General features: G+C 32.8%; 1 protein-coding gene and 2 non-coding genes across 3 annotated transcripts; all 3 read right to left on the bottom strand.

Moving 5' to 3' along the window:
• Positions 1-31,488: 31,488 nt before the first annotated feature.
• Positions 31,489-33,432, bottom strand: LOC113371985. Its single transcript, XM_026612363.1, has 5 exons — positions 33,307-33,432; positions 32,989-33,262; positions 32,457-32,600; positions 32,157-32,299; positions 31,489-31,539 (listed from the first exon to the last, which is right to left on the bottom strand). The coding sequence occupies exons 1-5, from the start codon at positions 33,430-33,432 to the stop codon at positions 31,489-31,491; spliced, it is 738 nt and encodes a 245-aa protein (XP_026468148.1).
• Positions 33,433-61,688: 28,256 nt separating this feature from the next.
• On the bottom strand, positions 61,689-61,843 carry LOC113371994. Its single transcript, XR_003366683.1, has one exon. It is a non-coding gene; the product is annotated as a 5.8S ribosomal RNA (ribosomal RNA).
• A 667-nt stretch (positions 61,844-62,510) lies between these two features.
• Positions 62,511-64,445, bottom strand: LOC113371995. The gene has a single exon (XR_003366684.1). It is a non-coding gene; the product is annotated as a small subunit ribosomal RNA (ribosomal RNA).
• Positions 64,446-70,419: the final 5,974 nt, after the last annotated feature.

Below are 70,419 nucleotides of genomic sequence, written 5' to 3'. Positions count from 1 at the left end.
AAAACGTGACTGGAAATTTGTATCCATACATACATACACACACACATCCATTTTTTCTGAGGTATGCCGAAATGTTCAAAAACCTTCAAAACGTCGAGAAATGTAAAAAATTTCATTTCGATTTTCCGCCCATTACAATAACTTACCCTACGGGAAGTTAATAATCATAAAAATCGTCGATTTTTTTTTTATTTTATTACAAGAAAAGGCCCGGCCGGCCGCCGATCTTACCAAAAACTAATCAGCACGATTCCCAACCAATATCTTTCGAACGGTTTTTGAATATTCAAATCGATTCAGAATTGAGGGCTAAAACGTAGACAAAAAATTTTTCACTTCTCTGCGATTTTATAAGAAACGGCTTGGCCGATCGTCGCACAAAATTGTTAAACGATAGTTCTCATCGAGATACTTCGAGTGGATTTTAAATTTTTGAAATCGGTCCAGCCGTTTTTGAGAAAAACGTCGATTTACGGCAAAAAATCTGTTCACATACACGCCACACAACACACATACAACCCAACATACACACGCACATACTATTCCAAATTTGGTCTCATTCGATTCAGAATGGCTTGAAACGTCGAGAAAACATAAAACTTACCTTGGGAAGTTAATAAATTTCAATGAGTTTATTTGATTTTCCTTTTTTGCAACCGCGTATCCAAATAACTGGCATCTTTGTTATCACCCTGACTTGTATATAGTATGCTCAGAAAAGTATTGAAAAAGACCGATCAATAACAGCATTTGTATCTGACAACATATAGAAAAAATTTGTAAAAATTTTATTATTACCATGTGGAATATGTTTAACTTTTTTAATTTTTTCATTGCTAATTGGAATGCTGGAAAAAACTTCCTTCTATGCGTAGATTGCCTATGTAATAAACGCAAATTCGTACTGCTGATACTTTCCATCCTTGTGTGAACTGTGACATTTGTCAAACCCGAAAAATATAAATATCATGGACCATATAACTACAAAACTCATTCTAGTATTGCAATGAAAAACTTGTATTGTAAATATAATAGATTGTACTGTATATATTCGAAATGATTACTTCCATATTTATTTAAACTGTACTTATGTGGATGTCACATAACATAATGTGAGCTTTATAAGCATTGTCAAACAACTTTGTTTCCAAAGATCTTGTACTTGCATGTACACATAATTGAGATTTTTATGAAAATAATTTCTAAAATACTATCTGTGTTATAATCCAATTTTCTTATTCATACGCTGTCTATTATAACTTGCAATAAGTGATTAGACAGAAATGTCTATGGTGTCCGGACACCATATTCGAAGGGGCCCCTTCGATGAATTCCAAATTAGGATTTTAATTTGAATAACCTAAATGCAATAATAATATATTTCAGAAAATGTTTTGGTAACACATTATTCACATTAAACCAATATGTACTTGCACAGCACAGCGTTTGAAACAAATTATTATTCATTCTTTCATAAGCAAGCCTTAATCAATAAGAATGGTATTATTTCAAGCTTTTGATAAAAGAATACAAAAAGGCAGTGAGCAAACACTTGAGATTTAAATACAAACCTCATATAAAATCAAATAAGCACATTAACATTTAAAAATATATAAATTAAAAAAATAACACATAATCTGTTTTAACTTTGTTTTGACATATGAGTAGTATTCATCTGTCATTTGAATAATATTGTGTGGGAAGCCATTTTGAATCAAGTGCTATTACCAAAAATTTCAAATTAAAAATGTAAAGTTTCTAAGCGGATTTGAAATATTTTCTCACCTTTTGGACTTTCTCTGGATTGGCACGAATTTTTTCAGGCTAAGACTGGCCAAATCGGTTAGCCGTTTTCGAGTTTTACTAAGACATTTGAGAGAGAACTCCATTTTTATATATAAGATATCTACAAAAAAAAATTCAGCCAATTCTAAATGTCAAGGTATGGTTGGTGTATCAAAAAGGGCTAAAAGAGGCTATGTGTTTGATAAAAACCATTATCAGGTCATGACATTTTTATAGTTTTGAAATCATAATTTTTTAATACTTTTTTATAACACATAGAAATATCTTTTTAATTATTTACATATTTCTATACTGGTGACCTACGACATCTACAATGATTGAAGATAGTTACAAGAATTGAAATAAGAAAATATTGACTTTTGTGCAACGCCCTAATCACTGGTCTTCAGTTGGCTACTTAAAAGGTATGCCCAGTCCTCGGTTCATCTCGGGTTAACTCATATACTCTAGTCGTGACACCGGACTTCTGTTGGCATACTCATTCTGTATGTCCAGACCTCGAGTTATCGCTGATACCAAAAAGTTCACTGGAATCGCAATTCAACCTCTCTTTTTGTCTTTGACTCACCAAATCGTCTTTTGATACTCAAGACTTTGGAACTGGATTTGGATTGTATGTTGTTTTTAGAACTGGATTTAGATACTTCATCCAAGTTGTTCTCATCGAATCCAGTCATTCAAACAGTAAGCTCTTATGAAGATTTAGACAAATCAATCCTGCACTATTGAATCAACTGCCCTCATCTACCAACTGCCCGAAATACTCCATCGACAAGTTTGTAATATGTTTTACTAACTTCGATTATTAGGCCAGAGGACTCTATTCCAGGTGTGGTGGACTGCGATTGGTTCATACCTTCCTGAATTTGAGATTCAAACCTCTGGTACAATCTGCCTTCCCACCAAATAAATATAAATGTGTTGATATGCATATTTAAACTAGTGTGAGGTCAAAACTGGGCTGGGGAGTTTGTGTGGGAATTAAAAGAGGCCATGGGTTTTTTGATAAAAAATAATTATTATGTCATGACATTTTTATAGTTTTGAAATCATAATTTTTAATAAATTTTTTATAACACATAGAAATATCTTTTTACTTATTTACATATTTCTATAACTATTTTTCTGTGGAAAAACATTATTAATTATACTACCCACAAAACTTAATGGCAAACCTAACTTTAATAATTTATCCAACAAAATATTAGGTATGACATTGTTATAAGCTCCCTTTATATCACTAAATAGTGCTACGACATATGCTTTTTAGAAAATGCCAGATATATGTCATTAATAAATATACTTAGATTATCTATTGTACTATTTTTTTTGAAACCATATTGAGTTCTTGGAAATATTTTATTATGTTCCAATCACCATTCTAGTCTCCTCTTCATCATACTATCTGTTTTCTTATTCTAGATTTTTTTTGTTACCATTTTGTGAACGGTTTACTTAATATATCATTTTCTAATTCCACATATCCATTTAAATCTTCACCAATATTGTAACTAACTCCTGCTGGTGCTTTTTGCCTACTAGAACATCTAACACATCATCACTACATTTTGATATATTTCCGATTCACCCATATTTATCATAGCTCTCACCATTTTGAAAAATTCCTAGCGATTGTTTTAGGTTTTATATTATTTATATAATATTATTTTTACAATTCCATTTTCTTACTGATTTATTCACATTTTTGTCATTTTTCACATTAATTCAACATGGATTGGAAAATGGTCAGAACCCAGTGACTCCTTTTGCACTTCTCAACTTATCTTATTTATTATTTCTGATGAGCATAAAGTTATATCAACCGCCGTTTTTGTATTTATAAATATCATAGTCGGACTCCCATTGTTAACTAAATGTAGAATGTTTTCTTCAATTGATTCCAATAGTCATTACTATATCTGTCACTATATGAGCAACCCCACGCATAATTGTGAGCATTAAAATCTCCCATTACTATACAAGGTTTTGGGATTTTACAAAATAACTATTGCACTTTTGAATATTTGTTTTGGGAACAACATATAATGATATCAATTTTTTTTCTTATAAACGTTTAACTTCTTCAACGATTCAAAATTTATTTCATATTACCTACTATCTTTTTATTTATAAATAATGCGACCCTCTTTATTATCATTCCTATATTTTCCTATACACTTAAATTTTTTAAATTATATTGATTGTTCTTATTGAACCAGGTTTCTGATAATGCTATTATATCTGTTCGCGCCAGGAATCTTCTTAGATGTCGCCAGTGATATTGGTAATAATCAGACAACACTTTTTCTCTGGCAATCCACAAAGATTTGGTTTGTAATAGCTAATCTGACGTGTGAACGAGGGTTCTCGCGTCTGGCTTGTCACGTAGGCCATTTTCATTTGCGTTCCGTATGAGTTTTGTAAACATTTTCCGAGTGTTCGATGTTATTGGTGTAAATATAAATGTTATTAAACTCATCCAGTGTTTCTTATTGTGCTTCTATAGTCAATCCTACCTCAGTATCCATTCCTTATAGCGATCTGAGATTCCAGACTTGAAGACATTTCCGACTGGGCCGCCGAACAGCAGAACACACCGAGTGAATTTTCTTGATATATTCAATAATATCAAATCCTCGGAATAGCTATTGAATCCAATTCAATTAGCTATTCCGAAGGGTCTAACCAACCCCCATCCGTAACATTGTCCTTCGACGCCGGGATCCTAATTTGATTAGGATTTATTGAGTATATTAGGAAATAAATCCAAGATGCAACCTGAACTTGACGTTGGTGAAGAGATCAATCGACTAATAGCTAAGAGGGAAATGTATTTTTCAAGCATCCAAGAAACTTACGACATTTCTCAGCAGATTAGCTCTTTCTTCAAGTAAGATCCAATTTCGTAAAAAATTATGCCTTATTGAGAATGCGCGTAAGCAATGCATGCACCTTTCCGATGAAATTAATATATGAGACAGTCAGAAAATCCTAGCGATATTCCGGAATATACCCCTCGCGAGAGCGTTAGAAATGCTTTATGCAAAAATAAAGCATGCCGAAACAATTTTAGATAATCAAAACGATTTATCTCAAACTTCCAGCACTTTGATTATTTCATGCATTGCTTCAAACGCAGATCTGTATAAAGAAAAAGATGAGATGACACAACTAGAAGACATCCCACAATCTTCACGTTCTTCCGATAATGATATGGCCACAAATATTGATTCTTTGGTAAATACAAAATCCATTTTTCAAGATTTGCAAACTGCAGTTTCTGGTGGAAGTTGTGAACTGAAGAAAAAGGAATCTAAGCATCCTAGTATACGTGACCTTAATTCAAATCCTGAAATTCTATATAAACATGTCCTTAGCGATTTTAAAATCGAAAATTTATCAAAGAATTTAAGATTAAAATGGAATCCTTTATCGGATAATTATCCTTTTGGTATAAATTATATGTGGAGAAAGTGGACCAAACGTCATCTCCTTTCAGCAATTGCGCGTCTTTGGAATTCTTCAAGATTTGTTACTTTTATTGTTGTTAAGATAAAAATCTTAATGAAGAAAATTTCGAAATTAAAGATAGATTGGGATGAAGTGCTACCATCATTTATTATGACTTCTTGGTTAGCCATATATTACGAATCCAAGTTGAGTAACTATAACGTACCACATTATGAACAATCCGAACAAGCATGCGGAGCTGTAATTTACAATGAGGTTAATGATTCAATAATAGTCCGCCAATGGATGGTAGGACTAATCACTTGTTGGAAAACGTTTGTAGCCAACATAATATCAAAAATTCACGACCTCTTTCATAATGCACAATGGTTCCATATTCCTACTGATCAAAAAGCAGCCATTGGTGTTTCCCAAGATCTACTTCCTAAACTATATGTTAGATATAAGAATTGGTTATTTGTGTCGGATTTTTAGAACGACTCTATATCTACTCGGTCCTCTGGAAGGATTGGAAAAAAAAAACTTTCATTCCTTATTTCTTTATCACTTTTCGAAGTGTTTAAAAGACATTTCAATGAATTATTATTTTCACGTATTACTGATGGAGCTCCAGACTTATATCTTCGCTGAGTGGTGATCCAGGATCCTCAACTTTATTGACTTTGTCGGATTTGCCTACTCCATTGGGTGTTCAGGAGAGTAGAAGTATTTTTAGATGCCGATATAATGGTTGGAGTGGCCAATATCAAAAGAATGGCAAGATTATAAAAGGTAGTCCTTTTAGACTGGGGAATATGTTCGCGCCAGAATCTTCTTAGATGTAGCCAGTTGATATTGGTAATAATCAGACAACACTTTTTCTCTGGCAATCCACAAAGATTTGGACGTAATAGCTGATCTGACTGACGTGTGAACGGGGGTTCTCGCGCTCTGGCTTGTCACGTAGGCCATTTTCATTTGCGTTCCGTATGAGTTTTATAAACATTTTTCGAGTGTTCGATGTTATTGGTGTAAATAAATGTTATTAAACTCATCCAGTGTTTCTTATTGTGCTTCTATAGTCAATCCTACCTCAGTATCCTTCCTTATAGCGATCTGAGAATTCCAGACTTGAAGACATTCTCCGACTGGGCCACCGAACAGCAGAACACACCGAGTGAATTTTCCTTGATATATTCAATAATATCAAATCCTCGGAATAGCTATTGAATCCAATTCAAATTAGCTATTCCAAAGGGGTCTAACCAACCCCCATCCGTAACATATAATATAAACAAGAAGATAGTAGCAACACCCAGCGGCGTGTCTACTAGGTATGTATAACACATGTTAATAATAATAAGAAATAATAATAATAATAAAATAAAAAAGAAAAGAAATACAAAAAAAAACAAATCGATAAGAAAAAACTAACAATCAAATAAAACATAAAAAAGAATAGTAATTAGGTTTAACTGGACTAGATAAGGTCTTGTGGCAACTTTCTTTTCAATCTGGTGGGCTGACTATCCAGGTAAACTCTGCTGGCCAATTCGTTGAGATGTACGTCAATCCTATTTTTATATTTAGAAGCAACCACTAAAATTTGTTCCTCTAATGTGAGCAAGCCAGCGTCTTGATGGATAATCCATGAAGGGGTGTAGCGAGGAGCGTTTAATATTTGCCTCAGGATTTTGTTTTGAGCACGTTGGATGATGTTCAGATTGCTTTTTTTTGCTGTACCCCAAAGTTGGAGACCGTAGGTCCATGAGGGCTTGAGTACCACCTTGTACGTTAACAGTTTATTGTAAACTGAGAGTTCAGAATTTTTGTTTAGTAGCCAGTAGAATTTCTTAAAGGTTTGATCTAATTGCTGTTTTTTATTAGTTATATATTGTTTCCAATTTAATTTCCTATCCAGGTGGATTCCAAGGTATTTCACCGACTCTTTGGGAGGAATCATTGTATTTGTTAAGTTCAACTGAAGGACATGTTTGATTGCATAGTGTGAATGTTACATGGACCGATTTTGAGCTGTTGACCTACACACATTAAATATGGTCAGCTATTTTTGGGTATAACTATCCATTATTTGAGCGTTAAAATTTTAAAATTGGCTGATTTAGTTATCAAAAACACCAGAAGTGTCGTAATTTATTTTTAGAAGAATAATATGACTACCGACAAGCTGAGAAAAGCACAAATCGAAAGCATAGTATAACCAATCAAAATTATTATTAGACGTTAAAACGAGGTAAAACTCCTGTTACAAAACTAAACACAACAGGTACCGTTTTCAAATTACACTACCATGATGTGTCAGTGATAACCATAGTCGCTTGTCATGTTAGAGAGATTTGTAAAGTTGACACTACATGTGGCACAAGTAACTAAACTATCAGCGGCTGAAGTAGAAATAATAGGTGCTATCAAATATACTGCAGCCGTTAGAGTACATTACTCGGAAATAGCTATCAGCTATCAAATAATTTGGAGATAGCTATAGCAACATTGCTCGATCTTAGGTGTGAAAACATTCATTCGAGAAATGAAAATACGTGCACGAATGCAATTAAAGCATTGCCAAGTAAAATTTATTGGCGCACTTCAGTAACAAATTTTTATTTAAAAGCCACATAAGCAAATATAGAAAGAAACTAAGGGTCTATTACTTAAGGTTAATGTAGCGTATTATATTCTGACAACATTTCTATTTTATATAAACTTGAGGTAAGAAAGACGTAAAAAAGATTACGAGTTGTATGCACCTTGTAATTTTATGCAAATTATTCAAGAATTTGAAGTAAAAAAGCCGTACAAAGTGAAATATCTTGATTACATTTTTTTTCAAATTACTTCGATATGAAATTTTTTTAATGAATGAATCGGCCAGGTAATGTAACTCGATCACCAACTGTTTTACAACAATAAATAGAAAATCAACAAATATACTGTCAAAATTCGATATAATATTACAAAAAAGCTTATATTTTATCATTACAGCGAATTATTTTTGATTTTAGTAAAAGTGTCGACTCGCAAGGTCATTTTTTTTAGAATAGTCTGAAATGAAAGAAGCTGTATGTGGAAGAAGGTGAACGATTAACTAGACAGCAAAGTGAGTGTTCAATTTGGTATGAACTTCGTCCAATGCATCCAGAAAACACAATGGACTGTAAAAATGAATTTTCACAATTATCAACGAGCTTTATTTATGCCACGCAACGCGCATACATTAAACGTGGCTATTAATGATGCTAAAGAAATGAAAATACGTGCACGAATGCAATTAAAGCATTGCCAAGTAAAATTTATTGGCGCACTTCAGTAACAAATTTTTATTTAAAAGCCACATAAGTAAATATAGAAAGAAACTAAGGGTCTATTACTTAAGGTTAATGTAGCGTATTATATTCTGACAACATTTCTATTTTATATAAACTTGAGGTAAGAAAGACGTAAAAAAGATTACGAGTTGTATGCACCTTGTAATTTTATGCAAATTATTCAAGAATTTGAAGTAAAAAAGCCGTACAAAGTGAAATATCTTGATTACATTTTTTTTTCAAATTACTTCGATATGAAATTTTTTTAATCGAATCGTCCAGGTAATGTAACTCGATCACCAACTGTTTTACAACAATAAATAGAAAATCAACAAATATACTGTCAAAATTCGATATAATATTACAAAAAAGCTTATATTTTATCATTACATCGAATTATTTTTGATTTTAGAAAAAGTGCCGACTCGCAAGGTCATTTTTTTAGAATAGTCTGAAATGAAAGAAGCTGTATGTGGAAGAAGGCGAACGATTAATTAGACAGCAAAGTGAGTGTTCAATTTGGTATGAACTTCGTCCAATGCGTCCAGAAAACACAATGGACTGTAAAAATGAATTTTCACAATTATCAACGAGCTTTATTTATGCCATGCAACGCGCATACATTAAACGTGGCTATTAATGATGCTAAAGGTTAATTTTCAACGGTCGATTTTTTTAGTAATATTGATATTTACAGTCTTTCCGTGGTTCACCATTTAGGTGGCAAATATTATAAAGCAATATAAAATCATTAACATTGAAAAAAGTTTGCGATACTCGACGGGAAGCAAAAATAAAGGCCATTAGACCATTTAGACCAAGAGGCAGTGAACCTTTTGAATAACGGTGTTCCTGTAAGGCTAATTTTTTTTGTACAGGTGATTCTTAACGTGCTGAGTACGGAAACGATGGTCTGGCAGGTTTCAGCCCTGCACATCATGGTCGTCCAGGCGCTTGAAAGTGTAAAAAAAAACACGAAAATTAAACTTGTTCCTGTAAGGTTCAAATTTTTATACTATGTAATTTATTCATTGAGAAGTTCGAAAATCAAACTGCCAGACCATTTCGACCTGCACGAGTACCTGCCAGACGAGCGGGAAAGTGAGCAAAAAATGCCCCAAAATAAACTTTGTCCTGTAAGGCTGAAATTTATATATGTGTTTATCTAAGCAATTCTAAAAAGGTCTGTGCAACTGCCACACCATTCTGGCTAGCATAAGCCCTTGCCAGACGAGGGCAAAAATGCTATGGCGGGAGGGCGAGTAAAACTTAGCATATATTCAAATTATATTATGAGAAATTACAATTTATATAAAATATTACAAATTTAAAAAGGTCTGTGCAATTGCCGGACCATTCTGGCTAGCGTAAGCCCTTGCCAGACGAGGGCAAAAATGCTATGGCGGGAGGGCGAGTAATAGGCGTTGCGTGAAAACTTAGCATATATTCAAATTATATTATGAGAAATTACAATTTATATAAAATATTACAAATTTAAAAAGGTCTGTGCAATTGCCAGACCATTCTGGCTAGCATAAGCCCTTGCCAGACGAGGGCAAAAATGCTATGGCGGGAGGGCGAGTAATAGGCGTTGCGTGAAAACTTAGCATATATTCAAACTATATTATGAGAAATTACAAATTATGGTCAAAATAAATTTAATTAGTTACAATGAAATATATATCATCATGAATTAATCATCATTATCAGATATATTGCTAATTAATACTTTAATTCAGGCTTCTATTGAGTAGCTATTAAATTTTATGAAAATAGGTGAAAATTGGAAAAAAACATTTATTTCTGAATGTTCAACGGAGGGTAAGAGATTTGAAGAAAAAATTTCACAGGTAAAAATTATGAATTTCTTCTTCAGAAAAAAAGAAGAAACCTATTAAAGCTAATAATAAAATTCACGAAATTCGTGTCCAACGTGATTTGGTTGGTCGCCTATTAGCGCGATAAATCCAATAAAATATAATATTGATCTTGAAAAAATATGATCATATCCCATTACAATTGTTAGCTTTCCGAAAAAGATTGTTTTCATCAAAAAATCTGATTCGTTAATTTTATGTTTTCTCGACGTTTCAAGCCATTCTGAATCGAATGAGACCAAATTTGGAAAAAGTATGTATGTGTAAACAGATTTTTTTCCGTAAGTAAATCGACGTTTTCTCAAAAACGACTGGACCGATTTAAAAATTCATCAAAATTTGCAGAAATTAATATCGCTTTTTGTGGCATTTATCAAAATTAGACCTTTTATCGACGTTTGCTCAAAAACGCCTGAACCCATTTCAGAAATTCAAAAGCCATTTGATGTACCTCGATGTGGTATTAATTTGGAAAACCCATGTTTCTCATGTTGTATGTTCACGCATTGGAAAACCATCAGATTTGTTTGTCTATGCGCCAGGTGATCAAACAGAAAACATAGTTTATCACAAAGCACGACAATGAAAATTGAACTGATTTTTGAATTATGATTTACATGATTAAAATTACTTACTTTTAAATGCTTATAGTGTTTTATTTGATTATTTTTAATTCACACCGAATTATTACCAGGGTGACGGTTCTGTTCAGGATAATTTTCTGCAAAGATTACAAAAAGGTAGGAACAAAACACCGCCACATTACAATTTTTTTTGACAAGACGAAGTCTGTCGGGTCGGCTAGTTATAAATAAATTATCAATGTTTAGAATTTAATCGCGCACACACGCGATTCATTCATTACAAGAATCGGTTTTTCATTATTCCAGTGTATTTTATTTTTTATGTACCTTTAATTATTTTGACATTGAGGGAGATAGAAAAGCATTTTGCTTAATAATGAAAATATTCGCATGGTTTTGCTTGCAGGCTGATTCTAAGGTAAAAGTTGAAAGCGGATTGAAACGCTCGTTGAATAAAATAGATTCATATTTCTCAAAGAAACCGAGGTTCGAGATCGCTCGAGATTCACCTACAACTTCAGGTGAAAATAACTGCTTCGCCGATGCTTCTGCTTCTGCATGTAGGGCATTATCAATTGATGAAAAAACTCCAACACTTTCAGAACCAATGTTTGCGGCGGATATTAGTTGTTATATAGGAAAAATTGTTAGTGATTCGATGAAAGCTGTGTTGCTTGAAAAACATTGGCAGCCTCCCTCTAATTATACTTTTCCGCATTGTATTGTAAATAAAAAGGGAAAACAGACAAACAAATATGCACAAAAATCTCACCTCGAAAAATTTCAATGGCTGGTTTTGTCGCATAAAGACCAGGGTCTTTATTGCAAGTATTGTGCTTTGTTTGTTGTAGTTTCTGGAGGAGGTGGTATTCAGACAAAAACACCTTTGCGTCGATTTGTAAGGGAACCAATGAAAGCTTTTGATGATTTGCTAGGTGAAAATGGTGCTCTGCTAACACACCAGCGAAATAAATGCCATCAATCAGCTGTCGAAGCCGGGAAGAACTTTTTATTAAATTTCCACGAACCGGAAATGAACATAAAAAACCAACTAGACAACCAAAAACTAAAGCAAATTAATGAAAACAGAGAACGATTAAGGCCAATTATAAAAACAATAATATTTTGTGGCCATCAAAATATTTCGTTGCGTGGTCATCGCGACGATGGTAAATTGAAATATAATATAGTATCCGATGAAGGAAATTTTAGGGCTCTTTTAAAGTTCCGTGTTGATTCGGGTGATACTGCATTGCAGCATCACTTGGAATTTTCAAGTGCCAACGCCACATACATCAGCAAAACTGTACAAAATTAGCTAATAGATGTGTGTGCAGAAGTCATCCAAAAAACAATTTTAGAGAATGTGCGGGAAGCCAGATTTTTTTCAATTTTGTTTGACGAAACCACTGATATATCGCATATCTCACAGCTGAGCCTCTCATTACGTTATAATGGTATTATTAAGGAACATTTTGTGACTTTTTGCGATACATATGATGCTCTTAAATCTGAGGACAATAATTTAGATGACATAGAGCCTAGATTGACAGGTAAATCATTGGCAAAAATTGTTCAAAATTTGTGTACCAAATACAATTTAGATTTATCTTGTTGTGTGGGTATTGGAACTGACAGCTGCTCGGTTATGGCATCAAATACAAAATGTGCAGTGCAGGAGTTAATGAAAATTGCCATCCATGCTAAACGTTGCCCATGCAACAACCATGTTCTCAATAATGCATTAGCAAAATCATCAAAAGTAGTTTCTTGCGCAATACATCTGGCATAATGAGAAAAGTTGTGGCATTTGCCAATGCATCTGCTAAGAGGCATGCAATTTTTAAGTTAAAACTTGGAGCTGCCATGCAAGGTGTTTGTGAAACACGCTGGGTAGAAAGGCATAATGGGCATCTTCAGTTTCAAGGGGACAATTTAATCAAAATTTGTAGCGCTCTGGAGAAGATTTCTGCTTGGCAAGACAATAAAACTGCCAATGATGCACATTGCTTGCTGCAAACATTACGCAGTTCTGACTTTATAATATCTTCCATCTGCTTAAGTGATGTATTAGGTGGGTGTATAATTTATTATTCTTACAAATTCATTAGTTAGTTTATGCACTACAGTAACTATAACTTACTTATTATTTTTCAGGTACTACTGTATCTTTAAGCAGAATTCTGCAATCGAGCTCGATCGATTTGAAAAAAGCTACAGATGCTTTTAATGATACATTAAGGGTTCTGAGAAATAAAAGAGAAAATGTGGACGAAATCTTCCAACAGCTGTTTGAAGAAGCTAAAGAAGTAGCTGAGCAGTTAGATATAGATATTAAATGTCCGAGATTAGTTTCAAAATAGATACATAGGGCCAATAATCAACCTGCTCAGTCTGCTGAAGATTATTTCCGCCGAGCTATTTATATTCCTCTATTAGATTCAATAATCAGCGATCTCCAGGACCGCTTGTCTCCTGATGTACTTAATTTATTTAAGCTGAATGTTTTTATGCCAAAAACCGAACATAATAATAAAGACATTGAAGCTGTAAGACAACTAGCTAACGACTATAAACTATTACTAGATTACACTCCAGTGTCTATTATTGTAAATGAATATAGGCTATGGATGGTGAAGTGGCAGTCCTGGCAGCGAACCCAGGGTACACCGCAATCAATATCTGAGGTTATTACAAATTGTGACATTGATATGTATCCTAACATAAGAAAATTTCTACAAATTATGGCTACACTACCTGTCAGTGTGACTACAGCAGAAAGGTCTTTCTCTACGTTGCGTAGAATAAAAACATGGTTAAGATCTTCAATGGCGGAAGATCGTTTGACAGGACTGGCACTTCTCCATGTACACAAAAATATAGCGATTGACGTCGATGATGTAATAACGCGTTTTGGGAGAAGACACAAAAGAAAAATTAATTTTGTAATTTGAAAATGTGTATTTTTCTTATTTTTTAAATTAAAAACATACTTAGTTTTGTAGTTATTATATATAGTAAAATTGTTTTTTTGTAATAATTATATATTTGAATGTTAAGAGGACTCAGTTATTATTATATTTTATTTTTTATATGTATTTATATATTTATTTTTATTATATATGTTATGTAGCGATTTTCAGATGTAGAGTACTTATTTACATTAATAAAATACTACGAATAATAACTAGATACGTATAACACTAGATTTTATAAACTTATTAAATTCTCACTTTAGCACCAGTTATGCAATAAAGAAAACCACTATAAGTTATAAAACATGTATTATCTTTATATTTTGGATTCGTACAGACACTAATAAAAGTCACTTATTACACTAATTATACATTAAAACACAACTCCCTATCTTGTTACGAAGAACAACTCGTACGGTTGATTAGGTTATCTAAAACAGCTTAGCAGGACTAAGTTGTTTTATTAATTAATCCACCGGTAACGTTCAAATCCAATGTCAGAAATGCCGGCGAACCCAGGTCAAAATTTCTGTATTTGGTCAGCGAACGTCGTTCGGAGCCCTGTCTAAACTTTACAACTTTTCCAGTAATAGTTTTCACGTTTAGTTCGAATTTCAGAGATGCCGGCGAACCCAGGTCAAAATCACTGTATTTCACTACTAAACGGAAAGCTAACCACTTTAATATTAATTATTTTTGCATTTAATTTAGTATCAGAAATGCCGGCGAACCCAGGTCAAAATTTCTGTATCTTTTAATTAAATGCGTTACAAATGAAAAACTAAAACTGACTGCCTTTTTAACAGGAATGCTGCGCCTTTTATACAAAAATGTCCACCCTGATTTTCGGTGGGGGATTGAATCGAATTTGTTCGTCACAGCATTTCTGTTACTTTTTTCTCTTTCCCCGTAGGCAAAAATTATTCAATCTCCCTCGCACTAATGGGAATCTTTAAAATAATTTTTGCCTCTAAGATTCCTACAACTAGGCTATGCGCTAGAGACTCGAGCGTGTTTGTGTTTAATTTCTGTCAACAGATACACTCAGCGCTGCAAGCCTCAGCATAGCTGCAATACATTTAACTAAACTAAACTAAATCATATAATATTATTTAAATAATATGCACGCTACAATACCTAAATTCAATTTGAAATAATTACAACCATTTGATCACGTGACCTTTTTTTGAACTAAGCGACCCCCCCCCTGGCGCCAAAGCTGGATCCGCCACTGGATTGAAGTCTTACAAACAACTGATAACGAAACTAAATATAACTGATAACGAAACAATTTGGTGTTGTTTTCGATGGATTTTATTTACTGCATTCAATGAAAAATATACCAGAAACATTTGGTAATATTTCAAAAAAATAATGTCTATTTTAACGGCAGCACATGCCGCACGAATAGATATAGTTTTCAAATAGTCATTTAAAAGTACCAACAATTCTTAAACCTCAAAATACTGGCTGGATATTGATTGAAAAAATATTTGATTTCAATTGGTTCGTGGGAGATACCGTTCCTTCTTCAATTTTTGAAATAATATCACAACATCCTTCTCTTCTTGCTGAGGAGGATGCAAACGGAGCTGATCAACACATAGGCGGTAATGTTAAAATTTTTAAATTTGTAATATTTTATATAAATTGTAATTTCTTTCACGCAACGCCCTCGTCTGGCAAGGGCTTATGCTAGCCAGAATGGTCTGGCAATTGCACAGACCTTTTTAAATTTGTAATATTTTATATAAATTGTAATTTCTCATAATATAATTTGAATATATGCTAAGTTTTCACGCAACGCCTATTACTCGCCCTCCCGCCATAGCATTTTTGCCCTCGTCTGGCAAGGGCTTATGCTAGCCAGAATGGTCCGGCAATTGCACAGACCTTTTTAAATTTGTAATATTTTATATAAATTGTAATTTCTCATAATATAATTTGAATATATGCTAAGCTTTCACGCAACGCCTATTACTCGCCCTCCCGCCATAGCATTTTTGCCCTCGTCTGGCAAGGGCTTATGCTAGCCAGAATGGTCTGGCAGTTGCACAGACCTTTTTAGAATTGCTTAGATAAACACATATATAAATTTCAGCCTTACAGGACAAAGTTTATTTTGGGGCATTTTTTGCTCACTTTCCCGCTCGTCTGGCAGGTACTTGTGCAGGTCGAAATGGTCTGGCAGTTTGATTTTCGAACTTCTCAATGAATAAATTACATAGTATAAAAATTTGAACCTTACAGGAACAAGTTTAATTTTCGTGTTTTTTTTACACTTTCAAGCGCCTGGACGACCATGATGTGCAGGGCTGAAACCTGCCAGACCATCGTTTCCGTACTCAGCACGTTAAGAGTCACTTGTACAAAAAAAATTAGCCTTACAGTAACACCGTTATTCAAAAGGTTCACTGGCTCTCAGTCTAATTTGAGCATAAATAATAGACTATAGAAATTAGCCGAATAATCTTCTACTCGAACAGTTCGGCGTGAAGCTGAATGTTTGGCAATGAGAATTAAATCATATTAATTTAGTTGTTCAATAATAATATAACATGAAATTTTGGAAAAGGTAGATTTCATTGGAAAAATGATGTAAAAGGTTTCTTGGAACGTTAGTTCGTGTGCTAAATCAATTAAGAAAGTATTGAAATTTTCCGAAAGCATTAGAAATAATGAAAGTTTCGAAAATTAATTGGCTAATGAACTTTACGAAGCATTAGAAACAGAGCCAGATTTTCCTGCTGAAATTAGTGTGCGTCGCCGACGCCACCGAAAATAAATTAGCATGAAGGAGATGAAGACATTCAATTGACTGCAAAAGAAAATTTTAAAATTAATTTTTACTGCATTATACTTGATACTGATTCTGAATCATGTAGTAGAGAAGGAATTAAGTAGAGAGAAAGGAAAGCTTTTCTCGTTTTTCGTGGATTTGCGGGCGGCGGCGTTTGACTCGGTAGATCAGCTTAAATTATGGAGTGCTATGGAAAAGACAGGAGTTAAAAAGAGCTTGATAGAAAGAACAAAAGAAATATATAGTGAGACAAGAAACAAAGTAAAAGTAGGAAACAAAACAAGTGAGGTGTTTTGGACAATAGAAAGAGTCAGTCAAGGATGCCCGTTAAGTCCAACACTGTTTACGATCTTAATAGCGGATTTGGAGGAGGTACTGAGGAAAAGGCAAACGGGAGGCGTGGTAGTTGGAAAAGAGAAATTTTGGAGCCTAGCGTATGCGGACGATCTGGCAATTTTGGCAACAAGCGAAAAAGATATGCAGGAAACAATGAAGCGGCTAGAGCGGTACTTGGAAAAAAGGAAATTGGCTATGGAAAGGGGTCAGTATAAAAGAAGTTAAAAAGTTTACTTATCTGGGGTACCACTTTACAAAAAGTGGCAAAATGAAAGAGCATATGAAAAATCTGACTAAAAAAGCAAACACAGTAATGAGAAGTACGTGGAGCCTCGGCGAAAAGTTATTCCACAATAACTTCAGCTGGAGAACTAAGATGTTTGATAGTTTGGTAGTCGGAGTGTTGGCTTACGGCGCAGAGATTTGGGGTTGGAGAGAGATCGCAGAACTCGAAAGAGTACAGAAAAAATACCCGAAATGGATACTTGGTCTGGAGTCCTGTACTCCAGATTATGTACTCTATGAGGAAGTGAAACGAGACAAATTATATCTGAGATTAGCTAAGAGAGCGAGTAATTATGAAGAGAAACAGTTAAAGACAGGAGTAAATGCCATAGTGAAGGAGTGTATTAGCGAAAGAAGAAGAGGTAAAGAGGATAAAGAGAGGTTGGATGAAAGGATAAAATATATTAACAAATGTGGATTTGGCCAGGAGGGCATAGTTCAGCTGAGTGAAACCGGAGCGAATGTTGGAGAGGTACTGCGGGAGAGAGGAAGCGAGGTGCAAAGTCAAGAGCACTGGAACAAACTGGAAAGTATAGAGAAATAATGACAAGTGGACTTCCGCAGTATCTAAGAGGCTGAAGCTTGCGCGGTATAGATGTGGCACCATGGAGAAAAATAACAAACACTGGTTGAACCCTGAAGAACGAAGGTGTGAGCTGTGCGGGAAGGAGGAGGACACGGTTGAGCATTGGAAAAAAAGATGCGCGATGTTAGAGAGAACAAGCATTTCTATAGAAGACGTTCTCTGTGGCAAAAATGATAAGGAAAGTCTAGGCTGGTTGAAAACAATCAACCGCCTGAAGAAAGCAAAGGAAAAAGAGTTACTTGGGCAACCAGTCCAAAACGTTATAGTTATTAGATCCCCCTGATTAGACTCTTTAATTTATTTTTTGTATTATTGTGACTTAAAATGATTTAAGGTATTATTGTGACTTAAAATGAAAATGTATTTCTTGGCCATTAGGCTGAAATAAATAAATATAAATAAATACTTGATACTGCAGCTATTAACTGCCCGAGTTGATACTTTCTCAAACTTTTGGATTTCTTTATAAATTTATTGATAATATTGCGAGCCAAGAGACTACGTCTTGACGATATATTGACCAAAGCGCAGGCTTAGAAAAAGGCAAGAAAAAAATACGTTAGAGAAATAAGGAAACACAAAACAACTTCATGGAGAGGCTTTGTAACCAGCGTAGGTAACGAAGACCCTTGGAATATAGTATACAAAATTGTGTTTGATAAACTAAACAAGAAGACTTTTCCCTATTCTCACTCAAACTTGTCGTGTTGAGGTAAAACAGTTGGCAGAGCGTGTTAATGAGGCAGCTATAAGCGTTCTCTTACCAACACAAGAAAAGATGGACACGGATGGAACTGATGATCGACAGGTACTAGACGCACTGTTCGATGCCTGTTTTCGTTCAGCCAAGCCACCGGAAAAGAAGGACGAACAGCACACTTTGGACGCACTGTTCGATGTCTGTTTTCGCTCGGCTACTACCATCCCTACAGTACACATGGCCTCTTTGAGCGCCAGGGAGCTGAGTCTGCGCGAAAATGAGTGACATCCAGTTCCAGAAGAAGACCGATGGAAGGTGCAGCAGCTACTCTCCAAGAATAGTGACCTCTTCAAGGAAGCAAAAGGCCCGTGTAACCACTCCGATCATCATATCTTCACAGGAGATCACGAGCCCATCGCAGTCCCACCGTACCGTTTATTACCTGCCAAACGGATGGCACTAAAAAACGAAAGTTGACGAAATGATCAGGCAGGATATTGTCGAGGAGTGCGATTCACCATGGGTAGCTCCGGTGGTAACGCAGCCAAAGAAGGATGGCGGTACTAGAGTATGCGTAGACTACCATAAACTCAACGCCATTACGACAGCAGACAGTTATTCTCTACCACGAATCGACTATCTGTTACGTCTAACCCTACCCCATTGCAAACTGGCGCCCAACGTGGGGCCAACGATCGGCCTCATGTTCGATAGATATCTCTATATATTTATATGTGTTTGTGTGTTTATTTATTATATAAGTAATATAATATTTACAGATAACCTTTTAACTAGAGTTCAGGACGATGTTATCATTGGTAATATACGTGAAACATCGTATAATAATAAATTACCACTGAGGGCGAGCAATTTTCAGTATTGTTTCATAAAAATGTCAACACTGTTGATTATGGGCTTAGAGAGGAAGATTATATGTTAATAATAATGAATAAGAAGCAGGCGGAAATGTTAAAGGAGTTTGGCACAGACAGAATTTGCGTTGATGCCACCCATGGAACAAACTGTTACAATTACCAGTTGCATACATTAATGGTGATTGATGAATTTGGAAGCGGAGTTCCAGTTGCATTTTTTTGCAAACAGGCCAGCTGAAGTAACGTGTAAAATATTTTTTTGAAGAAATCTCTAAGGTAGTCGGTAAAATCAATACAAAGTCATTCATGACAGATGACTGCCCAGCATATTTCAATGCAGCTGCCAAGATTGTTAATAGACTTGATTTATGAGAAATTGATAATTATAAAAATGATTTTAGATGAAAGGGAATTCAGGACTAGTTTAAATAAATTTTTCGATGAGCTTGAGGGAGATGATGATACAAAATCATTTGTAACATATTTTAGGAAAGCTTACTGCTACCGTGAAACTACATGAGCATATTGCTATATAGTTTCTCGGTACAGAGTCCAGTCTAATACCTAGGTTTAGACAATTAAGGAAAACAGATAGAGACGCTATGAAAATTAAATTGAAACACCAAAAACCAGGAGCATGTCGCATGAAACAATTCGGTGAAATGAAAGATAAATTTTCTGAATCATATGAGAACTTTGGTAATGTGTACGAACTTCCTTCACGAATTTGCATGCGCCAAGTGAAATATGAATATGATAAGAGAAATAAGTTGCATAATGATGAGATGATGAATTTGATTTATCACCAGGTAAAGATATCAGAAGATCCTCATAAGCAATCAGTATATAAACTTGTATTAGTAATAACAAGTGTAGTAGATATCCATGCAAAAGAAATATTAAATAGGTATTTCTCAAAAAAATGGACACAGTTCTATATTTTGACGCAACAGGAGGTGTTATAAAACCACCTCCTCCTTTTGACAACAAGAGAGCTTATATCTATGCAGGCGTAATTTCACTGCCCACAAATGGGGCTGGCTATCTATATCCATTGTTGCAATGGATATCACATGAACATGATGCTAATTCAATCCAAAGATGCTTCTCAGATTGTATAATGCAATGAGATCATATTATTCCGTTTAAGAAAATTGTCACTGATCATAGTTATGCAAGCAATCACGCCTTAATTCGCAGCTGTAATCATTATAGTTTGATTGAATACCTTAATAAATGCTATGTGTTCTTAAATGATAGAAATTCCAAAGAATTTGAAGAGAATATAACTTTACATTTATGTTGAAGCCATTTTACGAAGAGACTATCGTATCATGCTAAGAAATTTATTAGGGACAATAGAGATTTATATATATTCGCCGTAAAATTAATTATTTACATTTTAGGCGAAAAATCTCGAGATTTGGATTATGCACGAAAAATATTCGCTAATATTGTGTGCATTTTAGGCAGCGAATATCATCATATAGAAATAGAATCAGCACTTAGAGAAATTTCTCAAATTCCAGATAATAATGCAATATTGGAAACAACAATTTTAGTAACGCTGATTCGGAAAAAAACGAAGAGCCTGAAAAGGAAGCGAATTCGAGTCAAAGTCTTTTACGAAGCAGTCTGTTTTACAAGGAATTCCTCAATATAAAACTCAAAACTGAAGAGAGCATACCGAAAGAAGGTTATCAAAACCAATTTTACTGTCCTGGATTTCTAAATTATGTTATGGAGCGGTATATCCCAATTTTGCCACTGTGGTCTGGGTTGATGCTCGATAATGAGAGATCACAATTGTATTCAAATGCTGCTGTGGAGTCTTATTTTAATACATTAAAAAACAATATGGCTCATGGCGAAAGAAACATGCCATATATGAGATTTGTAGAAATATTAAAAAACCATCTAGGTGTTTGCAGTAATGACTTATTGAAACTTCATTGTGTTTCAAAACTCAATCCTGAAGAAAGAAATGAAAGTCGTATCAGAAATGCCAGGAGAAATACTAGCATAAAGAAGTTGGATAATAAAAATAAAATAAAAAATACGAAAAACAAGGCAGTGGCAGCACATGAGAATAACAATGAAATGTGGAATAAAAAACCGAATAAAATAGGAAATCTTTTTCTAACTAAGAAAATTTTGCCGCACTCGAACGGATTTTTGATTAGCCAAAAGAGTTCCAAATCTGACTCACACCTTTCAATAGGTAAGCATCGTAATAATGTAACAATAGATTTTAACTTTTATATAAAACTCTACATATACAATAGAGCAAAATGTGAATCATATGTTATAAGATTTTTAGGTAAATATCCTATTCGATTGAATAATTTTTTCACATAGTACAACGAGGAGTGGTTAGATGATATAATTATTGATGCATATTTAGCATCACTTGTATATAATAAGGAACAATTTAAAATTCTTGCCCTGCATGAATTTATGTTTGCCGTAAGTAATAAAAATTGTAAGGCCGTTATAAATATATCCTCAGGCATAAAATATTTAGCACCATATATTTTAAATTCTCAATGGATGTTAGTATTGCTTGATACTGGTCTAAAACAATTTAGTGTGTCCTGGTGCAAAGACAGAGCATATTATTTTTGAAAAGTTTTATGTAAATTGTTTAACTAATGAAGAACAAACGAAATGGAGTGAATTTACAATAATTTCCCCCCAACAATCTGATGGTCATAGTTGTGGACTTTTCGTATTACAAAATGCATTCTGTTTATTGAATAATAAGAATTTAAACTATAAAATGGATCCTATCGAAACTAGAAAGAGTTTAATGTCACATTTCTTGAAAAATATTTCACCTGTAGATGGATTCTGTCCAATTTGTTGTAGTTCAGGTAACTCTCCAACAGATCGACCTACATATTATAAATGTATTAAATGCGATACATGGTATAAACATGCAAGAAATTCCCAAAACACGTTAATTAATTGCAAAAACAATTGCAATGGGGACTTAATACCATCCAGCAGTTCTTGGAAACAATGTGGAATGTGTTTAAGATGGCTTCACTTAGAGTGTGATCCCAGTTTAGCTTTACGTTCCTTATCACCAGCATATTTAGGAGATCCAAATTTTAAATATTTTTGTGTTTTATGTGATCTATATATCGAAAAAACACACATCCCAAATTAAAATTGGATAAAAGTCATCTAAAAAAGAGAAAGACAATATGTAAAAAGACCTGAACCTTTTCTAAAAATAAGTTAATGGTACTAATAACATTTGTTTTATATATTATAAAATAATTAGCAAAAATGTGGAGTTTTTCAATTTTAATACAGTAAATATCTCCACTGCACACTACTAATTTATAAACAATAAAATAAGATGAGATGTAATAAACTGCAGAAAAATAACAAAACAATTAGCAAAAAAGTGGTGTTTTTTAATTTTCACACCTGTAAATAATATTTATAATAGTTCCACCAAACTAATAATTCGTGCAATACTATGTGAGGGTGATTTTTGAACTATGTTGATAGAAAGTTGTCAGAATAAATTAAAGAGCATGTTTTTAGGACGCAAATGCTGCAGGCGGCTGGACAGAGCAGTATTTTAAATGTTGAAAAGAATGCGTTTCACCAGAGATACCGAAAAAAATATATGTATACCGGTAACATCAGTTCCGTCGAATGCCCATATACGAAGGCTGACATGATAACAATATAGAAATGGCTCTTCGAAACACCAATATTAATTTCGAAAACAATATGTCTATTAAATATTATCTCAGTGTTTCAAACAATGATAAATTGTACGTCGCTGAAACATTCACGAGTAATATGGAAACATATATTCGAGTGCACTAGTATGCCTTACTTTACTACTTTCGAATGCATATGTTTCAAGAATTTGGTTCGATGTACTTACATTTACTAAAAACACTCCTATTTATGTTATTATCAATATTATTTATATCATAGTTGTTATTGATATTATTATTTATGAATATATCATTCTGTATAATAAATGCATATTGCGGAAAATTTTTTACGCATCTGGTTTTGAAGATTTGAAATGTAAATCAGTGCCCACACTAATAAATAATCGCGCCAAAATTTGATTTTCTGTAGTTGCAAGAATCGCAATTGCATTTCGTATTTCTTTCCAGTTTTGATCGTCGCAACAGTTGCAGGTATTTGTAGTAAGTTAAGTAGTTAGTAAGTTACGTAGTTAATTTTAAATAAGTGAATATGGAGGGAAGTTCTCTCAAAAATGAATTTCAATTATTTAATTTAAATAATTTCAATTATTTAATTTAAATAATTTCAATTATTTAATTCAAATAATTTCAATTATTTAATTTAAATAATTTCAATTATTTAATTTAAATAATTTCAATTATTTAATTTAAATAATTTTATTTTAATTTAATTTTATTTTTATTTTATTTTAATTTAAATATTTGAAATAATCAGTTATAGTTTTTTTTAAATAAATTTCAAAATTGGTACCATTATATTTGATAGTGTTCATGGGATATAGTGATTTTTAAAAAGAGGGTTCATGCGGACACGTGCCCTCATCATGGGCTGTAAATGAGGAGAAGACTATGTAATTATGATCAGAAAATGTAGCAGGCTATAAACTAAATAAGATGCTGAAGGCGTGCGAGCCTCCTTCGTTTAGAGATTACTCTGAATTGGAGGCTAAGTTTATGAGAAGCACCACCGATTATAAAAACGTGAAGAAGTATGTAAAAAGAACTCAAAATTAATCGTGTATTGAGAGCTCAGACGATAACACTCTGAGCAGACAGGAAAAACCAGCGCAGAAAAGAAAAAACCAGCGCAGAAAGGTATGTTATTTAATATTTTTATTACACCGAATTAAACAATATAATCTATGTTAATATATATTCAATGGAGCTACAAACAAACTAATATAAAGAAGTAGTCAGAGCTCTTTCAAAGTGAGAGAAACAAGGCATCAGCTTCACAGATTCAATCCGTGAAAAAAAAACTAACTTTATGTTACCTATTAAGACGAATGAAGAATTAGACGATTTAGAAGAAAAGCTGAAAAATATGGATACCTTCAGCGATTTGATAAATACAAATATTTTCTATAGTTAATGTTTCTATAGTTCATATGCAATGTATTTAATGAGCTCTAATTTACAGTCGATTCAGCTAACTCTGACCGGAACAAACAAAAAGCAATTGATTACATCAATGCTAAAAAATGTATGAGCAAAGACCTTACTACTTTGTTTTCAAGTGTGGGTCAAAAGGGTAAGAGAAACCCTCGAAAAAGTAAATGCGATTCCTGTTCAATAATTTCATCTACACACATTATCTTTTTATTTAGCAATATATGGCAATCTTTAATAATTAAATACATTTTATATCCATTTATTTTAACAAAACCAATCTTGGATTTTTTTATGTATTTCAATATCATTTGGATCTACACTTGATTTATCATAAAATTGTTCAAGTAGCCTGCATGATACTTGTTGCAAAGGCTTTGCTGGTTCTCGTATCAATTTTAGTAATTGTCTCAAATATCTTTCAAATGGAAAACAGCTGCACTGGTCAACACTGATTTCTTCCGTTAGCATCATTTATCATGTGAAAAATACCATGAGTATTATATACAAGCATGCATTCTCCATATAGTTTTACCAAGCGCGAACAAAATTTTTCGATCAATACCAGTGCGTGATCCCATAATTTTTTATTAGAGTTTCTGAACATACAATTCTCATAGCAGCATGAAAGTTAAGAAAATTTTTATATAGCTTCAGATAAGTTCTTAGGACTGCATATAGCATGAAAAATTTCAACTCTGTCGCCTTCCATTTTTCTAGATCCTTAAATCCATGAGGGTTCAAGATGCAAGATATAATAGTGCGACTTAGAGCGCATGACAGACTCCGATGTTTTATCCAAGAATTCAATAGTAAATTATTAATTATTAATTTAAATAAATTATTCTCTTCAAGAATTTTTTCATATTTGCAAATATCAATACAAATTTTTAATATCGATTTCGAGTGCGAATCGATTTTACTCTATATTACTTTTTCTTTATATAATATCCAGACTGCATGTTTCAATTTCCTTTTTATATCAATTTAACAAACTTAGTAGTAACATATACATATATAAGTGATTTGGTAAAGATTGGGAAGAACTTTTACCAGAGATCAGTTAAGTCAGTCGAAGGTCCCAAGATTTTACAATCACAATTGAATTGGACAAATCAATCTTCACGACCTTGAATAATTTATATAAGTATTCAAATATCTTCGTTTGCCAATAGATTATAGCATTTTATACATGGTTATGATTTGCGTATAAAACAATCCTCTTGATTTGAACCTTTGAGCGAATATTATTTATTGTGATGTCACTTCCTTCTTCGACTAAACTAAGGTCAGTTATACCATTTGATCCATGATTAAGAAATCCGTATAAATTAAAACTATGTTTCTGATTAATCATGCATGGCGATGAAGAATCTACAAGCTAATACTATTTATTGTGATGGCACCTCTTCTAAATATCTCAAAATTATTAAATGTGTCAAAATTCCTTCTGTGACTGAATTATAGATATCATTTTATTTAACATTCGGTATTGATCTTCTAAGAAAAATAATCTAGTAGCCAAATAGATCCAAAATTAAATAAAAGAAATGTTGAAGTATGAAGTATGAAGTATTCATACTTTGCATCCGCTTCAAATTTGATAGTTGGTTAATAATGTAAATCCAGGACGGTTTCTTCTATTTGGTTGAAAACTACTTTGAGTAGTTCACAATCATGAAGACGTGAATGTCTTTGGCTGGATTGGAACTAACTTCTATTTGGATGTTTCAAATAGTTTGGCACAATAAAACCATCAAATCATTGCCATCACAATGATCGTTATAAATCAAATTTCCTTTTTCATTGTCATGTGTGATTCTTCAACAAATAGACCAAGAAAATTGTAATGTAAATAAATTATAATTACTGACACTATCGAAATCAAAATTGTATATGAAATACCGTGTATTATACACTAAATCCTCGTGTTATGCATTTGTCTCAATCAAAGTTAATTCCTTCCATGACATGTTATATGCTCATGTTATTTTACGTAGGAGCAAACCTATGCTCTATTCAAATATTCATATCGTCTGTCATATTGAGATAAATGAGTAATTATAGTAAATATTAATCATATTGTTTACTATCTTGTTTTACTTCCAAAAATACCTAATTGTTCTGGTTCCAATAGATTCGCAATTTCGTTATTATATTATCGTTAGTTATTGTTGAACCTCAATAACAGTGCTTTGACTTCAATTCATTCATTATATCTTGCTTCATGTACGTGATAATTTTTCATTCCATTTATAATACTCCTATTACCATAATCTATCATCTGAACATTTCCTATTATTTTCTTTATTATTAATTTTATTTTCTTTTCTTAATTATTTATGTTAGTTCCAAATTTGTTTTGCCAACATTCAACAAATAAAGTTTCTTCGTGACTGCTAAATATTTTAACTAATTTTACATATTCAAAGACTAAATCACACATTATTTAGTTTTATTATCACAATATTGATTTCGAAAAAAATCACAATTCAAGAAAACTACCGACAAATTTACAATACATTACATACTGATTTACTAACGCGTTTGTTTTTTTAGATTCATTTTCGCTTAACAAGAAACTCATGAGCAAATAAAATTATATGTAACATAGTAGCACACGTAACTAAACAGCTCAATAACATTCGGACGATTTAAAAAATAATTTAAAAAATGTCACATTCTAACAATTTTTTAGATTTACTAAAACACGAGTTATGCTTTTTATGTAGTGGATTGGCATGCGACACTCTACCAAATAGAAATAAGAAATTTGAATATAAGAATATTTGAATATTCTTTAAATTCAAGATGTATAACTTGATGTTGCCTTCTACAATTCTAGTATTCTATTGATATGTTTTAGATTTTGAGTTCTCTACATGGTGCACCACTAGTACTACAACCTGGTAATACTTTAATTGCAAGTATTACCTTGATAAGATTTCCATTAAAAAACATTGTCATAAGAGTATTGTTTCACTCATCTTCAGTTGAATTTTGGACTAATAATGAAATTGTTCGCGCCAAAAACGCAGCCTACATAGGATGTCGTAATTTACGATAAGGAGGATAAATGTGGACATATACCTTGTTCGTGGGCTCTCAATGCCCAGAAAACAACCATTGAAGGTTCATGAAATGATTGAGGGGTGTAAGCCCCTTCCTGATACTGTGAAATACAAAAATTGTTACGGGGAGATGAGTAGACATCTTCAAATTATAAACTAATAAAAGTATATGAAGCGAGGGCCGAGTTCACATCCTGTGTTGATGTTGATAGTGAACAGGAGAAAAACGAACAAATAGAGGATAGCCCCAATATAGAGAAAGGTAGGGTAGGGCGGGGCTAGTTGAGCAAATTTTTACTTAAACTGATGTAGCTTCTCAATGAAAAGTCTCAATAAATTGCTATATGGCTTAATGGATTTTTTGTTTATCGCTTAACAACAGTGTTAATACTAATTTTTGGTAATAAGTAAAATTTGGAAGCTACAGCTGTTTAAATGCAAAAAGTCAAGTATGCTCAATGTACCCCATAGGTGGGGCAAGTTGAGCACTAAGAAAGCATAATGAAATTATAGGTTCAATGTCGATTAGTGATGAAATAAAATAAGTTTTTAATAACCAGTTCTATATTTATAGTCTTTATTGACAGAGAAAACAAAACTTATAGTAATTTTCTTTGAATAATTAACCAAAAGTAGAATCAACAAATCAATATCGTATCTTAGGAATTATTTTACCATTATATTCAGTATTTTTGTTTAAAATCATTATTTCTTTATATTATTGCTCATAGACCTAGCTTAAATCTTAAAAATAATAATTAATTTCTGGAAGTTAATGGTAATTGTCTTAGTGACAGAACAATTTAGCGACTATGCTCAACTAACCCCAACTCGAAATTTCAGAATAAAAGTGAGTTTATAAAAAAACCGTGAGAAATACACCCAGAATCTCTGTGTATATTAAAAGTCCTAAACGGACGGTGAATAGTTTTCGAGATATTTCGATTGCTCAACTTGCCCCTATGCTCAACTAGCCCCGCCCTACCCTACATTATTTAATATCTTTATATCATATTATTCAACAAAACATTCATGTTAATATTTATTGCTGAAGTGATATGTAAAATTGAACATGGAGAAGTAGATGAGAGTCCCAATATGGAGATTGGTACATTATTTAAAATTTATATATTTAAACTATTTATTAAAATCTTTCAAAAATCCAATAAACAAATTCATTCGTCTCAATATATATGTCGCAGAGTACAAGTTGGATAGTATCATGAACACAAATGAAGGAAGACATAAGGGAGCTGTTGTCATATTTTATTTTAATAAATTTAATTCGAAAGAAAATTGGAGCACCCCTAAGCGACAAAGAATTTTTCTAAAACCATCAATTAGATTTACACCAGTTTCTCGCAAAGGTTTATGCATCTGAAAATTACAATAATATTAATTACATGTATTTTTAAAAACAAACTATTGCAGAGTGTCAAACAAAAACGCAGCAAGGCCTCCACCCCGAGTCCATAAGATGTATAACACATCAAAAATTTTGATACAGGAGGTGCGAAGAATTAATAAACAAAATACAAATTTACGGGACAAATTTCAGCAGAGCATCAAATGTGCTGAAAAATTCTCTTGTATTCCAGTTAAATACGACGTTAAATTTGAGGGCAAAATGGAAAAAAATTCACATTTGAAGAAAAAATTTTCGCATTGACATTTTATAAAAAGTCGCCAAAGACCTGCTATTTCTGGAGGCAAATATTTATATTGCCGAGTCTTCAAACTTGTAAGAAATTTACTGTCGCAAAAAAATAAAAGATGGCAGGCGACACGGACGACGCGGTTAGTTGTAAAAAATGTAAAATCGAATTTAATGGTGAAAAAATAGTGGGATGTGACGGAAAATGCAAAAAATGGTTTCATAAAAAATCTAAGCTAGACTAAAATGATCTTTGAATGAAAAGAATCCTAAAACATAACCCTAAAATGTAAAAATTAAAATAAGAACTAAATAGGCGCGTAATCAAAAAGCCAAAGCAAATAAACTTGAACGGACATAAAAAAATAAACACAAAAAGAATGAATCATAACGAAAAGCTAAAAAATATTAAATATGAAACAAGTCTACTTAATAAAAAACAATACGCCGACACAACGCTGATATAAAAATGAACAAAATGGCCGACGCGCTCTTGACATCTGAAATGCTTGACAGCTTGATATCAAACTTCGCCGGCAACTTCATGCTGGCTGAATTATGCAAAGTCTTAGCTTGATTTAATGCCTCCTTCTCCATCTTTGTATTTTTTTGGAAGATTTGTAATTATTAGCCTTGGGTTTTTTTGCTTAGTTATGTAGATTTCGTAATCCTTTCCAATTTCCTTATTCATGTATGCTTCAAGTTTTTTTGTCCCTTCTAAAGTTGTTGCCTTTATTAGTAATCCTCCCTTTTTAATTTTATTTACTGATTCAACTTTTACATCTACAATGAACAATATAAAGTAATAAGTGAGTGTAAATATATAAAATGGGTGTGTGAAATATGCGAAGCGGAAAGTGAGGTTAGAAACGCTCGCGAAAGTGACATTTCAACAATAATGAATGAATTACAAAAAATTAAAGACGATTTAAGTAGTATTAAGAATAAGAAAGAAAGTTATGCAATGATTTGTAAAAGTGATAGTGAAAAGCAAGATGAATATACGCAAAATAAACCCCCTTATGTTGAGGCAACTAATATGCCGGGAATAATAGTCAAACCAAAGAAAAATCAAAATAGTCTAGACACAAAAAAAGAACTAGAAACGAAAATAAACCCGAAGAAAGTAGATGTAAAAGTTGAATCAGTAAATAAAATTAAAAAGGGAGGATTACTAATAAAGGCAACAACTTTAGAAGGGACAAAAAAACTTGAAGCATACATGAATAAGGAAATTGGAAAGGATTACGAAATCTACATAACTAAGCAAAAAAACCCAAGGCTAATAATTACAAATCTTCCAAAAAAATACAAAGATGGAGAAGGAGGCATTAAATCAAGCTAAGACTTTGCATAATTCAGCCAGCATGAAGTTGCCGGCGAAGTTTGATATCAAGCTGTCAAGCATTTCAGATGTCAAGAGCGCGTCGGCCATTTTGTTCATTTTTATATCAGCGTTGTGTCGGCGTATTGTTTTTTATTAAGTAGACTTGTTTCATATTTAATATTTTTTAGCTTTTCGTTATGATTCATTCTTTTTGTGTTTATTTTTTTATGTCCGTTCAAGTTTATTTGCTTTGGCTTTTTGATTACGCGCCTATTTAGTTCTTATTTTAATTTTTACATTTTAGGGTTATGTTTTAGGATTCTTTTCATTCAAAGATCATTTTAGTCTAGCTTAGATTTTATACAATGTTTTAGTTATAATTTTGTTTTAAAAAATAATTTAGGCTTACATTTTACGCATAGGGTTACATTTTATTCATTATTTTTAGTCTAGCTTAGATTTTATACAATGTTTTAGTTATAATTTTGTTTTAAAAAATAATTTAGGCTTACGTTTTACGCATAGGGTTACATTTTATTCATTATTTTTGTAAGGGTTACGTTGAATACATTATTAGGTTTGGTTACGATCTTAACCTTAATTCAGTGGAAGCTAACTAAAACTCAACAAACAACAAATAGAAGGTTCAGTAAATGAAATAAAATTGAAACACTTCTGATGTTATAATACTAAACCAAAATACTTCATACTGTCTTGCAATTGACAGATATATTTCGTTTTTTCTGCAATATTTGCTATGAGGGAACAAGATATATTGTATTTTAACGTAATATATTGTCTAAGATAAAGGCTATCATCTTGATATTAGACAATATAATGATAATAATACTTGTTTGGCTGTGATAATAATGATCTTGACAGGTTTTAGCTGTCAAAGTTATGAATCCAATACATTTCAACTTGACGTCTAACTTCTATTTCGTCGCCAACTTCATGCTGGCTGAAATATGCAAATGTCAAAATTCTTAGCCTGATTTAAGGTGGTGTATTTCTTAAGGTTTTCACACAATTTATTTATTAATATGAATGAACATTTAAATTGAATAAAAATTGCAATGTAATTAGAATTGTGCATGTGGCAAATGTATTGTTAAATGGCATAGTTATTGATTTCACTAAATGATATAATTTACTTTATTTATTTATCATTTTATTCAAAGAAATTTCAAAATCTTCAAAACAGATACTACCTGGAAGTTTTTATTATTTTTTTATATAAAATTAAAATTATGACAGAGTTAAATAAGAGGATACTAGCTTTATTGAATAACTTAAAATAAATATAGTTAGACATTTTATTATCGCAAAATACAAATTTGCAATGGATATAGAAACAAAAGTCTGAATTTACCTGCATAAGCTGAGTAAGTTCATTTAATGCGGTTCTATAACTCTTAGTATTAAGAATTTTTCTAGATTGCGGAGGCAGCACAATACGATGCTCTTTTTCTTGCCTGCTTTTAGCCTCATGAAGATAGCCAGTTGGAAGAGCCTCTGAAAAGAACAATCACCAACAACATTTATTGATGAAATAACAAAGTTGTATGTTTAGCAAACTATGGAAGCAAAGTGTGAGTTTGCTTCATAATAATAAGTGAAACACAATTTTATATACAACATATTCAAAAATATAGCAAAACCAAGGACTTACCATGATCAATAAACATCTGGACCATCGACTGAATCCCTGAGTTCAGATTGAATTTGACTAGAGCCACCTCTGCATGATAATATTGGTTTTCATCAACAATATATGTAACTGTGTGCATTATGTTGAAAACTAACTGCGCAGGAGCTGTAATAAAAATTAAATTCAATATAGTATGTTCAATATTTTTAGTATGTTTAATATTATAGAATCAAATAGTATGATAATACACAATTTATAAGCACTGTTATAGGAATAAAAGAGTATTGTATTGAAAACTAGTTGTGCTAGAGCAGTAAAAGAAACTAAGTTCAAAATATGACTGATCAAGTTTGTGGTTTGTGGAGAATTAAGTATTAAGATATTATGTATTTCATAAATAGGTACTGCCATAGAACTGAATGCGCTCAACTTTCAGTCAGTTAAATAATTAGACCTACATATTGCAAATACATATTATATGATAAAAACCGAAAACAGAATCAAAGAAATAAGTTTTAGCCCCCACTTATAATTAGTAAACTAATTCGTATACCTGGTGAAGATCTGATTAAATTCTGGGTATACAGCTTTTTCTTTTTAATAAACTCCTGTATTCCCTGTTCCTTAAAATCTACCTCTGCCAAAAGCTTTCCTTGACAAGTTTTTTTTGGGGAAACAGTACTGTTGCCTTTGTTATAAATCGAGTTATTATTATTGGCAGAGACATTCGATTCTAGTTGTTGCCTATGTCTCTGTGCCATATGTTTATACTTTTTTTTTTCGGATGCTGACATGGTCCAAGATATTAATTTAAAGATAAGCTTAAACTATATCAAATTGTGTTGTTTATAAATTGAATATAGCAGTTTACCTCCCAAATAGGTACAGCGTCTTTTGCAGCGGCGTCAAACGTGGGGTAAGAAATATTTTCCAATGCTTTGGCTTTTCTAAATTCCGAAACAAATTCGCCGTATGCGTTTGGTTTAAATTCAGGCATGCTTAAACCGATTGTAGATATGAAATAAGTAAAAACTAAAAACTAAACTGCTTTTGCTCAAAATGCTTTGCTTTATAAGGAGCAAAATGTCACAACCTGCCACTTGTTGGGTTAAAATAATTTGAACGATAATCAGGCCCTATTATCTCAGTACAAAATCCGCGTTCACAACGCGTAGTTCCAGTCACAAACGCTATTTCGAAACTCATTTCTGATGTCCTAAAAAATGTTACAATCAATTCTCCCTATTATGTCAAGAATTCGTACCAATTTGTGAATTTAATTAATAACCGCAACATCCCTGAAAATCACTTATTTCTAAGCTTAGATGTGGTCAACCTTTTTACATGTGTCCCACATGAATTAATCCTAAACTCAATCGATAAACGTTGGTACACAATTTGTAACTTTACTGACTTTCCGAAAACAGTCTTCACTCATATTATCAACACTATTTTGAATTACTCCTATTTCCATTGCCAAGACAACTTTTATTCTCAAATTAAAGGCGCAGCCATGGGATGTCCCTTATCTCCCGGAATCATCGACTTAGTTTTACAAACACTAGAAATTTCCGTTTTCTCAACTTTAAAATTTCAAATTAACTTTTATATTAGATATGCAGATGACACTTTTTTTATCATTAACAAAAATCATATAAACACAGTACTAGATCTCTTCAATAACTTTAACAATAATATAATTTTCACACATGAACTACAAAATAACAACAGGCTTAATTTCTTGGATGTATCCGTTTACAACACTAATAACTTTATTCGAACAAATTGGTATAGAAAAACTACATGGTCGGGTAGATACTTACACTATTCCTCATACTGTCCCAGAAACTATAAGATAAACACTATTATTTCCCTTACAGACCATGCTATTTTGTTGTCTCGCCAAACTTTCCATCCACAAAATTTATCCCTAGTAAAAATAACTCTAATTGATAATTTATTCAGTTATTCAAAAAAGACGAACTTTTTTAAAAACACAAATTAATTCTCCCAATACCAGTACCAACATCAAAAACACCAATCTTATTTACTGCAGCATACCATACGTTGAAGATTTATATTATTATTTTGCCAAAATTTTGTTAGAAGAAAACATTTTAGTATCAGGCTCATCCTTACACTCCTTCAACCAATTCTTTACGAACATTAAATCCCCTACCCCATCCAATCTCAATACTAATGTAGTATATTCTGTTTCTTGTAATGACTGTGCTTTTCAATATATTGGACAAACCTCCCAATACGTACACAAGAGAATGAGACAACATGAACTAAGTGTGGTCCACCATAAACAAAACTAGTTGGTTTGGTATTTAGCCTTGAGGCAAATTACATGAACTTCCCGATATGTGTAAATAATCGACTTGATCAAAAAAATGTGTAAATAATATACTTCATCAATCCTACTTTAAAAAAAAACGATAATAATTTTAGCAAAGTTTGACGAATTTTTAAAATTAAACTACTTGTTGTAAGGCCGTAATATTACAGTAAGTTCTATAAGACCATGATGTATATCGCCAAAAAAAGTTCCATGAAAAACGGCTTAAATTTTTTTTTCAACAGTTAATTACAAGAAAACGGCTCGGTAGATTTTCACCTAAAATTAATCAGTACCATTCCCAAATGATATCTTTCGAACAGTTTTTGATTTTTCAAAATCGGTTCGGTAGGATGAGCTTAAATGTGGACGAAAGTTTAACACTTTTTTTCAACATTTAATTACAAGAAAACGGCTCGGTAGATTTTCACATAAAATTAATCAGCATCATTCCCAAATGATATCTTTCGAACAGTTTTTGATTTTTCAAAATCGGTTCGGTAGGATGAGCTTAAATGTGGACGAAAATTTAACACTTTTTTTCAACAGTTAATTACAAGAAAATGGCTCGGTAGATTTTCACATAAAATTAATCAGCATCATTCCCAAATGATATCTTTCGAACAGTTTTTGATTTTTCAAAATCGGTTCGGTAGGATGAGCTTAAATGTGGACGAAAATTTAACACTTTTTTTCAACAGTTAATTACAAGAAAACGGCTCGGTAGATTTTCACATAAAATTAATCAGCATCATTCCCAAATGATATCTTTCGAACAGTTTTTGATTTTTCAAAGTCGGTTCGGTAGGATGAGCTCAAATGTGGACGAAAATTTAACACTTTTTTTCAACATTTAATTACAAGAAAACGGCTCGGTAGATTTTCACCTAAAATTAATCAGTACCATTCCCAAATGATATCTTTCGAACAGTTTTTGATTTTTCAAAATCGGTTCGGTAGGATGAGCTCAAATGTGGACGAAAATTTAACACTTTTTTTCAACATTTAATAACAAGAAAACGGCTCGGTAGATTTTCACCTAAAATTAATCAGTACCATTCCCAAATGATATCTTTCGAACAGTTTTTGATTTTTCAAAATCGGTTCGGTAGGATGAGCTTAAATGTGGACGAAAGTTTAACACTTTTTTTCAACATTTAATTACAAGAAAACGGCTCGGTAGATTTTCACATAAAATTAATCAGCATCATTCTCAAATGATATCTTTCGAACAGTTTTTGATTTTTCAAAATCGGTTCGGTAGGATGAGCTTAAATGTGGACGAAAATTTAACACTTTTTTTCAACAGTTAATTACAAGAAAACGGCTCGGTAGATTTTCACCTAAAATTAATCAGCATCATTCCCAACTAATATCTTTCGAACAGTTTTTGATTTTTTAAAATCGGTTCGGTAGAATGAGCTTAAATGTGGACGAAAAGTTCAACACTTTTTTTCAAATTACAAAGAAACGGCTTGGCAGATCGTTGCACAAAACTGACAAACGATAGTTCTCACCGAAATACATCAAATGGCTTTTAAATTTCCAAAATCGGTTCAGGCGTTTTTGAGAAAACGTCGATCAAAAGTCTAATTTTGACAAATGCCAAAAAGACCATACTGATTTTTGCAAACTTTGACGAATTTTTAAAGCTGAACCAGTTGTCGTAGGGCCGTAATATTTTAGTATGACCTAGAAAACTATGGTATCTATCGTCAAAAAAATAATCATAAAAATCGTCAAATTTTTTTTTTTAAAAACTTTATTACAAGAAAACGGCCCGGCCGATCTTTACCAAAAACTAATCAGCACGATTCCCAACCAATATCTATCGAACGGTTTTTGAATTTTCAGAATCGATTCAGAATTGCGGGCTAAAACGTGGACGAAAAATTTTCCACTTTTCTGCAATTTACAAAGAAACGGCCGGGCCGATCGCCGCACAAAACTCAGAGACGATAGTCCTCATCGAGATACATCAAATGGCTTTTAAATTTTTGAAATCGGTCCAACCGTTTTGGAGAAAACGTCGATTTACGGCAAAAAATCTGTTCACACACACACACACACACATACACACACACACACACACACACACACACACATACTTTTTCCAAATTTGGTCTCATTGGATTCAGAATGGCTTGAAACGTCGAGAAAACATAAAATTAGCGAATCGGATTTTTTGATGAAAACATAAACTTCTCCTTCGGGAAGTTAAAAATTTCAAAAGTACCCTAGTACAACACTCTATAGAAAACGCCCATTCATTTAATTTCACTCCAAAGATTTTATATCATGAAAGTTGCATCTTTAGGAGGTTATTCGCGGAGAGTTGTCTCATTCTCATGAATGTTTCTAACAGTGTCAACATTAGATCAGATCACAACCTATTACATGATTCATATTTAAATTTTTTACACTTTTTGACAAACAATTAATATCGACTTCCTTTTAAGTTCAATAATTTAAATATTTACACCCTAACATGAAAAAACACACACATACAATCTCACAGTTCTCGTTTCAAGTGTTTACACGTGTTACATATGAACCAGCAAATATAATTAGTTCATTTCCAAAAGCCAATAGTATAACATCGAATACAATATTATTTGTTTTCAAATAATAATTTAAAAAAAAGACAACACTTTTAGTAATTTTGATTTACAAAAGTTAACTATTCGGCGGAAAAATAACTCACAAATTCATTTTTTGTCAAAAATTCTTGTTTAGTGAAAAAGTGCTAACGTATATTCAAACATGCAGGTAATTAATTCAATTTTATCATTAATCCTTTCTTAAAAAAATTTTCCATAACTTTCAAAAAATTTCTATCATTTTTAATATCCTGTTCTGATAATCCACTCATTTATTTTTATCATTTTCTTTTTGATCATATTATCATATTTCTGTACATTATTACTTGTTACAATTAATTTATTATTTAAGAAAAATCTATTTTCTATTCCTAAACATATTGTTTGCTTAAATCTCATCAAGATCATGTTTCTTGACAGATGTCCTGAAGATGGAACGTACCTAGTTCCGAAACGTTGACAGTAAACAAATAATTAAATAAAGAAATTGTTTATTAAAAACTTTTCTTGTTTTTTATTTTGTATTATTTTTGGATTCTTGTTCGAAACTCTACAAAATATATATATATGCTAGCTGACCCGGCAAACGTTGTTTTGCTAAGTTAGGTAATTCTAAGCAACTTCTAAAGAATAAAGAAAAAGAATACTTTATTTTAGGATTGTAAGGATGTATAGTTTGAATGGTACAGACAATGAGGTATTATAAACACAATAAACTTCAAAGTCTACTTGTATAATAATACATTATATAATTCATAATAACAATATTCGTTTGATCATATTTTGTTAATACAATCAAACTGGAAGTTTCATACACTTTCTACAAAAATATGGTATAATTCAATCCAAGTCTTTTTTAATCTTTAGCCGTAGTCAATGTTCAGTTGGTCATTTTTGCCCCACACAGATGTAAGTTTTTGAAGTGTTGAATCTCACTCAAAATTAACATTACATTTTATAAAACAATTAAATAGTTAAAATTTATATTAAGGTCTCGTGAACTAAATCACAGTGCTCACAACCCAAAAAACTAACAACAAAAGGAAATACTTTTGTTATAGATTTTCAAAGATTACCGTTTATCTCCTGATAGCAAAGTCATAAGAATCAAGGTTATAGCTGGTTATACGTCTTTTCCCCTCTACTTTCAAATATTGTTGTTGAACAATGCTAAACTTTACTGATTTTTAAGATATTGGTGGTGAATTTCTTATTAACCCCAGATCTTCATATATTACTATCCATTCTTCGATAAATTCATAGAAAAGTTTTCCAGTTTATTCTTCAAAATTAGTGGAAAATAACCATTATTGAATTATATTTTACATTGCATTATCCAATGATTGTTGAAGTTCTTCATCTTTTTCAATTTGTAGAGTGATTCAATAAAACATGAACGATACCTGACTGTGTCTAAAATGCATGGATTTTGACATATCTTTTGAAAGGAATACCTTCAGAATTGTACTCATTTTTCTGCTATACTTGTTCTAGTACCCGAACTGACCATACATTTAATTGAATGCGAGCATTATAATCAATTTTCAAAATATTTTATTCCAGAGAACTTGTAATTATGTGCATTGACATTTTTACAGATGTGTGTTCCAAAGTTCTATTATCAACCGAATCATCTTATTTGAGTAGTGGTCTGTTATATCTGGGAATAAGTTATTCGACAAAATGTCCCCTTTGATCGATTCCAAATTTAGGTCTTTAATTTAAATAATCTAAATAGAATAATAATATAATCTAGAAAATATTTTATAAATACTAATGAATATAAAATTATGCAACTAAGACTGAGACCAATCCGTACAGCCATGTTAACGTTTTACCCCGAATTGTTATGTAGCTATATAAAATGGACATTTCTTCTTTATGAATTTGATTGAACATATGTACATTTCCAACATGAGTACATATTGCGATAAATTTCAATGTGTTTATTTTGATTTTCCTTTTTTGCAACCGTGTATCCAAATTAGTGGCATTTGTTATCACCATGACTTGTATGTAGTATGCTCGGGAAGTAATTGAGATTTTTATAAATATGATTTCTAAAATTACTATCTGTGTTATAATCCAATTTTCTTATTCATATCGCTGTCTATTATAACTTGTAATAAGTGATTAGACAGAAATGTCTATGGAGTCCCCTTCGATGAATTCCAAATTTAGGATCTCGATTTGAATAACCTAAATGCAATAATAATATTCATAATTGTAATGAAAAATTTGTATTGTAAATAGATTGTACTGTAAATATTTGTAATGATTACTTCCATATCTAATTAAACTGCACTTATGTTGATGTCACATGTCATAATGCGATCTTCATAAGCAATTTTCAAGCAACTTTGTTTCCGAAGAACTTGTACTTCTATGTACACATAATTGAGATTTTTATGAATATGATTTCTAAAATTACTATCTGTGTTATAATCCAATTTTCTTATTCATATCGCTGTCTATGGTGTCCTCTTCGATGAATTCCAAATTTAGGATCTCAATTTGAATAACCTATATGCAATAATAATATAATTCAGAAAATGTAATGGTAACACATTATTCACATTAAACCAATAAGTACTTGCACAGCACAGCGTTTGAAACAAAATTATTTATTTATTCTTTCATAAAGAAAGAAATAGACTAGCCAAAGAAGTCAATGAGTATTGCGGCAGTTTGAACTTTTTCGATATGCGTCAACAAAGTTTTGAGGCTAACATAAAGAAAAAACTTAAACACCACAATATTTTGTGCAATTAATTATTTCACCAAAGTCATACTATTTAACCAAAGTATTATTTTATGTTACTTATTATCATAGTTTTTTTATATAAAGTCTGCGTGTATGTATGTGTATGTATTTATGTACTTATATGTGAATGTGCATATATGCGAATGTATGTATATGTATGCGTATCATATGAGTATATATGTATGTCTATCTGTATGTAAGTAGATGTGTATGTATGTGTATATATATATGTGTATATATATGTGTGTATATGTATATAGATATAAATATACAAGTTATGAGTTAGCAAACAATATTATAAAACTGTATAAAGCCGATTGGCGTATAAATAAATAAATAAATAAATAAATAAATAAATAAATAAGCAAGCCTTAATCAATAAGAATAGTATTATTTCAAGCTCTTGATAAAAGAATACAAAACGGCAGTGAGAACTTGAGATTTCAATAAAAACCTCATATAAAATCAAAATAAGCATTCTTAGTATTATTTAAATATATATAAATAACTAGCTGACCCGGCAAACGTTGTTTTGTTAAGTAAGGTATATTCTAAACAATTTCTAGAGCATCAAAAGATAACATGGTATAATCCAATCCAAGTCTTTTTTGGTCTTTCGACTTATTGATTATGTTCAAGTTTTTCAGATTCTTTTTGGATTCTGCATTTTGTGTATAATTGTAAATAATACTACTGAGCTTATACAAAATTTTAAAACTTCTGCGAGGAAAGATAGAAAATGAAAAAATCTTTGACCTGCTTTTTGAAAAGTTTCAAGTAATATTCTATGAATTAAAGTAAATTTAATAAAAAGTATATATGTAGAGCAGGGCGAAGCACAATGGTCCAATTTGACTTTGAGCAAATATCAACTATATCACGAAAACTAAGCTAATTATATCACAACAAATAATACATTTCAAACGAACAATTATCTGACTACGTTCAGTAAAACTGTCAGCTACTTCATCATTGAAAAAATGTGCTTTCTTGCTGTCTTTCAAAAATTTGTTATCTAGAACTTTTTATTTTTACCTATAGGCGGAGTAACTTGAAATGGCCAGGTGGCAAACATATTTAATGTCTTATTTTAATTTTAAAGGTGTTTTATAAAATAATTACATTTTTAACTAATGCTAAAAAACTACCAACGGAAGAAAATACTTTTATTATGGATTTTCAAAGATTACCGTTTATCTTCCGATAGCAAAGTCATAAGAATCAAGGTTACAGCTGGTTACACATCTTTTTCCCTCTACTTTCAAATATTGTTGTTAAACAATGCTTAACTTTACTGGTTTTTGACACGTCGGTGGTAGAATTTTTCAACTCTGGACCTTCATATATTACTATCTATTCTTCGGTAAATTCTAGGAAATTATAAATGGGAAAATGCTATTCGACAAAATATCCCTTTGATCGATGCCAAATTTAGGTTCTGAATTGAAATTACATAATTTAAAAATAATATATCCTAGAAAATGTTTTATAAATACCAATGAGTATATAATTATACAAATGAGATCTTTCAGAGCACCGTGTTTGAGAAAAATATGATTTGCAAAAAAAGTTGTAAAAGTTATCTGCTTTTTGAAAAGTTTCAAGTAACATTCGATGAATTAAAGTAAATGTAAAAGTCCAATATGACTTTGAGCAAATATTAATTATATTATAATAATCAAACCAACTGTTTCACAACAGATAACACATTTCACACGAACAATTATCTGGCTACGTTCAGTAAAACTGCCAGCTACTTCATCATTGTAAAAATGTGCTTTTTTGCTGTCTTCCAAAAATTTGTTATAAGGACTTATTTACTCTATAGGCGGAGTAACTTGGAACGGCCAGGTGGTAAACATATTTAATGTCTTATTTTAATTTTAAAGGTGTTTTATAAAATAATTACATTTTTAACTAATGCTAAAAAACTACCAACGGAAGAAAATACTTTTATTATGGATTTTCAAAGATTACCGTTTATCTTCCGATAGCAAAGTCATAAGAATCAAGGTTACAGCTGGTTACACATCTTTTTCCCTCTACTTTCAAATATTGTTGTTAAACAATGCTTAACTTTTGTGGTTTTTGACACTTCGGTGGTGGACCTTTTTAACCCCGGACCTTCATATATTACTATCTATTCCTCGATAAATTCTATGAAATTATAATTGGGAAAATGTTATTCGGCAAAATGTCCCTTTGATCAATACCAAATTTAGGTTTTGAATTTGAATAACATAAATAAAAAATAATATAACCCAGAAAATGTTTTATAAATAGCAATGAGTATATAATTATACAAATGTGATCTTTCAGAGCATGGTGTTTGAGAAAAATATGCCAAAAAGTGCATTTTCATATTAACAGTTAAAAAAAGTTGATATTTTGAGTTTCTAGTAATACTTGCGGTCCGATTACTAACGTTTTTATATATAAATAAAACTACAAACAAAGCTACTTACTACAATTTAATCATAATTAAATAATATTCACGTAAAATATCCTATTGAACGTAATTGAACATCATCGGTCAAAAACGTTTGACATTTCACGGAATAGCAACCGTCCATTGTTTTATTTCGATTGCGCTTCTACAAAAATTTTCAAATTAAAAATAAAAAGTTTCTACGCAGATTTGAAATAATTTCTCACCTTTCTCTGGATTGGCACGAATTTTTTAAGACTAAGACTGGCCAAATCGATTCAGCCGTTTTCGAGTTTTATTCGGACATTTGAAAGAGAGCTCCATTTTTATATATAAGACTAGCTGACCCGGCAAACGTTGTTTTGCTAAATAAGGTATATTCTAAACCATTTCTAGAGAATCAAAAATATTAATACTTTAAGTGCATAAGGATGTGTTGTTTGAATGCTGTATATAATAAGGTATTATAAAAACAATAAACCCCATTAGTTTGTCTATATTTTGTCAATACAATCAAACTGCAAGTTTTATACACTTTCTATAGAAAACATCGTATAATCCAATCCGAGTCTTTTTTGGTCTTTCGGCTTATTAATTACGTTTCAAGTTTTTCAGATTCTTTTTCGATTCTGGATTTTAGATTTTGTGTATAATTGTAAATAATACTACTGAGCTTATACAAATTTTTCAAATTTTTGCGAGGAGAGATAGAAAATGAATTAAGTATTTCTTCTTTGACCTGCTTTTTGAAAAGTTTCAAGTTACATTCGATGAATTAAAGTAAATTTAATAAAAAGTATATATGTAGAGCAGGGCGAGACACAAAGGTACAATTTGACTTTGAGCAAATATAAACTATATTGTGAAAACCATAACAATTATATGACAACAAATAAGACATATCAAACGAACAATTATTTGACTACGTTCAGTAAACTGACTTCTACTTCATCATTGTAGAAATGTGCTTTTTTTGATTTTTTGTTATCTAGTCCTTTTTATCCTATATGCGGGGTAACTTGTAACGGGCAGGTGACAAAAGCCTTATTATAATTTTAAAGGTATTTTACGAAATAATTACATTTTTAACTAATGCTAAAACTACCAACGGAAGAAAATACTTTTATTATGGATTTTCAAAGATTACCGTTCATCTCCCCCATTTCAAAGATTATCGTTTTTAAATCAAGTTTGTAGCTGGCTATACATCTTTTTTCCTCTACTTTCAAATATTGTTGTTAAACAATGATTAACTTTACTGATTTTTGGCACATCGGTGGTGGATCTTTTTAATCCCGGACTTCATATATTACTATCTATTCTGCAATAATCTGGGAAATATAACTGGAAAAATGTTATTCGACAAAATGTCATTTGATCGATACCAAATTTAGGTCTGAATTTAAATAGATAAATAAAAAATATATAACCGAGAAAATGTTTTATAAATACCAATGAGTATATAATTATACAAATGAGATCTTTCAGAGCACCGAGTTTGAGAAAAAATATGCCAAAAAGTGCATTTTCATATTAACATATCAAAAAAGTTGATATTTTGAGTCTCTAGTAACACTTGCGGCCCGTTTACTAACGTTTTTGTATGTAAATAAAACTACAAACAAAACTACTTGCTACAATTTAATCATAATTAAATAATATTCATGTAAAACATCCTATTAAACATAATCGAACATCATCTGTCAAAAACGTTTGACATTTCAAGTATTAGCCACCGTCCATTGTTTTATTTACATTACGCTTCAACAAAAATTTTCAAATTAAAAATGTAAAGTTTCTACGCGGATTTGAAATAATTTCTCACCTTTTGCACTTTCTTTGGATTGGCACGAATTTTTCAAGACTAAGACTGGCCAAATCGATTCAGCCGTTTTCGAGTTTTATTCGGACATTTGAAAGAGAGCTCCATTTTTATATATAAGATATATATATATATATATATATATATATATATATATATATGATAGATTTCTTGGAGGGCGTAACATCAAGTAAAAAAAAAGTAAAGTAAAGATTTTTCCAAAACATCTTTATTTATCCATACGTTTCGACGTAAAATTCTACGTCATCTTCAGTGGTTCTACAATTTAAAAAACAGAAAGTAACGTTACAATTTGAATATACATAAGCAATAGTAACAAGAAAAGTTTTAACTAAAGAGATTGCAAAAAACATTACTTACTTGAATTATTTATATTATCACTAACACATATTAATATAACTTGTAAAAATTAATAATTATAGACAAGCACTAACTGTCAGTAATTTCTTTTTTTAAATAAAAAGAATAAAAGATAAAAAGTGATTAATAAATGCTATAACAGCTAGATGGGATGAAATCTCTTACCATACTACATTTTCATTACATTGGTTTTTAGAATCGATCAAATTCATAATCACGAACACATATTTTGAATTCAATGACCATTTTTATTTTCAAATTTTTGGCACTCCCATGGGCTCCTCTATATCCCCGGCCCTAGCTGAATTATCTTTACAACATTTAGAAACCAGAGTCTTCAATTCCATCAACATAGACATTTATTTTTATTACAGATATGTTGATGACATTATCACCTGTATACCTCCTCAAAATTTTGACTTATTGCTTCATTCTTTCAATTCGTTTAACAAACACATTCAGTTCACTTTTGAAAAAGAACAAAATAACTCTATCAGTTTCTTGGATGTCAAAATCATTAAAAGCACAGACAACCGCATTATCACTAACTGGTACCAAAAACCTACTTGGTCAGGTAGATACTTAAATTTTCACTCTTACCACCCCTCTAACATGAAAATAGGTACTATCATTAATCTTGTAGACCATGCTATCCTCCTTTCTAACAAACAATTTTGGACCTCAAATTTAGATTTAATTTTCAAAACCCTTACACAAAATTCCTATCCCCCACATCTTATAAAATCCGTCACAAACAATAGACTCACTTTTTTAAAAAAACAAAATAACTAACACCAACCTAAGTATAATTTCCACAAAAGATAATAATTTTGAAGGTACCATTTGCCTTCCTTACATCAAAGAACTTCATCCGATGTGGAAAAAACTTTTTTACAACGCAAATCTCCGTTTAGTATGCAACATCGATTTAACTCTCAACTCCCTCTTCTCAAATTTAAAGCCGCGCACTAGTTTAGAACGAGTATCCAATGTGGTCTATAAAATATCTTGCAATGACTGTGATTCCACCTATATTGGCAAAACAGGACAGAACCTTATCAAACGTTTGAAACAACACGATAATAATTCAAAAAACAAAAATCAAGGGCAAACAATGATCACAGAACATTTAAAACTAAATAACCATACTTTCAATTTTTATGACGCAAAGGTTCTTCATCACAAATCGAAAGTCTCACAAAGGCGCTTTTCAGAATCGGCTTATATTTTATTGAACAGAAATACTTGTTTAAATAAACGCACAGACACTAGCTTCATTTGCGAAAATTACCAATTTGTTCTAAATAATGTTTCCCAATTCATATCGAATACCTAACACCACGGTTGCACAACACTATCGCGCACACTTGCTTAGCGCGCCAAGACGTTCGGTCAAAAACCAGCACATGTGTTTGTTGTTTCTAAAATTTTGACTTCACATCTAGGATACTTACAAACATATTATTCTGTTTGGCACTGGCCTTGGATGCAAGTGTATTACGTATAATATTTTATTTATTAATCACTTTTTATCTTTTATTCTTTTTATTTAAAAAAAGAAATTACTGACAGTTAGTACTTGTCTATAATTATTAATTTTTACAAGTTATATTAATATGTATTAGTGATAATATAAATAATTCAAGTAAGTAATGTTTTTGCAATTCTCTTTAGTTAAAACTTTTCTTGTTACTATTGCTTATGTATATTCAAATTGTAACGTTACTTTCTGTTTTTTAAATTGTAGAACCACTGAAGATGACGTAGAATTTTACGTCGAAACGTATGGATAAATAAAGATGTTTTGAAAAAAAATCTTTACTTTACTTTTTTTTTACTTGATGTTACGCCCTCCAAGAAATCTATCATACATTTCAACATCAAATTTAAACATTTTCAACATATAATATCCTGGGCTGAAAATAGGACTTTTGCACTCTACCAGGGCCGTGCCTGGGTATGTGGCCGCCTGCGTGCGAGAATTTTTTGGCCGCCCTTGGAAATAACATAATAGGAAAATATCAAATATGTTCTCGACTTGTAATTTTTATATTTTCTCTATGTTCCTAGTCATTCTGAATCGTTCGAGACCAAATTTGTAACTAGCTGCAAGTGGAATTCTGTCTTGAGGCAATTATGGCATCGTGCCTTAAGGCAAATTGCTGGAACTTCCCGTACAGTAACGAAATGTTCGAGGAATACTGAATGTTTTCAAATAGATTATTATAAATATTGTAAAATTGTCTAATATTTATAAGAAGTATATAAACTGAATTGCTAATTTAAAATTATTTGTTTAAGTTATATTAGAACTTTAGTCAGAATAAAAATCTGAATTATTTTCGATCCTAAAACTAAAAAAAAAAATGGAACAAAATTTTTTTTTCCAAAATCAATTATTTTGTTAAGACAAGCAGAAAGTTCTTTGAATCATTTAAATCGGACGCTTAGTTCTCTCAAAAACTACCATTTTTTACATATTTAGCTCCGTATCTTCAAAATGGGTGGGCCTGCCTTTGCCAAAAACTAACTAGCTGTAAGTGGAATTCTGTCTTGAGGTAATTATGGCATCGTGCCTTACCTACGGGAAGTTAAGAAAAAGTGTGTATACGAGCCAATTTTTAATTTTTTGTCAACGTTTTCTCTGAAACCGGGTAAATCGATTTAAAAAATTTAAGTCATTTGATGTAACTAGATAACGACTACTGTCTTTCAGTTTAGTGCAACAATCGGCCAAGCCGTTTCTAATCAACAAAAAATTTTCGTGCATGTTTTAGCCCAAAATCCTGCATCGTTTTCAAACATTCGGAAACTGTTTGAAAGATATCATTTGAGAATCGTGCTGATTAGTTTTAAGAGATCGGACGAATCGTTTATTTATTTAATTGTTAAATATTCATATTAATATATTTTGACGATGATATTTATAAAACTTTTTTGCCGATAGAGATCATGATCTTAAATATAATTAAATATTTCCACCTTACGACAAGTCGTTTTAATTTTTAAAATATTAGCTCAGTTTGAAAAAATGAGCTGCACTTTTTTACGTGAGGCAAAATTTCATCTTTAGTCGACGTTTTTTATAAAAATGCGCAATCCTATTTGAAAAATCAATGACATTCGATAAGCACTCGTGGTGGTTACTTTTGCTTCACGATCGACCGAGCCGTTTCTTTAGGATTGTCAAAAGTGTAAAAATTTTTCGTCCATAGTCTAATGGACCGATTCTGCGCATAACAGAGAAATGTTACGGGATGGCTATGTTACTCTCCGACTCCCCATACATTATGCGAATTAATCATACTGAATGCTGTCAAAATATCATGTATTTGCTGTTCATAAACGGCGTTTTAAACATAAACTGCAACGTCACTCGTATCTTACCTAAGAGGAATCAGAAACACACACTTATCTAACATCGTTTTTTTGACATTTGTGCGGCTTTTAGGTTATGTTTTGTATGAGAAAACCTGAGAAATTCGCCTGACTGAACACCAACCGCATAACTTTTGTCTATATTACTATGGAAAATTCTTCATAACATGAACTTATCATAACATTGCGGCAGAATCGGTCCCTAAATTCGTGAATCGATTTTGAAATTTCCAAAACCATTTCAAAGGTACTATTTGAGAATCGTGCTGATTAGTTTTTGTCAATGATCGGTCGAGTTGTTTCTCAGTTATTTTAACAATTTTTTTGTGCGATTTTAGATCATGTTTTTAATGAACATACGTTTGTTTCTTGTTCAATAATATTTAATTTTGAAACCATTTATAAAAAATAACTAACATGTTTAGAAACTTTGTACAAAATTGAATAATATGCAATAGTTTTTCACATTGCAATGCACTCATGAATTAATATTTTATTTATAGTTAAATAGATTATTTACACGTGTTCAAAAATTCATGCATCTTGTTTTAAGGCGGAGTTACACTTTACACCAAGTTTATGCACTTATTAATAATTTGGAAATAAAGTTCTTTTGAGTAATTGTTCAACTACTCTTTGTAATCCACTTACATTTTTATTTAATCTGTCTTTAAGTACAAACACTTTTCCGAATTGTTGGAAGATCGCGCGTATAGTACCAATTTTTAAACATGGCGACCCATCTAATATTACTAATTATAGACCCATATCTTTATTATCAAATTTTGCTAAAGTTTTTGAAAAAATTGTATTTAATAAACTAATTCCATCGATAAAATCTTTAATTTCTAATAATCAGCATGGTTTCATGCCTGCTCGTTCCACAACTACTAATCTAATATGTATTAAACAATTTCTAGAATCTTGACATTAACGGACAAGTCGATGTAATTTACACTGATTTTAGTAAAGCTTTTGATAAAATAGATCATAATATTCTTCTTACTAAATTATCTAAAATTGGTTTTAATACTTCACTTACTTATTTCTTTAAAAGCTATCTTCAAAATCGTAATCAGTTTGTTTTTCTTAACGGATTTTTAAGTAACTTTGCAACTGTCAGCTCGGGTGTGCCCCAAGGGTCCACCCTTGGTCCTCTTTTATTTAATATTTTTATTAACGATATATCGGAAGTAATTAATTGTCCTCATCTATTGTTTGAAGATGATCTCAAGTTATATCTTAAAATAAACTCAATAGATGACTGCCTAGTATTGCAGTCTCAACTAAACTCATTTTACTCCTGGTGTGTTCAAAATAAACTGGATCTGAATATTTCTAAATGCAAAATTATTAGCTTTACAAACAAGCGCGTTCCGACGCATTTTGATTATAAAATTTCTGACACCTGCATAGAAAGGTGTGATAAAATATCTGATTTAGGCATTGTATTTGATTCTAGTTTGACTTTTACAGATCACATATCTAATATATGTAACAAGGCGCAAAAATCATTAGGAATAATATTAAGAAACTGCAAACAATTTGAATCTAATTTGTCACTAATTAGCATATACTATTGCATATACTATGCAATTGTACGTTCAAAGCTGGAGTATGGATCGATTATTTGGTATCCTAACCATAGCAATAATTCAGATGCGATAGAGAAGGTTCAAAGAAAATTTCTAAAATATCTATATTTTAAAACGCACAAAATTTACCCTGAACGAGGTTTCGACCACAATATTTTACTTAATGCATTCTGCGTAACATCTCTTGCTACACGTCGTTTCACTGATAGTATTTTGTTTCTGCATAAACTATGTAATAATGCCATAGATTGTCCTCAAATTCTAGACCAACTATCCTTTAACGTTCCTAGACTCTCATCACGAACTCAAATGTTTTTCAAATATCCTACTCCTAAGACTAATGCTCTATTAAACTCACCTATAGCGCTAATGTCCTCTAATTTCAACTCAATTAATAAAGATATCGATATCCACAATACTTCAGCAAAACAATTAATTGCCATCTGTACAAGTTAATCTTGATATTTTGTCGAGAATATGTTATTTCCATCATATATAATTTAGTTTTACCGTTAAGTATTTGATAGTTTCTTTTATTTTGTGTTATGTATTGTTATGAATTATATTGTTATGTATTGTTGTATCATATATTAGTATACTTGTATTATTATAATATGTAATATTAAAATTTTTAAGTCCTCCTGGAGCTACTCTGTGGGCTATATGATAGATAAAAAAGCCGCTTTTGATACGATTTCGGTTTCAATACGGCCGCCTTCGGCTGATTATAATATAAACCATGTTTTTAATCACACGGTATACTGTGGTCTTTTAACTCAGCGGATTTTCAATACGGCTGCGAAAGAATTCAGCGGACTTTTAGTTGGCTGCCCTTAATCTAGCAGTCTTTCAATTTGTCCGCCATTTAATTCATCGGACTTTTAATTCTACCGGTTTTTGTTATGGCCGCCTTTAAATTTATTCTTTTTTTCGGCCCTGATGACTAGGTATATAAATACTACAACGACCTAATCAGTTTTTATACATTTCTTATTTCTGAGAAACTCTTTTTAGATAGATTAGATTAGAGAAACTGTTTTTACTTCGTATCTTAATGAAAACAAACCGATTGTATTTTTGCCCAGTAAACAACTTGTAACGATTTGGCCGCCTCTTAATTTCGGCCGCCTGCGTGCGGTGCACGCAATGAACGCCCGTCAGGCACGGCCCTGCACTCTACGATCCAGTTCTCTGAATGTACAAGTTGAACTTCTCACTTCCTCTCTATTCAAGACTGTTTCTATTGGTTTTCACTAGTTTTACTTAGTTTATTGTTAGTTATCACTACTCTTGTTTACTATCTCTTTTTGCACTTAGTCTACCTTTATTTTGTACTTACTTAATTACATGTTCTCTTGTGTTAAGAACCTTGTTTTCCTAATTTTTGGTTCTTTCATTGCTATAATATCTTCACTTTTAAATTTTATTTTATTTACTTACTATTTCTGTAACCCTTATGTAAAACTTTGTTGTCAGTAATTTCTTTTTCATTTTCAATTTACACGTTTCTTCCCCTTTCCTCCTTTTTTCACTGTTTACTAATTTTATTTTTCAATTGCGGTTTCTCCATTATGAACTCTAAACAATTTCAACGTTCTAATAATTAAACCTCTAATCACTCCTTCTGCTCTTTTATAAAAAAACACTACGGTTTCTACATTTTATCTCAGTTCAAATTACTCTCTAAATTAAATAAGAAACTAATAACAAATACCAATAAGCATATATTTTTATTACGTTGCAGGAAAGAAAGTATCATTCCAAATTTCTACCGGCTTAAATTAGAAAAATTCTCACACCTTAACAATAGCCTCAATAACAAATTTAGTTCCTTAAGCTTACATATCATTTCCCTAGAAATCAAAAATTGTATCTGCAACATACAAAATTTAAAACTATCTATTAATAAGATAAATAACTGGTTACTCAATACAGTAGAATCGGAAATCCTGGAAAGTTTTTTTGAGTTCGAATCGATTCGCTATAGGAACTTTTGCGTTAATCAAAAAATATCTTATAAAAACAAATTTGAAAAGCTTTTGAAATCCAAAATAAACTCCTCCAAAATCATTTTAAGTAAATCAGTCATTAACAAATGGTTAAAAAACCTTTCCAATGTAACTATCCCAGACAGGTTTTTATACATCTTTGCCTTGGGGCCAAATTTTGCATTCCCCAATTCATGTTACAACATCAACTTCATTAAAATTCTAAGTCGCTTAGAAGCAGGTCTTTATAATATTAAAAACACAGACCTAAGAATGAATACAAAGGCTACCTTTTGCAGAAATTTTATTTCCGCTATTAAATCCTTTAACTCAAAGAAAAATATAGAGTACAAAGACATCCTGAGAGATATTAGAGATTGCAAAACCTTTTTAAAAAACAATCCTGATTTGTTAGTAACTAGAGCCGATAAAGGTAACGTCACAGTTATTGTAGATAGACACACATATTTGGAAAAAGTTTCAAGATTAGTATCCGATACCAATACTTACTCTCCAATTATTTCTGATCCGACAGAACGCATTAATCGTTCTCTTCACAAATTAATCAACAACCTAGTGTCCCATAAACAAATTTCAAAAGACCTCTCATCCACTTTAAAAAATTTACATCCCTATAATCCCAAACTTTATGGCCTCCCTAAAATTCACAAACAAGACGTTCCTTTCAGACCCATAGTCGCTGACATAAATTCCCCTCTGTCCAAATTCTCAAAATTTCTAAGTAATATACTCTCCATCATAACTGTCCAATCCTCTCATTTCATAAAAAATTCCTTTGAATTTGTAAATAAATTAAATAATATAGTCTTACCCCACAAAACCCTATTAGTGAGTCTAGATATTGTTTCCCTTTTCACCAACGTCCCCTTACAATTAATGTTAGATGCTATAACAGCTAGATGGGATGAAATCTCTTACCATACTACATTTTCATTACATTGGTTTTTAGAATCGATCAAATTCATAATCACGAACACATATTTTGAATTCAATGACCATTTTTATCTTCAAATTTTTGGCACTCCCATGGGCTCTTCTATATCCCCTGCCCTAGCCGAATTATCTTTACAACATTTAGAAACTAGAGTCTTTAATTCCATCAACATAGACATTTATTTTTATTACAGATATGTTGATGACATTATCACCTGTATACCTCCTCAAAATTTTGACTTATTGCTTCATTCTTTCAATTCGTTTAACAAACACATTCAGTTCACTTTTGAAAAAGAACAAAATAACTCGATCAGTTTCTTGGATGTCAAAATCATTAAAAGCACAGACAACCGCATTATCACTAACTGGTACCAAAAACCTACTTGGTCAGGTAGATACTTAAATTTTCACTCTTACCACCCCTCTAACATGAAAATAGGTACTATCATTAAGCTTGTAGACCATGCTATCCTCCTTTCTAACGAACAATTTTGGACCTCAAATTTAGATTTAATTTTCAAAACCCTTACACAAAATTCCTATCCCCCACATCTTATAAAATCCGTCACAAACAATAGACTCACTTTTTTAAAAAACAAAATAACTAACCCCAACCTAAGTTTAATTTCCACAAAAGATAATAATTTTGAAGGTACCATTTGCCTTCCTTACATCAAAGAACTTTATCCGATGTGGAAAAAACTTTTTTACAACGCAAATCTCCGTTTAGTATGCAACATCGATCTAACTCTCAACTCCCTCTTCTCAAATTTAAAGCCGCGCACTAGTTTAGAACGAGTATCCAATGTGGTCTATAAAATATCATGCAATGACTGTGATTCCACCTATATTGGCGAAACAGGACAGAACCTTATCAAACGTTTGAAACAACACGATAATAATTCAAAAAACAAAAATCAAGGGCAAACAATGATCACAGAACATTTAAAACTAAATAACCATACTTTCAATTTTTATGACGCAAAGGTTCTTCATCACGAATCGAAAGTCTCACAAAGGCGCTTTTCAGAACCGGCCTATATTTTCTTGAACAGAAATAATTGTTTAAATAAACGCACAGACACTAGATTCATTTGCGAAAATTACCAATTTGTTCTAAATAATGTTTCCCAATTCATATCGAATACCTAACACCACGGTTGCACAACACTATCGCGCACACTTGCTTAGCGCGCCAAGACGTTCGGTCAAAAACCAGCACATGTGTTTGTTTTTTTCTAAAAATTTGACTTTACATCTAGGATACTTACAAACATATTATTCTGTTTGGCACTGGCCTCGGATGCAAGTGTATTACGTATAATATTTTATTTATTAATCACTTTTTATCTTTTATTCTTTTTATTTGAAAAAAGAAATTACTGACAGTTAGTGCTTGTCTATAATTATTAATTTTTACAAGTTATATTAATATGTGTTAGTGATAATATAAATAATTCAAGTAAGTAATGTTTTTTGCAATTCTCTTTAGTTAAAACTTTTCTTGTTACTATTGCTCATGTATATTCAAATTGTTTTCTGTTTTTTAAATTGTAGAACCACTGAAGATGACGTAGAATTTTACGTCGAAACGTATGGATAAATAAAGATGTTTTGAAAAAATCCTTACTTTACTTTTTTTTTTACTTGATGTTACGCCCTCCAAGAAATCTATCATACATTTCAACATCAAATTTAAACATTTTCAACATATATATATATATATATATATATATATATATATATATATATATATATATATGGAGGTGTGGTCCATATTAAATACCATAATTATCCAAATTGTAGTCATAATAAATTTCATAAAATATTATTTATATTTGGTTTATTTTATATATGATTAATATCCACGACACTATGTGTTGTCATACTGATCGTTAATAAAACGTTATTGGTATTTTCTTATTTATAATTGAAAAGTAAGGTTTCAAGAATTATACATTTTGGCAAAATCGACTAGAGAGAAACAAAAGCCAGGTCAGATCTGACACTTGAATTAATTTTTGTTTTCTCCGTGATGCGTGTTGACAAGCCGCTAAAGCAAATGCGATGCGTGTTGACAACCCGCTACATATATATATATATATGTATATATATATAAATATATATAAATATATATATATATATATATATATATATATATATATATACCGCTGGTGAGTTAGCGGTTGAGTGGCGGTTGCCGATGATTGCTGGTGCTCCCTGTCCTCTGCCGTGGTGCTTATTATCGACTTATTTACCATGATAATAAGTGATTTATTGAGCACGTGTTGTTGTTGATCTTGAAGTGCGTGTTGTATGCTTAGAATGCTCTTCGAATTATGGAAGTTGTGAGCCATTTATAATAATTATTTATATTTTTAAAAATTCTTTTCTCAATAATTCTTGAGACTTCAATTTTTTTTTTGCTACTTCAAAATATGTCTTGATCTTCTTACCCTCTTTTATGTGTGTTACTTTTTTTTTTTTTTTTTTTTTTTTTTTTTATATGGTTTATTTTATATATGATTAATATCCACGACACTATGTGTTGTCATACTGATCGTTAATAAAACGTTATTGGTATTTTCTTATTTATAATTGAAAAGAAAGGTTTCAAGAATTATACATTTTGGCAAAATCGACTAGAGAGAAACAAAAGCCAGGTCAGATCTGACACTTGAATTAATTTTTGTTTTCTCCGTGATGCGTGTTGACAAGCCGCTAAAGCAAATGCGATGCGTGTTGACAACATGCTACATATATATATATATATATATATAAATATATATATATATATATATATATATATATATACAGGGCCGGATTTGGAAATTGGGCGCCCCGGGGCGATGACAAAAATGCCGCCCCACCCCTGAAATTTGACGAACTTTCGAGCTTTTTTTTAAAGCAATCGCGCTACATCAGCTGCGTAGGGACAAAATCTATAAGCGCGTAAGCGCTGCGTCGCAGCCTAACGGATAAACAATGTTACAGAACGCATATAAATGTAAACAAAATTTATACTATTATTAAAATATCTTTAAAATATCTGATAATTTAATGTGCATATGTCTTATGATCACTTTTGTCCGCTAAATGTTTCTTTTTCAAATTTTTTTATTGGATCATCGAAACCGCTAAACCTGCCCCCCAAAAATTTAAGCAGTTATTCATTCTGTAAATTTTTTTGAATGATATTGGACGCTTTTTTTCTCAAAAACAGAATTATTATTTTTGGCATTTTGGCCAGTATCTTCAAAACAGTTAGACCTGCCTTGGCCAATAACCATAATCGTCTCCTTATCAATAGGAATTGAATCATTTAAATCGGTTGATCCGTGTTCTCGTAATCGACTTGAATAATTAAAAAATATTAGATTTGTATTGATGGGGAGACGTGCTGATTAGCACAGGCAATTACGAAAAATGGTAATTGAGTTTCGATATTTCTTCTCTGAAACAGCTACGCAGCGCGATTGCTTTGCAAAAAGTTCATAGTTTTCGAAAAATGTCAAAATACAAAAAATGTGTTTTAAAAGGCTTTTTATTCATTTTTCAAAAAAATTTGAATCTTTTTACAAAATATAATTTTCAGTACGGAATGTTTCAGTAATTTGTCTTCTTAAGGCACAATGCCATGAGTCGCTAGTTAAATTTTTATTCGATGCTATAAGCTTTGGAAGTGCACAAATTCGCCATTTTAAGAGGGCTTGAGAACTGAAGCACATATTTTTTTTAAACTTTCAGCTTTTTCACGGATCTTTATATTAGCCAAATTGCCAAATTTGATAACTTTTTAACCAATTTGATAATTTACGTTCGGAGAGGGAGGCAAGGCAAAATAATACATTTTAGTTATCGTTTTTTTCAACCCAAATTTTGCATTGGAATCAAAAATATTGGAATAAAAAATGTTCTTAAAAAAAGTTGATTATATTGTATATAATTTTTTTCTCACTCTCTAAATTTTGCCGCCCCCCAAAATTTGCCGCCCTGGGCAGTAGCCCCGATTGCCCCTACTGTAAATCCAGCACTGTATATATATATAAATGATTTAGTAGTTAATTTTGATGTTGAAATATATGAGTGAGTTCTTAAGGGCGATACATCAAACAATATGTGTACATATATAGGTATATATTGTTGTATCTGTATATGTATATGTGTATTATATGTTTGTATGTGTGTGTATATGGATATATGCATGTATATATATATATATATATATATGTATATATATGTATATGTGTGTATATGTGTACGTACATATATGTATATATGCGTAAGTTTATATGAGTGTACTTAAATATTTTTGCCTATACTTTTTAATTATTTATTTAATTCTAGTCTCTACTACCTTTCCTATCTTTTATATTTGATTTGTTGTTAAGTGTTGCTATTTGTTAATTTTTCTCTTATTGTATAGTTACTTTACCAATCCACATATATTATAATTACCTAGATATGCTAATTTTCATACTGTTTTTAGATCCACTGATGATGACATTAAATTGTCGAAACGTTTGGAAATAAAGATTATTTTATAAATCTTTGGCTTTTCTTTGTTTGATGTATCGCCCTTAAAAACTCACTCATATATATAAATATATATATATATATATATATATATATATATATATGTACCTAGTTCCGAAACGTTGACAGTAAACAAATAATTAAATAAAGAAATTGTTTATTAAAAACTTTTCTTGTTTTTTATTTTGTATTATTTTTGGATTCTTGTTCGAAACTCTACAAAATATGCACAAATCCAAGACTCTACCATTCAATATATATATATATATATATATATATATATATATATATATATATATATATATTAGGGAGGGCCAATTCATTATAGAAGTAAAATTAAGCGATATGAGCACCTTTTTATATGAAATATATGTGTTATTTAAATGAATTTTGACTGCAAAACCATATATCGCAAATAACTTTTTAGCCAGCGAAATTTTCAATAAAATACTGTTTTTAATAAGTAAATGTATTAATTTAGGCATGTGAATAATTCAAATTGTGAATTTTATTTTTATTAAGATTATGTGCGGGGGTTTTTAAATCGGGTTTAGTTTGTTGTTATTTATTTCCATCAGAGTGCGCTAGTATTTTTTTATTATACAATTAATTCTAGAATGTAATTCTAGAAATTTTGAAAATAGTATATTAATGTGACAATTCCGCATAAATGTTCATTCAGTTCGTCACTAGGGCGTCAAGTATCAATGGCGAGTTCTTATTTAAATTCAGGCGCAAGTGCCAGTAATTTGAATCATATGCCCTCGCATGATCAAATTACATTTGAACCAGCAGAAGAATTTACAGGAGTGAATCTTCCGACAATTATGGAAGTTATCAGGTATTATTTTTATTTGGCGGAAAACTCAAAAAAACAAAATAAAATGTTTTCATATAAAACATTTACTCCAAATGTGGTAACGAAATTGATTCAGACGTGGGAAAAAATTAATATTCCAATTAAGGAGAAACGAAGTATCGCTAGAAAATTGAACCAATTGATTGATAAATATAAAAGTACAAATAAAAGCAAGTCTACCCAAGCATCATTTCAGGAGTTTGTAGAATCCACAAAAGAATTATTTTATATTGAAAAATGCAAATGCGATTTGCGAAGAATGCTGTGTTCCTGCGGACTGATTCCAGAATATTTAAAAGCATTTATGATGGATCAACATAATGAGAGGAAATCTACGATACCAGAATATATTATAAAAATTGAAGATGAAGTATCAGAATCTACAATAAATAGCAATATTACTCCAGGTGGGACATATACTCCAGATGTTGATTTTGATTTTAAAAACAGTTCGGGAAGTTCACAAAATACTTCTCATATAAAACGTGGTCCATATAGTCGAAGATATAAGGCTCCAAGCTATGCCTTAATGTGCGACAGATTTGCAATTTCTGATAGAGTTGGTTCTGGCATGGTGACGGCAATCCTGCGTGACCTGGGCATAACGGATGATTGGGGCAATCCTGTCATTATGGATAAAAATAAAAGCGTTCGTGAGAGGCAGAAAATTAGGCAAGCTCTACACAAACGATATGATTCTTCTGAATTAATAGCATTTTCATTCGACGGCCGAAAAAATGATTCTATTACCATGGAAAAAATCGATAAGAAGTTTCACCCACGAATGATTAAAGAAGCGCATTTAGTTATTTTAAAGGAACCGAATTGCCAATTGTTGAGTTACACAAAATTGGAAAATGAAGATTCGGAAAGTAGAGTAATCAAATTGAACGAGTTTTTCGCCGATAAAGGAATAGCTCTCGATTCTTTGATAGGCATATGTTGCGATGGTGAACCAGCAAATACAGGCGTAAAAAATGGGATTTTACGTCGATTTGAAATTCAGTTAAACAGGCCACTGCATTGGTTTGTGTGTCTTCTCCACTTTAACGAACTTCCACTTCGCCATTTATTTAACTATTTGGAAAAATCATTGACCACTGGACCACGAACAAAAACTGGAATATTAAGCAAACAAATTGAAACATGCGAAAATATACCGGTGAGTTATAACAGATTTACTATTGTTGCTCTTTGCGTTCCAAACCCTATCTTCCTTTTAGAGGATTCCAGGGAACTCGAACGCTCATACAGATAAGAAAACTCTTCCCGTATTTCCCGACGGCGTCTCCAGGTCATTTTGGGTTACCCCGACGAACTCTCTTGCGAGGGCCCGACTTGTAAACGGTTCCGCTGCCGGGTTCCGGAATAGGAACCGGATTCCCTTTCGCCCGATGGGTGTGAAATTTTATTCAAAATAAAATACACCAACATCAACATAGGATTTCTCCTGGGGCTTAGGATCGACTGACTCGTGTGCAACGGCTGTTCACACTAAACCCTTCTCCACGTCAGTCCTCCAGGGCCTCGCTGGAGTATTTGCTACTACCACCAAGATCTGCACCGATGGCGGCTCCAGGCAGGCTTACGCCCAAACCCTTCTGCGCACACCACCGCGACCCTCCTACTCACCAGGGCGTCAAAACAAACTATTATGAACGTTTCTCATGCCCTGGCGGCCGAGTATAGGCACGACGCTTCAGCGCCATCCATTTTCAGGGCTAGTTGCTTCGGCAGGTGAGTTGTTACACACTCCTTAGCGGATTCCAACTTCCATGGCCACCGTCCTGCTGTCTTAAGCAACCAACGCCTTTCATGGTATCCCATTAGCGTCGTTTAGGCGCCTTAACTCGGCGTTTGGTTCATCCCACAGCGCCAGTTCTGCTTACCAAAAATGGCCCACTAGGCTCTCTGATCCAAATATCTGGCTTCACTATTCAAGCAAGCCAGAAATCTCACCCATTTAAAGTTTGAGAATAGGTTGAGGTCGTTTCGGCTCCAAGGCCTCTAATCATTCGCTTTACCGGATGAGACTCGCTCATCGAATGCCAGCTATCCTGAGGGAAACTTCGAAGGGAACCAGCTACTAGATGGTTCGATTAGTCTTTCGCCCCTATACCCAGTTCCGACGATCGATTTGCACGTCAGAATCGCTACGGTCCTCCATCAGGGTTTCCCCTGACTTCGACCTGACCGGGCATAGTTCACCATCTTTCGGGTCCCAGCGTGTACGCTCTGGGTGCGCCTCTTCTCGCAATGAGAGTGAGACGCCTTGGGATTGCGAGCACGCATCCGTAGATGCGGTCCGTCATCGCTCAGTTCACTTAAGCGAACCTTTACTTTCATTGCGCCTTTAGGTTTTGTATTTCCCAATGACTCGCGCACATGCTAGACTCCTTGGTCCGTGTTTCAAGACGGGTCCTGAAAGTACCCAAAGCAATAGCATCGCTGACCGGTAATAGAGTCCGTTCGAGAACACGGTAGCTAACAGCTCGAGGCGGCATCGATGCCGGACTAGGTCCGACGGCCAATAACCGTCCGTGCTTGTAACCGGCCGAACGCTTAAAAGCGACCCTATACCATATCATTTATACCGTCTGGCAGTCGGCCGAAGCACGCGGGGTCTGGCGCGAATAAATTCGTGACAGGCTACCGCCGCGGTCGTAGATCGACACCAAACGGGTCGCGACGTCCTACTGAGAGAGAAGTGCATGCCAACGCCGCCTGACACATAAACCGACGGCGTATCGCGGGACGAATCCCGGTCAATCGCACGGCACTAAATGGAAGACAACGATAAAATTGAATCTCTCCTTTCGATCTTTTGGGTTTCTCAGGTTTACCCCTGAACGGTTTCACATACTCTTGAACTCTCTCTTCAAAGTTCGTTTCAACTTTCCCTCACGGTACTTGTTCGCTATCGGTCTCGTGGTCATATTTAGCCTTAGATGGAGTTTACCACCCACTTAGAGTTGCACTCTCAAGCAACTCGACTCTGAGGAGAGATCCTCTCGATACGCGCAACGGTTGCTACGGGCCTGGCACCCTCTATGGGTAAATGCCCCCATTCAAGATGGACTTGAACTCGCCGCAACGCACCGAGATAATCGGATCCTCCCTAACACTACATTTCCCAGCGTCCGTCTCCGGCCGCGGGATTTAGTGCTGGGCTCTTCCCTGTTCGCTCGCCGCTACTAAGGGAATCCTAGTTAGTTTCTTTTCCACCGCTTGGTAATATGCTTAAATTCAGCGGGTAATCTCATCTGCTCTGAGGTCGTATTATGATTATGATGTGCTTGCAAACGTTAGTAAGCAAGCGCACACAAAATCGACGAGGAATCTTTGAATCGTCCAAATTTGCCGGAACGAAATCGCATTTCGAAGAGTTTGGGTTTCCGGTTATCGGGAGTGTCGCAAGAATATAAAATCTCTAGGACACACAACCCGCCGTAATACCACAGAACGTCAACGAACGGTAATGTCCGATGTTGCAAAGTGGACTGGCTCACACGTTGAGTGAATTATTTAAGAGCACGCATTTACGCGAAACTCTATCATTCGCCGGCAAGCCGTTTAAAGCAAGCGGCAGTCTGGTAATGTTATACGACTCTCAGCCAGAGGTAGTCGCGGAACAGTATCCGAGGACCGCAATGTGCGTTCGAAATGTCAATGTTCATGTATCCTGCAGTTCACATGTCGACGCGCAATTAGTTGCGTTCTTCATCGACCCACGAGCCAAGTGATCCATCGTTCAGGGTGATTTTATATATATTTATACATGTTTTGATCGTGATCCCCTCGAAATCGTTTAAGATAACTCGGGCGATTCTGAAACTAGTATGATTATTATGGTTACAATTAGTACACCGTACATCGTTTCAAAATTGAAATATGAATATTTCACTGTGTGTGAGATTGAAAAATCTGTTTTCGCTGATTTTTCATTTTCTTAAAACAACGCAATGAAGCGAATGTTCAAATTCGCACAATTTGAATAAAATGTGCAGAGTATATAGAATACTAACGCAAGCGTTTACTACAATCGACTTTAAAACACTAGACTTTCATCTAGCGCCCAAAGAATTGATTGAGCTATGCGTTTAAAGTATAATATTCAAAAAGAACGCCGTTCTCACAACGAACTTCGTCATTCGCTCAGGCATCTGGCGATACCGAGCAGATATACATGGCAGTGCTCTCACACAATGCATAAGAGCGCTAAGCGGTTGTAAACCGCGTCACGCTGCTTTTGCACACTGCGCAATATTTTGCGTCTAGCTCCGGTCAAACGTTAATGAAACGAATGATCATTGCCAGAGGCTTTTGCCCACAGTATATTATACTATGGGAGCGCACAACATTTAGTCTGCAACATTATATTGCGGCATATAGCACACGTTTCATTCACTTAATAGTAAATGTACGTTAATGATCCTTCCGCAGGTTTACCTACGGAAACCTTGTTACGACTTTCACTTCCTCTAAATAATCAAGTTTGGTTATCTTCCCAGCAACATCGGCAATGTCGAAACGCTGCCGCGCACCGGTCCGAAGACCTCACTAAATAATTCAATCGGTAGTAGCGACGGGCGGTGTGTACAAAGGGCAGGGACATAATCAACGCAAGCTTATGACTCGCGCTTACTAGGAATTCCTCGTTCATGGGGAAGAATTGCAAGCCCCAATCCCTAGCACGAAGAGGCTTCAACGGATTACCCGGACCTTTCGGCCAAGGAAAACCTGCTGATCTCTTCAGTGTAGCGCGCGTGCGGCCCAGAACATCTAAGGGCATCACAGACCTGTTATTGCTCAATTTCGTGCGACTAAATGTCGCCTGTCCCTCTAAGAAGATATATTTGTACGCCGGTAGTGAGAACCACAACCAACAACGACCAAAGCCGAAGCGGAGGGTCTTTGCGATACTAGAAAGTACGTCTATTTAGCAGGTTAGAGTCTCGTTCGTTATCAGAATTAACCAGACAAATCACTCCACCAACTAAGAACGGCCATTCACCACCACCCACCGAATCAAGAAAGAGCTCTCAATCTGTCAATCCTTCCGGTGTCTGGACCTGGTGAGGTTTTCCGTGCTGAGTCAAATTAAGCCGCAGGCTCCACTCCTTGTAGTGCCCTTTCGTCAATTTCTTTAAGTTTCAGCTTTGCAACCATACTTCCCCCGGAACCCAAAAGCTTTGGTTTCCCGGAAGCTGCCCGCCGAGTCATCGGAGGAACTTCGGCGGATCGCTAGCTGGCATCGTTTATGGTTAGAACTAGGGCGGTATCTGATCGCCTTCGAACCTCTAACTTTCGTTCTTGATTGATGAAAACACATTTGGCAAATACTTTCGCTTCTGTCCGTCTTGCGACGATCCAAGAATTTCACCTCTAACGTCGCAATACGAATGCCCTCAGTTGTCCCTATTAATCATTACCTCGGAATTCCGAAAACCAACAAAATAGAACCGAGGTCCTATTCCATTATTCCATGCACACAATATTCAGGCGAATGAGCCTGCTTTAAGCACTCTAATTTGTTCAAAGTAAACGTACCGGCCCACCTCGACACTCGGTGAAGAGCACCTTGGTAGGATTTTGAGTTGGGCCGACTTTTTACGGGCTAAGCCCACCGGTAGGACGTCCCACAGACATGCCAGTTGCACACCGCGAGCGGTGAACCGACAGTGTGGGACACAGATTCAACTACGAGCTTTTTAACCGCAACAACTTTAATATACGCTATTAGAGCTGGAATTACCGCGGCTGCTGGCACCAGACTGGCCCTCTAATAGATCCTCGTTAAAGGATTTAAAGTGTACTCATTCCGATTACGGGGCCTCGGATGAGTCCCGTATCGTTATTTTTCGTCACTACCTCCCCGTGCCGGGAGTGGGTAATTTGCGCGCCTGCTGCCTTCCTTGGAAGTGGTAGCCGTTTCTCAGGCTCCCTCTCCGGAATCGAACCCTGATTCCCCGTTACCCGTAACAACCATGGTAGTCGCAGAAACTACCATCGACAGTTGATAAGGCAGACATTTGAAAGATGCGTCGCCGGTACTAGACCGTGCGATCGGCACAAAGTTATTCAGAGTCACCAAGTCAAGCGGTGAGCAAGGCAAGCCCGCCACCGATTGGTTTTGATCTAATAAAAGCATTCCTTCCATCTGGTCGGAACTGGTCGGAACTCTATTTGCATGTATCAGCTCTAGAATTACCACAGTTATCCAAGTAATGTGGGTACGATCTAAGGAAACATAACTAATGTAATGAGCCATTCGCGGTTTCACCTTAATGTGGCTTGCACTGAGACATGCATGGCTTAATCTTTGAGACAAGCATATACTACTGGCAGGATCAACCAGGGTGCTATATATATAATAGCATAGTGCGTAAATGTCCCTCGGCGTCACCCGAGAGACCACACTTTGTATAGAAAAGTTTGATGAATATTTCTAAACAACGAATTTTCTTACATATATACATGGGCTGTTCAAAAAGTTTTCGTAATTTTCGTTTTTTCAAAAAAATATTTATTTATTCGTCTACATTAATGTGGTCCCCTTCAAAGTAGTCCCCCCCAGATATAATACACTTATGCCAGCGTTTTTTCCAATTTTCGAAGCACCCTTGATATTCACTTTTTGATATGTCCTTGAGCACTCTCGGCGATTTTCTTCAATCGAGGAAAACCGCCGTCCTTTCATGGGTCTCTTCAACTTTTGGAATAGGAAAAAGTCACACGGAGCCATATCTGGTGAATTTTTGCACTTTGCAACACTTTATTTCATTTTTTACGCAAAATTTAAATACAAATTCTTTGACTTTTCAATTCTTCCATTGTAAAAATCGCCGAGCTCAGAAAAACACGTCGAACCTTAGCGACTACCACAGACAAAGTAAACAGTGAATATAGCTGAAAATTTCATCATACTTTAGGGGCATGTATACCAAAACAATAAAAAAAAAATTTTGACAATCAGACACTCCAGACCCGCGAAATTTAATTATTAGTAATTCCGGGTACTTTTTGAACAGACCTCGTATATCTGAGTCGTACGATATTCCCTGGACATGACGAACAGTTTACATCGCGACTTGATATTTTATATATTCTGCGCTTACACAGAGGCTAGACCTTTAACAACCGTCGAAACGGCGGTCCGTACATGAAATTTGCGGTCCGCAGACCCAGTATGGTTGAACACTTATAAATAAGGTCCAGAACCCGGCCGTAAACCGACATCCGAACATATACGGCGTATATTATTTTAGACACGGTCTACGACAGTTTGACCTGCAGCGACGGGTCGCCTCGGGTTACCGTGCGAACCATCACCGCGATGGTCTGGACAGGCTATATGGCGGGTCGCAAGAAAATAAATTCTCTAGGACGCGCAAGCACTTTAGCAATTTTAGAGCACGTTGTGGTCCAAAAACAAACGTCCTCGCTTTAAAATTGAAATATGAATATTTCACTGTGTGTGAGATTGAAAAATCTGCTTTCGCTGATTTTTCATTTTCTTAAAACAACGCAATGAAGCGAATGTTCAAATTTGCACAATTTGAATAAAATGTGCAGAGTATATAGGATACTAACGCAAGCGTTTACTACAATCGACTTTAAAACACTAGACTTTCCTCTAGCGCTCAAAGAATTGATTGGGCTATGCGTTTAAAGTATAATATTCAATAAGAACGCCGTTTTCACAACAAACTTCGTCATTCGCTCAGGCATCTGGCGATACCGAGCAGATATACATGGCAGTTCTCTCACACAATGCATAAGAGCGCTAAGCGGTTGTAAACCGCGTCACGCTGCTTTTGCACACTGCGCAATATTTTGCGACTAGCTCCGGTCAAACGTTAATGAAACGAATGATCATTGCCAGAGGCTTTTGCCCATAGTATATTATACTATAGGAGCGCACTTGATTACAGCAATAATTTGTCGAGTAATCACAAGATTTCATATTTGCGGTCAGCAGACCCAAATAATTTCAACTCGCTCCGATCAAACGTTCACAAAACGAAAAACCATCGCTGCGAGAAGCTTTGCTAGTTCTGCTACATTCACATATATTTGACCGCAGTCAATTTGTAAAATCCTATATTATTAAAATACATAGATTTCATATTTGCGGTCCGCAGACCCAAATAATTTCAACTCGCTCCGATCAAACGTTCATAAAACGAAAGACCATCGCTGCGAGAAGCTTTGCTAGTTCTGCCACATTCACATATATTTGACCGTAGTCAATTTGTAAAATTCTGTATTATTAAAATATATAGATTTCATATTTGCGGTCCGCAGACCCAAATAATTTCAACTCGCTCCGATCAAACGTTCATAAAACGAAAGACCATCGCTGCGAGAAGCTTTGCTAGTTCTGCCACATTCACATATATTTGACCGTAGTCAATTTGTAAAATTCTATATTATTAAAATATATAGATTTCATATTTGCGGTCCGCAGACCCAAATAATTTCAACTCGCTCCGATCAAACGTTCATAAAACGAAAGACCATCGCTGCGAGAAGCTTTGCTAGTTCTGCCACATTCACATATATTTGACCGTAGTCAATTTGTAAAATTCTATATTATTAAAATATATAGATTTCATATTTGCGGTCCGCAGACCCAAATAATTTCAACTCTCTCTGATCGAACGTTTAAAAACGAATGATCCTACCACCAGTTATCTATAGCCGCAAACCAGCATCCGAATATATACGGGGTATATAATTCTAGATGTGGCTCACAACATTATTAAAAGTTACGCTAATATATCATTGACAGACTAAAAGTATCGAATATGATGTAAAAACTACACCGGGGAATGATATCCGTACCCGCCTGAACAACATAGCGTACTTTAGCCTGAGCTTGCTCGCATCGCACTCGACACGACCTATCCCCCTATATAAGGCGCGCGGCCACAGCGTAAGTATTCGACTGAGTCCCACGCGATGTGATTTTGATCTGCGGCGAGGCGTCGCTCCGGGTTACGGTGTGAATCGTCAAGACAAAAGTCTGGGAAAATTTCGAACTGTGAACCCTTATGAGAGAAAAATTTTTGTCGAAAATTTTATTAGATGTTCAAACAGTTTTATATATATGGACAATATGAATAATAGTGTTTTTTGGGTTTTTTCAAACTTTTGTATAAAATTATGTATTTATTGATTTTTATAGATCTCAATGAATATAAAACGAATTTATATATAGTTATATTATTTTTTATAATTATTTGTTTAAATTTTCTAATTTTACAATAAATGTTCAAACCAGTTTCCTCGATTTTCTCTTAAACCGTAAAGATACGAAAAAACTTTGTTCGTACGAAAGATGCAGAAAAAATTATGAATAAATGGTATATGAATGGTTAAGTGTGTTCATATAATTTTCTCGAGATTTTCCGATTTTCCTGAAATTTTACGACTGCAACTCGCCTGTAGGCCACACCGTTTGGAATTCGAAGTTGCGATATATGGAAAAAGAACTAAGAATTTTGAGACCTTTCTAACGATGTATAATACTTTATATGTTTTCTTTAGAGAAATATCGAACCGTGAGGAGTGTTGCTCCAACCTTTAGCCGCACTTTGCATTTTGACAAGTTAACAACTACACAAATTGCTTTATACTATCTAAACCGTAAAAGATACGAAAAAACTTTGTTCGTACGAAAGATGCAGAATAAAATTACGAATAAAATGGTATATAAATGGTTAGGTGTGTTCATATAATTTTCTCTAGATTTTCCGATTTTTCCAAATTTTCACGACGGCAACTCGCCTGTAGGCTACACCGTGCAAAATTCGAAGTTGTGATATATGGAAAAAGAACTAAGAATTTTGAGACCTTTCTAACGATGTATAATACTTTATATGTTTTCTTTAGAGAAATATCGAATCGTGAGGAGCGTTGCTCCAACCTAGCCGCACTTTGCATTTTGACAAGTTAACAACTACACAAATTGCTCTATACTATCTAAACCGTAAAAGATACGAAAAAACTTTGTTCGTACGAAAGATGCAGAATAAAATTACGAATAAAATGGTATATAAATGGTTAGGTGTGTTCATATAATTTTCTCTAGATTTTCCGATTTTTCCAAATTTTCACGACGGCAACTCGCCTGTAGGCTACACCGTGCAAAATTCGAAGTTGTGATATATGGAAAAAGAACTAAGAATTTTAAGACCTTTCTAACGTTGTATAATACTTTATATGTTTTCTTTAGAGAAATATCGAATCGTGAGGAGTGTTGCTCCAACCTAGCCGCACTTTGCATTTTGACAAGTTAACAACTACACAAATTGCTCTATACTATCTAAACCGTAAAAGATACGAAAAAACTTTGTTCGTACGAAAGATGCAGAATAAAATTACGAATAAAATGATGTATATCTCGATATATGTCATAATATATTTTTCATGAGATTTTTAAATTTTTCCTTTAAATTAAAAAATCTTTTAAATTTTTCGCTGGCTTTAAATTTATTTGCGGGTTATGCTTTTTTTTTACAATATTGTTTCAAATGATGTAAAAAGTTAAATTAGCGAAGTGCATCAATATGCAAAAAATTGGCCCACCCTAATATATATATATATATATATATATATATATATATATATTAACAAAGTCTAATAATCGGGCATAACATCAATAAAAAACATGAATTTATTTCAAAAATTTATTTTAAATCCATACGTTTCGGCTATAATCCTAGCCTTCATTCAGTGGAAAAATTAGTTGATCTTAGTGTTAAATTGGAAAATTTTAATAATCCACGGTATTAGGATATGGTAATGCACTACACTATGTATTATAAACATTAACTTGAAATTACACAATATTTTCACAAAATACTGATTTGAAAAAATCACAAATGGATAGTGTGTTATTCGTAGACTGGTTGAAGATGTAATAGAAGATGTATTTACATCTTCAACCAGTCTACGAATAACACACTATTCATTTGTGATTTTTTCAAATCAGTATTTTGTGAAAATATTGTGTAATTTCAAGTTAATGTTTATAATACATAGTGTAGTGCATTACCATATCCTAATACCATGGATTATTAAAATTTTCCAATTTAACACTAAGATCAACTAATTTTTCCATTGAATGAAGGCTAGGATTATAGCCGAAACCTATGGATTTAAAATAATTTTTTGAAATAAATTCATGTTTTTTATTGATGTTATGCCCGATTATTAGACTTTGTTAATACATATATCACCATCAAATTCAGAATCATACAATATATATATATATATATATATATATATATATATATACTAGCTGACCCGGCAAACGCTGTTTTGCCATCAAAAATATTTTTCCGCATTGCAAAAGTTCTTATAATATACATGATATATTAATAATAATGTTACATTTTTATTACACGAATTTCTTTACATTTTGATAATTAATTCGAACGCATCATAGTGCTTTGTTTATTTTAATTTTATTTATGTCAAATAGTGAAATATTTTTAATCAATGAATAAATTAGATTTTAGTCTGAATCATCGCAGTACCATTATCTAAATATATAATTTTTATATAATATCAGATTTTTTACTTTTGCATTTAATTTAAAATATTGAATGTCAATTTCATATATCCAATATGCACTAAATTTTTAAATGCCAAAATATTTCCTTTTTGGTTCGAAATTTAATATAATATGATATAATTTATATCTATAATTTGATTGCCAATATTGCCCATAACATAACTTGGAATAATTAATTTATTTGTATCTTATTGAAGTCGTTAAAAATTCATTTTTTTGAACTGTCAGAATTTTGTTTATGATTAATGTTAAATTCAATATGTCGCTTTTTATTGTGATCTATAATGTTATAATCACTTATCATCTAATTTTCGACTGCAAATTGATATTCATACTATCCTGGATCTAACATGGATAAAGTTCTGAGAAATCCGAGTCAAATCTATAAATGTTTGATTTTTGGCACTTTTATTAATTTTTTATCAATTTTTGTACTGTAAAATAATGGATGATTATTATCAAAATGTAATATTTAGACTATAATTTTAGATGTATACTTTTTATTTTGGCATTGAATTATTTTCATTAAAATCAAGTGAAACATAAATATATTTATTTGATATTTATATAAAACATATAATTAAAATATGCATTAAAATCATATGTCTATAAATAATATGTCATTTTATAAATGTATTTATTACTGTGGTGCTTGATATGCTTATGAATTGTAATAAAATATATTCTTTCTGACAAATAGTAAAAAACTTGTTATAATTTTCAAAATTATTTGACATTTCATACTTCAAAA

Source organism: Ctenocephalides felis, unplaced genomic scaffold (genome assembly GCF_003426905.1).
Source record: "Ctenocephalides felis isolate EL2017-DRISC unplaced genomic scaffold, ASM342690v1 CF-g0.4_SCAFFOLD_01495, whole genome shotgun sequence".
NCBI lineage: Eukaryota > Metazoa > Arthropoda > Insecta > Siphonaptera > Pulicidae > Ctenocephalides > Ctenocephalides felis.
This window is presented reverse-complemented; position numbering and strand designations above follow the sequence as displayed.

Excerpts from the sequence above, each read along its gene's own strand:
- LOC113371985 (XM_026612363.1), bottom strand. The coding sequence starts at position 33,432 with ATGCCTGAATTTAAACCAAACGCATACGGCGAATTTGTTTCGGAATTT. Across the intron at positions 32,300-32,456 it reads CCAGATGTTTATTGATCATG|AGGCTCTTCCAACTGGCTAT; the intron begins GTAAGTCCTTGG and ends TGTTCTTTTCAG. Across the intron at positions 31,540-32,156 it reads AACTTACTCAGCTTATGCAG|CAAATATTGCAGAAAAAACG; the intron begins GTAAATTCAGAC and ends GTTCCCTCATAG.